The 71,864-nt window shown below is 49.2% G+C and overlaps 1 long non-coding RNA gene across 1 annotated transcript; it reads right to left on the minus strand.

Annotated features, from left to right (window-relative positions):
* Window positions 1–18,471: 18,471 nt before the first annotated feature.
* On the minus strand, window positions 18,472–28,154 carry LOC121485297. The gene is made up of 3 exons (XR_005986247.1): window positions 28,034–28,154; window positions 27,295–27,375; window positions 18,472–19,477 (listed from the first exon to the last, which is right to left on the minus strand). It is a non-coding gene; the product is annotated as an uncharacterized LOC121485297 (long non-coding RNA).
* Window positions 28,155–71,864: the final 43,710 nt, after the last annotated feature.

Raw genomic sequence — 71,864 nt, forward strand, 5'->3', positions numbered from 1 at the left:
TGAAGCTAATACCACATCTCTCATAAAGTTGTAAGGTTGGGTAGATTAATGTATGCAAAGAGCGTGGCCCAGGTTCTGGTATGTGGTAAGTGTTCAGAAACAAAGTCCTAGCACTGACCATCCAGGCCAGGATCCCAGCTCCAATGTGACTCCTTCAGAAACGCCTTCTCCGATCACATTCCCCGGAGGAGAGAATCAGGCTTTCCCACAATGCTCTTGGCACGATGTACTCTCTCACACTTAGTGGGGTACGACCTTCCTGCAGGACATTTTGCCAAACAGGGATTTCGTTGGTCAGCGTTCCTCGTTGTCAACAACAGAAGCCATTCAGCTGGCTTAAGCAGAAAGGGAATCATTAAAGGAAAATAGATGAGTCTCAGAATCATCGAGAAGGGGAAGTAACATATCCTAGGCTGGGCTTCCAGGGATGTGTCCCAAAATTACCAAGTGGAGCTGGCTGCCATGGGAACTGCTGCTTCGGCCCTCATCAGAAAGGCATGTCCACCCCCACTCATGATTCCACAGCCATGCCACTTGTGCCCCGGTCTGTGCTGCCAGAGATGCTCCACGCCACCTGCCCTCCCCTCCCCAACCCCACATAACTCAGTTCTGGGTCACGCTTAGAGAAGTTTATCTCATTAGCAGAAACAAAATCACATCTAGGACGCATGCTGTAAAGGAATCTTGGTTTTTCGCTATCGAATATCTAGACATACTAGAAGGAGGTGAAATATGTTTTGATCTAGCCAATCCACCAAATCAAGAACTATAAAAATGTTCAACCCTTTGACCTGGTAGTTGCTCTTCTAGGAATCCATGAGAAGGAAATAGAGATATGAATAGTATTCTGTATAAAGTGGAAGGAAGGAAGGGAAAGAGGGAGGGAGGGGGGAAGGAAAGGGGAGACAGAGGAAAAAAAATCCACAAACGGGATGGGTTAGATGAATTTTGGAACAGGTTAGATAAATTCTGGGTGGCTCAGTGGTTGAGCATCTGCCTTTGGCTCAGGTCTAATCCCGGGGTCCTGGGATCGAATCCCACGTCAGGCTCCCTGCAGGGAGCCTGCTTGTCCCTTTGCCATGTCTCTGCCTCTGTCTCCATGTCTCTCATGAATAAATAAATAGAATCTTTTTTAAAAAAGAAAAATTTTGGGACATTCATATGAAAGAATTTTTTTGGCCAATAAATACGAGGTTTCTGAATAAGTTTAGAATTTACGATAACAAAGTATGGAGGAGAAAAGACAAAAACCAAGCTATATATACAGTATGATCCCAGTTTTAGAAGAAGGGCACACGCACGCACATTACTGAAAGAAGTCCCCGAAGATGGACTGGAATCACATGGGATTTTTTAATTTTCTTGTTTACGCTTCTCTAGATCAGCTACATGCTCCACCAAAAACATGTATCACTTCTTCCAGTGACTTGTAGAGATTGAAAGATGATACGCACACAATGAGGTAGTCATGACATGTGTGCACCTCGCCCTGCGCGGGGGAGGTCTCCCGGGTTGGAGCCGGGAATAAGTGACAACAGCGGATAAGAGAGGACAAGAACCGCGTACGGAGGGTGGGCAGAGGCCGTCTCTGATTTATCTGGCACATAAGTGGATGTCTATAAATATTTGTACTCTACCGTATGAAGAAATTGTCAAAGGGCTTGAAAGCAGCCAGTTCACAGAAAAAGGAATACAGGGGACTTTGAAACAGATGAAAAGATAGGCAGCCTTAATCATAATCAAAGAAATGCAAAATAAAACACGAGCTGTTTTCACTTACCAGATTGGCAAAGATCACAACGTTTGCTGAGAACACGAGGTGACTCGACTCTTGGTAGTGGGCTGTGCCCTGCCCCGACGGGGATGTGTGACACCACTCAGAGCGGAAAAATGTGTGTGCCCTTTGATAGGGCCACTCTGCTTCTAGGAATCTGTTCTCAGAATTCTGTGTTGCTCATATGCAAAAGAGGGGGCGCCCAAGGGTGTTTACTGCAGTGGTGCTTATCTTAGCAAAGATTAGAAGCCTCATCTTCAGTAAGGGTCTGACTAATCTGGGGGGGAATTAATATGATGGAATATTTGCTAAAAAAAAAAAAAGAGGGATCTCAAAAAAGAAAAGGAGGAGTAATCTCAAAGGTATATTTATAAGCACTAAAGTCAAGGTGCAGAGGAAAGTATATAATATCCATTTCTGTAAGGAAAAAGCGTGCACACGTATCATTTGATATTATAGCCTATTTTTGGTATCCCTGGGGAGAGGGATTGGGGTGATGAGGGTCTGAGCTAGAGCCAGTATTCGCTGTTTATACTTTTGTGTGTTTGTTGGTTATTTACCGTGTTCATGTGTTATGTTTTCAGTTTGAACATGTAATTTAAAAATAAATAAATGCTCTTTGAATTAATAATTGGACTAGGAGGGAGGGACACCTGGGTGGCTCAGCGGTTGAGCGGCTGCCTTCAGCTCAGGGTGTGATCCTGGGGTCCTGGGATCGAGTGTCGCATCAGGCTCCCTTTGAGGAGTTTGCTTCTCCCTCTGCCTGTGTCTCTGCCTCTCTCTGTATCTCTCATGAATAAATAAATAACATCTTTCTTAAAAAATAATAATTAGAGTAGGAAGCCAGAGAGAGGCATTAGGGTGTGATGAGATGAGCCATAGGGAGCCACTGGTGGTTCTTGAGCAGAGCAGTACAGTTACAAGTGGTATTTGGCAGGGAGGACAGGAAGACTAGCAGGGAGAGGAGCTGGGAAGCTGGGCCAGGCTGAGGCATGCAAGTCACTAGGCAGGTGGGATGCACCCAGGGGACCTGGGGTGGGGGTGAGTGGGCAAAGAAGGGTTACTTCACGGGGAGCCTCTTTCATCCTCCTCAGTCTGGATGATTCTCACTGTTCCCACCCCATTACATCCCACAAGTTTCCAGGTGAGCTGTGGAATCATTCTGTCCTCTGCCAGTGCAGAGTTTCTTTTTTAGCCATGGTCTCTCCAATACCACTCTCTTTCCATCTGCTGGGTTAGATTCCCCCGTCCTCCCTCTCCCACATGCCCGGTACTCCCGTCCAGATGGAGCCCTCTCGCCCCACACACAGCCTCTTCACTCCTCTACCTGGCTCTGACGTCTCAGCCCGCACTGCTGCCTCCCCCTCATATGCACACTGCGCTCCCCTATTCCCAGTAGCACCCGGGAGGGAGCCCTGTGAGATAGGTTACAAATGGACTCCCTCTTCATCCTAGCTCAAGCAGGCTCCCACTGAGGTTTTTGATGGGTGTTATGTTCCTGGAAGAGGGTGAGGGGGATGGGAGGGTGGAGGGAGAGCAGGGCCAGAGGGGAAGGAAGAAACCTGTCCTGCTTCACTACACTTAATTATTTTTAAGATTTTATTTGTTTATTGGGGTGTGGGGGGAGAAGAGTACAGAAGGAGAGTGAGAGGGAAAAGAAAACTCCCCTCTGAACAGAGAGTGCCACTTGGGGCTCGATCCCAGGACCCTGAGAGCATGACCCGAACCGAAGGCAGATGCTTAAATGACTGAGCCACCCAGGTGCCCCTCACTACACTTTAAAAGGTGTATTTACTTTAATATGAGATAGTTTCAAAGTATTTGCCATGGAGTAAAATAGATGCTTCTGGAGATGCCCTAAATTGATCCATTTGTCCCATAGTCGTGGGTTTCTCAGCCTTGGCATTGACATTTTGGGCTAGATAATTCTTCATCATGGGGTAATATTTTCTGTGCACTACAGGATGTTTAGCAGCATCCCTGGCCTCTCCAAGAGATGCCAGTAGCACCACCCCCTCCAGTTGTGACAAAATGCCAAATGTCTCCCGGAGGGCAAAATGGCCCTAGTGAGAGCCACTACTATGGTTTCATGTGTTCCCCAATAAAGTACTGTGTGCCGATGTGGGGGAGGGCATGGGTGCCCCTCTCTTGATCTTCACCCAAAGTCATAACAGGGAGTTTCTGGCACTGTGGGGAAGGAAGGCGGCTGCTGGCTGGGTGCCTTATAAATCATAGCACAGAGACAACCGCTACTTTGCCACTTGTCCCCCTGAGAACACTAACCTGGAACCCCAGCCTGAACCATTTGCAGAATTCTGAGATTCTCAACCTCCATATAACTAGATTCTTTTTGGCTCTTGGGTTTTTCATCCAGAACTACCAAAAGCTCTGCTTCTTAGAGTCTTTTATTGTTAGGTCTACAAGGGCAATAAAAAGCCTCAAAGGGTTTCCGGGACATCAAATAGCTCCTTTTAAATTAAAAAGAAAGAAAGGGGGAAGGGGAGACCTCCAACCTTTGTATTTTGTTACACACTGGATTAGACACATGTGGAATATGTTTCCCTCTGGTTGGGCACTATTTTAAGGCATAAAGAGGTTGTCCTTAAAATATTTCCCAGCCTTTAATGGCTGTCTAGTGTTTTAGGGGAATTGGTCTGTGTGTTACCAACTGTATAGGATATAGCCCAGGATTCTGGAGGAGTCAGTTGGCCCACAAGGAGAAGGCTTGAGCAGCATGGTCCAGGACATCCAAGAGTATAGACATTGTACGGGGCTGGTGTGGTCAGGAGAACTTTTAAAGATAGCAAAGTCTGTATATTTTTATAATTCTCAGCATTTTCTGAGCATGAGATGCACTTTTAGCCCCCTGGCTCTTTGCTAAAGCTGTCCTCTCTACCTAGAAAGTTCCATCTCCTTTGTGTACTAATTGTCCTCCTCACTCTTCCAGAAGTACCTCAAAGTCTCCTCTTCTTCTTTCCCAATGAAATAATCAGACAAGTGAGCAAAGATATGTGTAAATCTATGTACTTTTGTGTGGTGAAAAACTATAGATACGTATTTTTTAATAAATATTTTATTTATTTATTAATGAGGGACACACAGAGAGAGGCAGAGACACAGGCAGAGGGAGAAGCAGGCTCCCCATGGGAAGCCAGATGGGACTCAATCCCAGGACCCCAGAACCATGACCTGTGCCAAAGGCAGACACTCAATCACTGAGCACCCAGGTGTCCTATAGATACATATTTATATGGAGATATATATTTCATTGCAGTGCGGTTTATGGTGATGACAAAGTTGAAATAAGCTGAAGAAAAAAAGAAAAAAGAAAGAAAAAGAAGAAAAAAGATATAAGCTGAAGTGTACAGTAATAGGGAATTAATTAAATAATTACAATGTAGTCATACAATGAAAAATCACTCAGCCATAACAAATTGAAGACATAAATGACCGTTGACTTGATTAGATGGAAAGAAGTTTAAAAACAACGTGTATGATCCTGTTTTTTAAAGATATGTTGTACAAGGAGGGTTCCAGGAAGATGAGAGAGTAATAAGCACCAGGAATCTGTCTCCTTACTTAGACAACAATTGCAGAATCTGTATAGTATAACTATTTTGGAACTTCAGAGACCATTAAAGGCTTGCAAGTTCCAGGGAAGGCTTAGATGATAACTTTGGTCAATTTCAGCCCTTAACATAATAGAAGCTACCCTTGACCCATGCCCAGCCCCATGGCAGGCAGCTGTGCACATGTTCCTGGAGCGGCTTGCAGACAGCTTGTGGGAGTCAGGGTGGGCAACAAGTACCCTGTCCACAACCAAGCATCCTATATCCTGCAACATTGTCCTTCAAAAATGAGGGAGAAATTAAGAGATTCCCAGGTAAACAAAAGATCCAAATATTGAGAATCTGTGCTGTGATTGCTAATTGCTGCTTCTGATCACAGAGATGCAGACACAGAGGTAGGCAACCATAGTCATTGCATCTCCCTGCCACTGTTGCAAACCCCTGCCCTTCCAGCTGAAGCCAATTCTCAGAGCCCAGCACTTTTTCTCCTCCCTTTATTTTTCTTCCTCTCCCTTTTGGTAAAAACTAAAGCCATTAGACTTCCAGACTAGGATGTTCAAAAGCAACTACATTTAAAGGGGAAAGTCAAAAGTCACTGAGCATACCCAGGAAAAGGCACAGAAAAAACTGAGAAAACCTTAAGTTTGTACCTCAGACTGATCCTCAGTATGGAGAGAGCCTAAGAGTCAAAACAAAAATAAAAAATGATAAATCTGGGGTAGGGGAGGGGGGGCAAGGATCTGATTTCCAGAGTTACCATATCATTATATTAAATGTCCAATTTTCAACAATAACAAAAATTCACAAAACATGCCAAGAAATAGGAAAGTGTGGCTCATGGAAAGGAAAAAAATAAGCCAATAGGAACTGTCATTGAGAAAGACCAGATGGTGGACCTACCAGACAAAGGCTTAAAAACAACTGTTTTAAAAATGCTCAAAAAACCAAAGGAATACAGGGGAAAAGTTAAGAATACTGTATGAACAAAATGGAAATATCAATAAAGAGAAAACCTAAAAAGAAGCCAAAAGAAATTCTAGCGCTAAAAAGTACACTCATTGAAATGCAAAATTCCCCAGAAGGGACCCAAGGCATATTTGAGCAAGTAGAAGAATCAATGAATTTAAAGATAGGACAATCAAAATTATTGAGTCTGTGCAACAGAAATTAAAATACTGAAGAAAATTTAACAGATCCTAAGGTACATTATCAAGCATACTAACATATGCATTATGGAAATCCTAGAAGAAAAAGAGAGAGAAAAAGGGGCAGGAATATTTGAAGAAAAAACAGATTGAAACTTCCTAAGTTTGATGAAAAACATGAATATAAACTGCTAAGAAGCTTAACAAACTCCAAGATGAACGAAGAGACCCATATGAATACATATTGCAATAAAACTATTGAAAAACAAAGACAAAGAAAGAATCCTGAAAGAAACAAGAGAAGTAACTGTTCATACACGAAGTTTCCTTAATAATGTTATCAGTATAGTTCTTATCAGAGACTTTACTGGCCAGTGGCAGTGGGCTGATGATATAGTCTAAGAGGTAAAAGAAAAAAAAACCTGTCAACCAAGAATACTGTACCCAGCAAAACTGCACTTCAAAAGTGAGGGAGACATTAGGACATTCTCACTCTCAGATACACAAAAGCTGAGGGAGTCTGTTACTACTTGACCTGCCCTGCAAAAAAAAAAAAAAAAAAAAAGGTCAAGGGAGTCCTGCAGGTTGAAATAAAAGGGCATTAGATAATAATCCTAAACTGTGTGAAGAAATAAAGATCTCAGTAAAGATAATTGACAATTCTAAAAGCAGCTATTATTATAACGACTGTTTGGAACACCAATTTTGGTTTTCTACATGATTTATGAGATTGGAACATTTTGTAGAAATTATTAGCCTGAAAGTAAATACTATTGTACCTTTGGTTCATAATTTCATATTGTGTTTAAAGACTGAAGCACTCACGGAATAACTATCAGTTTATGGTTTTGGATACGCAAAGTATAAATGTGTAATTTTGTGATATCAATAACTGAAAGGAGTAGCAATGGAGCTATAAAGAGGCAGAGTTTTGGTATGTTACTGAAGTTAATCTTGTATTAATTCAACTTAGAATATTATAACTTTAGGATGTTAATGTAATCCCCATGGTAATTACAAAGAAAATAGGTATAGCATATATACAAAAGAGAATGAGAAGATAATTAAAACAATTCACTACAAAAAATTAATAAATGGAAGATAGTAATGCATGAAATGAGGGACAAAAAGCTATAAAGCATATAGAAAACAAATAACAAAAAGAAGCCTCCTTATTAGTAATACCAGTAAATGTAAATGGATTAAGTTTGCCAATGAAAATACAGGGATTGGCAGAATGAATTTTTTAAAGAAAAGTGATCCAACAGTATGCTGTCTACAAGAAACCCACTTTAGGCCCAAAGACACAAACAGATTGAAAGTGAAAGGATGGAAAAATATATTCCATGCAAACAGAAACCAAAAGAGAGTAGGGTGACTATATTAATAAAAGTTTCAATATATCAAAAATAGATATCAATTAAAAACATTTATGTACCTAATGACAAGTCATCAAAATATATGAAGCAAAAATGGACAGAATTGAAGAAAGAAATAGTTTTACAATAATAATTGGAGACATCCATACTTTACTCTCAATAATGGGTTAAAACAACCAGACATATAAGGAAACAGAGGATGTGAACAACGCAATAAACCAACTGACTCTAACAGACATACAGATTAGACCACAAATTAGTGTTCAACTCTTTTTAATAACAGAAGGACAACTGGAATCAATAACAGAAGGAAAACTGGAAAATCAACAAACTTGTGAAAATTAAATAACACACTTTAATATAACCAATGGATCAAAGAAGAAATCACAAGGAAAATTAGAAAATATTTAAAGGCAAATGAAACTGGAAACATGACATACCAAGATGTGGGTTACAGCAGGAGCAGTGCAAAGAGAGAAATTTGTAAACACTTATATTAAAAAAAAAAACAACAAGAAAGCCATCAAATCAACAACCTAATTTACAACTAAAGGCCCTACGAAATGAATTGAACCCAAAGCTAGTAGAAGGAAAGAAATAAAAGAGATTAGTTGGCATCAGAGCAGAGATTCAACAAAATCAGGAATAGAGACATGATAGAGAAAAAGCAACAAAACCAAAAGCTGATTCTTCAACTTCAACAAGATTGACACACATTTAGATAGACTAGAAAAAAAAAAGATAGAAGACTCAAATTACAAAAGCCAGAAATTAAAGTGAGAACATTACACCCAATTCTAAAGAAATAAGAAAGATTATTGGCCAATATTCTGAGCCATTACACACAAACACATTGGATAACCTAGATGAAATAAAAAAGTTCCCAGAAACACATAATCTATCAAATCTGAACCAAAAGAAATAGAAAATCTGAATAGACCTGTAACTATTAAGGGAATTGAATTAAGCTATGAGGGAACCTAGAACAAGATGACCCTCGACCTGCGCCACATTGGCTGGTCCCCGGATGCCAGGCCACTAAACAGAGGCTTGGACCTCCATCCATCTGCTCCCTGTCAGGGTCCACCAGGAAGAAGGCACCCTCAACCCCTGCCCTCTTCAACCCCCAGATCCCACCCCGTCCCCCCTCAGCTCAAGTTGGTACCCTGCCTACTCACAGAATCAGCAGCTCCCTCTTGGGAACAAAATGAAGTGAAACCATACGTTTCTCCCTCCCAAGCCCTGGAGTTCCCCGCTATCGAGGGTCCTGGTAGAGGTAAGCATCATCCTCTCCAGGTGCATCTGTCCAGTGGCACTTTCCAGAGGGGAGAGAAAGCATGTTAATGCCCATCACAATGTATATAACCTGGGCTATTGATTCTCCTCCCTCCTCTATCTGGAGGATCCTGAGCAGGTGGGAGCCCTGGCAGGTGGAGCAAGTCAGCAGAAAGAGCACGGCTGGGGGCAGCAGGGTGCATCAGCTCTGCCCAGGACCTCGCCTCCTGGGGGGGATTATAGAATCCTAAACTAACAGTTTGGAAGGACTCCTGCATCCTACTCTGTCATTGGACAGATAGGGAAAATGAGGCTTACAGAGGCAAAAGAGATGCCATGGCTCTTCAGGACAAGATGTATTGCTCCCAGGGTAGGCGTTTGTTTTGCTGTTTTGTGAGATTTCTAGAATTCTAACTGAGGATTGGAGAGGATAAGTAATTTATTCAGTCACTGAGATAGTAAGTTGAGATTATGGGATTTGAAACCAGGTGTATAAGACTCAGAAGCCCACGGTTGTTCCATTAACTCATCATGGGGTGTGTTTGTGGGGTGTGTGTGTGTGTGTGTGTGTGTGGTGTGTAGGGAGAGAGAGATGGGGATGGGGATGGTGCTGAAGAGCTGATTGTCCACTTGTCAGCCTCATCTTTTAGCGTACCCCCACTTCCACTGACCACCCCACCCCACTGTCCTACACAGTGTCCTCAGAGTACCTTCCATCTCCCTTCGCAGTGCTTACTGGGGCGATTCAGTTGCCCATGGCATTATCTGTTCAATACTTCTCTCCCTCAGTATACTACAGCCACTGGAGGAGGATGGGGTCTCGCTCGGTCACCGCCTTACCCTCCTAGGCCCAGCACAGGGCCCCACAAAGTCTGTGCTTGCAGTATCTGTTGAACAACTAGATGAATGGATGCCTGAATGAGGCTGCAAGCCTGGGTGGGCGGACAGAGGAGTCTAGCTGGCTGGAGACCTGAGATGTACAGGGACTCAGGGCCCCAGGCCACAGCTCTTGGCTGAGAGCTGCAGCAGACCAGGACCGTGTCTCTGTTCCCAAGCCTCGCCTGTGTGGTGAGTCACCCAATTTCGGAAAACCACAGGCCTCTTTCCACAACGAGGCTGCCCAGAGGGGCCCCCAAGCCTCAAAGATTGTCAGGAAAACTCTGCTCACACGCACAATTCCTGCCGGCCCCTTATCAGGGCTGTTTCTTTGATGTACTCTGTGTGACTCAGAGCTGCTGTTTGCCACAGTGCTGTTCCTGTTTCAGCAGCACACTGACATTTTTAAAAGAAAAAAAAAAAATCGGAAGTGGCAGACCCTGTCTTCGGGCTGAGACTGCAGACAGCCCTTTGATTTGATTCTAAACTGAAGGGGGGGCGGGAAGGGGACAAGCACATCCCAGTGAAAATGGTGGGACCCTGTTACATCCACCCCCCACGTGGCAGTTACTCGTGTCGCCAGCTAATGACAACGCGCGTTTTGCAATGTTCTGTTGCAACGGAAAGGAGGAAAGTTGTGTCTCGGTGATAGTAGCGCTCTTGGGGCCAAAAGAAAGAAGCTGGAGTCCAACTCAGCTACTTTCTTCCTATCTGATCTCGGAGAAGTTATGACTCTCAGTTTGTTCCTCAGCAGAACTAAGGTGGGGGAGGCTTGTTTTGATGGTTTTGAATATCACATAAGATAATGGTCATAAACATGCTCTGTGAACCGCATGAAGGGGGATGCAAATTTGCACAATGATCAGTATCTCCATCTTCTTCATTCTCTCCATCATTCCCAGAAGCAGCATTACATTGCTGTTTCACTTCCCACACATACACATGTTATCATCCCAAATGGACTGTGAGCCTCCGGGGGTTAGGGACGCCCCGCTTTGACCCCTAGCACAGGGCAGCGTACACAGTTGGTATCCCATGACTGTTTCTTTTTGGTTTGTTTTTGCTTTATGCTTTTTTTTAACGTTTTATTTTAATCCCAATTAGTTCACATACAGTGTGATATTAGTTTCAGGTGTCCAATATAGTGATTCAACACTTCCGTACATCACCTGGTGCTCATCACAACAAGTGCACCCCTTAATCCCCATCACCTGTCACCCACCCCCTCATCCCCTCCCCGCTGGTAACCATCAGTCTATTCTCTAGAGTTAAGAGTCTGTGTCTTGGTTTGCCTCTCTCTCTCTCTCTCTCTCTCTCTCTCTCTCTCTCTCTCTCCCCCCCTATGGTCGTTTGTTTTGCTTCTTAAATTCCATATATGAGTGATATTATATGGAATTTGTTTTCCTCTGACTCATTTATTTTGCTTAGTATTACACTCTCCAGCTCCATTCATGTCATAGCAAATGGCAAGGTTTCATTCTTTTTTGTGGCTGAATAATATTCTAATATATACCACATATTCCTTTTTTAAAAAAAAATAATAAATTTATTTTTTATTGGTGTTCAATTTGCCAACATACAGAATAACACCCAGTGCTCATCCCATCAAGTGCCCCCCTCAGTGCCCGTCACCCATTCACCCCACCCCCCGCCCTCCTCCCCTTCCACCACCCCTAGTTCGTTTCCCAGAGTTAGGAGTCTTTATGTTCTGTCTCCCTTTCTGATATTTCCCACACATTTCTTCTCCCTTCCCTTATATTCCCTTTCACTATTATTTATATTCCCCAAACATATAATGTTTGTCCTTCTCTGGTTGACTTACTTCACTCAGCATAATACCCTCCAGTTCCATTCACGTCGAAGCAAATAGTGGGTATTTGTCATTTCTAATGGCTGAGGAATATTCCATTGTATACATAAACCACGTCTTCTTTATCTATTCATCTTTCAATGGACACCGAGGCTCCTTCCACAGTTTAGCTATTGTGGACATTGCTGCTAGAAACATCGGGGTGCAGGTGTCCCGACGTTTCATTGCATCTGTATCTCTGGGGTAAATCCCCAGCAGTGCAATTGCTGGTATACCACATACTCTTTATCCATTCACCTATTGATTGACACTTGGGCTGCTTCCATATCTTGGCTACTATAGATAATGCTTTTATAATCATAGGGGTACATGTGTCCCTTTGAATTGGTGTTTTTGTATCCTTTGGGTAAATGCCTAGTAGCATAATGGCTAAATCACAGGGTAGTTCTATATTTAATGTTTTAAGGAACCTCCGTAGTGTTTTCCACAGTGGCTGCACCAGTTTGCATTCCCACCAACAATGCACGAGGGTTCCCCTCTCTCCACATCCTTGCCAACACCTGTTGTTTCTTGTGTTAGTGATTTTAGCTACTCTGACAGGTGTGAGATGGTATCTCATCATGGTTTTGATTTGTATTTCCCTGATGATGAATAATATGGAATATCTTTTCGTGTGTCTACTGGCCATCTGGACATCTTCTTTGGAGAAATGTCTGTTCAAGTCTTCTGCCCATTTTTAAAATTGGATCATTTGGGTTTTGGGTTGAGTTGTATAATTTCCTTATATATTTTGGATACTAGCCCTGTATCAGATATGTCATTTACAAATACCTTCTCCTACTCCACAGGTTGTCTTTCAGTTTTGTTGACTCTTTCCTTTGCTATGCAGGTTTTTATTATGATGTAGTCCCCAGAGTTTATTTTTGCTTTTGTTTCCCTTGCTTCAGAAGATGTATCTAGAAAGGGGTTGCTATGGCCAATGTTGAAGAGGTTGCTGCCTGTGTTCTCCTCTAGGATTTTGATTATTTCCTGTCTCACATTCAGGTCTCTCATCCACTTTGAATTTATTTCTTTTTGTGTGTGGTGTAAGAAATGGTTCAGTTTCTTTCTTTCTTTCTTTTTTTTCTTTCTTTCTTTCTTTCTTTCTTTCTTTCTTTCTTTCTTTCTTTCTCTCTTTTTTGCATGTTGCTGTCCGGTTTTCCCAACATCATTTGTTGAAGAGGCGGTCATTTTTCCATTGAATATTCTTTCCCGCTTTGTTGAAGATTACTTGACCATATAGTTGTGGGTTTATTTTTGGGCTTTCTATCCTGTTCCATTGATCTCATGTCTGTTTTGGTGCCAGTACCATACTGTCTTGTTTGCTACAGCTTTGTAATAGAACTTAAAGTCTGAAACTGTGGTGCCCCCAGGTTTGCTTTTCTTTTTCAAGATGGCTTTGGCTACTCGAGGTCTTTTGTGGGTCCATACAAAATTTCAGAATTATTTGTTCTAGTTCTGTGAAAAATGATGTTGGTATTTTGATAGAGATTGCATTAAATGTGTAGTTTGCTTTGGGTAGTGTGGACATTCTTACAGTATTTGTTCTCCCAATCTATGAGCTTGGAATGTCTTCCCATTGCTTTGCGTCATCATCCATCTGTGACTGACTCTTAACCAACTGATAAGTTCAGAAAACAAAAACAAAAACAAACAAAAAAAAAAAACATCAAAATACAACAAGGTTGTATTTGACAAGGATGATCCCAGAGATCCTATTTTCTTACTTCCTATATCTAAAAAAGAAAAAGTGGAAAGCAAGGACATTACAGAAGTCAGCATCCTCCCTACCTGACAAGGATGGTTTTGGACATTTTTTGCCACAGTCCCTGAGAGCCCCAGGGCAATTTGCCTCCCACAGTCTCATCCAGCCTTTAAGCTAGTCCTGAGAAAGGGGGAGCACAGGTGTATTAGCATCTCATTCTTCACTCAAGCAAAGTGAGGCCCAGCAAGGCCAAGGGTCTCAGTCACTCCGAGATACAGCAGTGAATCATTGAAAAAGCCCAGCCTGTGAAGCAGGGTCTGACTTTTGGCCCTTGGGTCTTTTTAGGAGGACACTCATTCCACTGAAAGAGAGTTTCCTACTATCAATTAGGAGAGAGATTTTATAAGTATTACTCAATTTATTGCTCATGCTGTACTTGAAATGACCTATCATCATCCCCCTTTCATACACAAAAGAACTGAAGCTCTAGGAGATCAAATGACCTGCCTAAGGTCAGAGGGAGGAGGTGGCGCCAGGCTCTCATTTCCCAATACCTGCTGAGCACATTCTAAACATGTGGTCTGAGCTCAGTGCTGGGGTGTGAATCTCTCCCACTGCTCTCTGGTTCCCCCATTCACAGGAAGCTTGGGTCAACCACATCCTGCCACGTCCTTGCAGACAAGATAACGATCCCCACCACCACCATTCTCTGTCCCACCACAGCCCAGCCCAGCTCAGGCAGACGGACTTCCTTTACTCTGTTGGCAACCACTGAACGTCAGAGCTGGATGAGGCCTAATTCTGTGGTCCTTGGAGTGTCCTCCTTCAGAACACTCTGGGGCACTTGTTAATAGTCCAGAATCCCCAGGTCATCCCTATAATTGGAGACAATGCCTCCAAAGTGGCGGGCCTAGGAATCTGCATTTTTAGCAAATACACTTAGTCACTCGATGAGTGTTCAAGCTTGGAAAACCACTGGTCCAACCTTCTCATTTTAAGAGAGGCAAACTGATTCCTAGAGAGGAGAAGTGACTTTGCCTCCCACCCTAGTAGTACAGATCTGTTGTCTCTTTGGCACACTTGTTGTATCTGTTGAAAGAGACTGCTGAATGCCATTGGGTTCAACCTTGCCATCAGGAAAACACTTTGGGACTCATCACACCCAGCTCCACATAAGCAAAGGGGATGACACTTGCTGGAGAGCAGAAAAGATATCTGGAGACCCTCCAGGAGAACTCCCTGCATCGAGGGAGACAATTGGAAATCTCCTTCTTAGACTGATCTGGAACTCAGTCCAAGAGTATTAACACTTGAGCCCAGAAGAAGGCAAAGAACTATCTGCAGGTCGCGTCTGGCCCGCTGCCTGTTTTTGTAGAGTTTTATTGGAAAGTAGCTACCTCCATTTGTTTGTATGTTGTTTATGGCTGCTTTTGTGCTACAGCGGCAGAGCAGAGCCTAAAATATTTACCATCTGGCCATTTACGGAAAAGTTTGCCAACCCCTGCATTAGCCCATCAATCAACCAGCAAAGCTTCATTCCTGAGGGCATTCCAGAAGGTCTCCAGTTCTCCCACTCCTGTACCCCCAGCACCTGCCAGCACAGTGCTTGGCACATCATAGGTACTAAAAGAAATTATTGACAGAATGAACCATCACAATAGGCTCTTTTAATTCTCCTTACATAAATGAGGAAACCACAGTTTGTGAGAAGAGATAAGTATACAGTCCAAGGTCTCTGAGTCAGGAAGTGCTAGAATTAGGGGCACCCATGTGGCTCAGTGGTTGAGCGTCTGCCTTTGGCTCAGGTTGTGGTCCCAGGGTCCTGGGATCGAATCCCACATCAGGCTCCCCTGCATGGAGCCTGCTTCTCCCTCTGCCTGTGTCTCTGCCTCCCTCTCCGTGTCTCTCATAAATAAATAAATAAAATCTTTAAGGAAAAAAAAAGAAAGTGCTAGAATTAGACTTTATCTGTATCCATGATACGTTATTTTCCTATGAACTTGAATAAGGGATTTATGCAGGAATCTGCATAAATGCGGTCAATGGTAGATCTTTTGCCAGAAGGGCTGGATCGTGGGGTTGGGCGGGGTGGTAAAGCCCTGGGAAAAAATAGAGGCTCGTCTCAAGGGATGAGAAGACCCTGTCCTGCTGGGAAAGTTGATACCTTGAGATTATATTAAGCTAATTTATGCTAGAGTGTGAGCCTCTATCTCAACCTGCTTTCTTCTTAACTGAATGTAAGTAATAGAGATTTTTCACCTGTAAGCAAAGGAGGGCTCGTCAAGGAGCACAGTAAGGGGAGATGAAATGAGTCAAGCATGCTTCCCAGAATACGATTCAAAATGAGCCGGGCTCTGGACTCTGGGGTGTTGAGTCACAAGAGCATTCACAGAAAGCCTGCACAGCCACTTAGCTGTGGGGCTGTGGTGGACGTGTCTGCCCCCAGGAAAGACCACGAGGCCTCTCCCAGCTCTGAGGCTCTCACGCCAACTATGTGGCTTGAGTCATCCCTGACACTCTCCTCTTCTAGTTCCCAAAGAGGCATTACAGCTATAGGACAAGCCTTCTTGAACCCGATGAGATCCAGCTTTACTGGGTCACTTGGCCCAGTCATGGAAAGTGGGGAATCGTGCGTGTTGGTTGATTCTTTGGTATTTTCCTCAAACTACACCCACAAAGTGTCATTGGTGATTACTAGTCTCTGTTTTTTAAAGAGGAGTGAGGCCATAAAGCTGAATGCCAAGGACTCAACTTTCACAGTTACCCCCCTCTAACCTTTATTATCTCACCTACATTTGATTCACCAGAGTGTTATTTTGATTCTCTCCAAAGCACTCAAGTTTGCCTGCAAAGAAACACCATTTTCTGCACTCATATTTCATTGCACTGTGGAATAATTTTGCATTATTTAACTAGAGTAATTGATACAGATTGAGAACAAACACAAATAACACTTGATAAGCACACACAGGTCAGCTGACCGGAAACAGACGAGCCCAGGAAAATCAGAATACTTGCTAGCTTTGAGGGTTTGATGTGTCCTGGGCATGGGGATAGTGCTCACTGAGGGACATGGACAGCCTCCAGCAATCTGGAGCGATGCTTAATTGAAGATTGTTGAAGAGGGTTCTGCTGTGTAAGCACATATGCTGCAGCCCCTTTGTCGTGTGCAGAGCACTGTCCTGCGTAAGCCCCATGACCCTCAGAAGCAGGCAGGGGAGACTTTCAGGGAGGGCAAGTGAGGATCAGGGACATACAGTGAGTTTCTCAAGGATAAATGCCGAGGAATGATCTCCTTTGTGTCTGTACTGCTGGAGCCCAGCACAGAGGGGACATGTGGAAAGAAACCCATTGTTTATGGGACAGGAGTGATCAAGCTGAGCCCCAGAGGATGTGCTCTGAGATCCTGAGTTGCTCCAGTTCACTTACAAAGGCGAGTGAAGCACTCTGCAAGCCTGACTCGGGTACCAAAGATGGAACCTATTGCTTCTTGCCTGTTCCAAGCCTTGTGCTTTCTAATTCTATCTCTTTTTTTTTTTAAAGATTTTATTTATTTATTCATGAGAGAGGCAGAGAAACAGGCAGAGGGAGAAGCAGGCTCCTCACAGGGAGCCCCATGCAGGACTCGATCCCAGGACCCCGGGATCTCGCTCTGAGCCAAAGGCAGATCCTCAACCACTGAGCCACCTAGGTGTCCCTGCTTCCTAATTCTTACTCCCCTCCCCACCTCTCCCCTGGGGAGAAGGGCTAGATCCTCTGTCTCCTTAGGTGTTTCTGTTAGATCATGCATCGTGGCCCAGGAAGGGGCAACTGAGCAGGCAGGGATGAGGCCAAAGCCCTTCAGAGCAAAGCCCCCCTGCCAAGTGCCCCTCACCCAGTGTCACCTTCTCTGCGACCCCATCTCCTACTTCCATCTCCAAGACTTTCCCCACTTACGCAAAACATCCCAGCCTGACTCCCCGAGAGCTCTAGGGGAAACCCTAAACCTCAGAGTGAAATGAAGGGGCTGATTTGCCCAAGGAAATTAGACACACAAATAAGCCTGGGGTGAACCACGGAGCCAGAGCTGTTTCTCTGGATTAGTCACAGGGTTACCCACTCATGAAGTCCCCTCCCCCCGGCTCCCCCTTCAGCCTCAGTTAATCTGGAAGGTTGGCCTGGTTACAGGCCGGGCCAGATGAACAGGAGGTGAAGGGGGGCGGTGGGGGGACACTCGCCAAAGAAACCGCAGCGACCTTCCGCCTGGGTGGGGCTTCTGTGCTCTTAACCTGCCACTAAACTGCTCTAAAGTGCCTGTCAGCACCCCTGCTTCCTGCTGGGGCTACTGGGAGAGCTTTGCACGTTTTTGCTAGAAGGGGGAAGGCGCCCCCAGCCCCCTCCTCGCTCTCAGGGAAGGTAGCAATGTTCCTGGGGCTTCTCAGCAAATACTTCTTAAAGCCTGCTTTCTGTCAGGCCCATGGTAACCAAAAAGCCTCCCTCGACAGCACACTCACCTCACCGAGGGCGGGGGCTTCTGTCTATGTGGTCATGGCTGCATTTTCTAGGCCTGACATACTGGTAAGTCGAGGCACTCGGTAAGTCTACGTTGGATGAACGAAGAACACGAGGAGTGTCAGATGCCATACTGAGCACAAGAACTAAACCTCCCCAGGGCCAGGAGAATGTGCCACGGGATTTCTAATCGCCTTTGGGTGCAGGGAAGGCTGCTTTGCAGAAATGATGACCTGGCTAAGATCCAAAGGGTAAGTAGGAAGCAGCTAAAGGAAAAAGGAGGTGCTGTCGGGAAGAGCAGTGTAGGCAGCGGGAACAGCATGGCTGAAGGTCTATGGTGGGAGGGAGCTCAGCTCATGAGGGGCTGACTGAAGCAGGTGTCAGGATGGCTGGCAAGGAAGGGCCGGTTCAAGGTGACTCTGAAGGGGACAGCTGAGCAAGACTGGGCTGAGGAGAAGACCCCGGACTCCAGCTTCCTCCTCAGCGGGATGAGGAATCCCTAAGTCGTGTTGAGCAGGAACTGACATGGTCAGAGATGTACTGGCATCCTGAGTTGAAATGCCTCGGGATTTGGGGGTGCTCCCAGTTTGGGGGTGTTTAGCTATACAATGAGGAGCTTGCAGATTCCTCTCAGCTGTGGCTGGTGTTTAAACCGATGTACATACATAATGTATTTTTTAAAAGATTTTACTTATTTATTCATGAGAGACAGAGAGAGAGGCAGAGACATAGGGAGAGGGAGAAGCAGGCTGCCTGCAGGGACCCCGATGCAGGATTCGACCCCAGGACCCTGGAATGATGCCCGGAGCCAAAGGCAGATGTTCAACCATTGAGCCACCCAGGCATCCCGCGTAATGTATTTCATTTAACAAATACCAGTATCACATTACTATATGCCAGATGCCATTCTCATCGCCTCAAAAACATCCACTCGTTTAATCCTATCAATGACCTGGTGACATCATGGATGCTGTGATGATCCTGTTTGAAAGATGAGGCAACCAGGATGGGTGTTCAAATCAAGGCAACAGATGGCAGCACCAGGGACTACCTCGGTTCCCATGGGACAAGGAGGGTTCCGGAAGTGTCTATTGCCCTGTGACAGGCATGAGAGGAGGCTGGCCCGGGACCTGCGGTGGTGGGATGGCTCAAGAAAGGACATAGGACTTGATTGAGAGCCAGTCAGTTGTCAGGGAACCCACAGTGCCAGCCAGCCACAATAAGGGGTGGCCTCGATGGCAGGAAGAGGTGGAGCGCTATGTCTGGCCCATGGTTACCGTCCTGGCATCTCTACACATAATTTTAGGGACCCCTTCACTTTCTCCACCACGGGATTATCTGCTTTGTGAATCCACATCTGCCACTTTTGTGATCGGCTTCCTCATTTTAGCAGAACACTCCCTCTTGTAGCATCCTGAAACAGGAAAAATGGAAGTCAAATTTAGGAGAAATTTATGTTTTGAAAATGTCTTTAGAGGGGTCCCTGGGTGGTTCAGTGGGTAAGGAACCCTTGATTTTGGTTCAGGTCATGCTCTCAAGGTGGTGGTATCGAGCCCCGTGTGGGGCTCCACCTTCAGTGGGGAGTCTGCTTGGGATTCCCTCCCTCTGCCCCTCCCTCCTCAAATAAATAAATAAAATCTTTCTTAAAAATGTCTCTAGAGCCTCTGCTGGGTTATTAGTTGACTGGGTATAAATTCTACATTGCAAATCACTTCCCCCCGCCCCCCAGAATTTTGAAAACATTGCTTCTTTGCTTCTGGTTTTCAGCCTTGCTACTAAAAAGCCCATATTTGATTAATAGTTTGGCTGGGTATAGAATTCTAGGGTGTAAACCAGATTCCAGAGCTATTGTTGAGAAATCTAGTGCCATCCTGTAACCCAAATCCCTTGCACATGTCTTGCTTTTGTTTTTGTTTTTGAGACTTCCTTTCTGGAAGCTTTCAATAACTTTCCTTTATCCATGGCATTATAAAATTTCACAATGATGTGCCTTGATGTGGATCTTTTCATCATTTGCTGTGTTGAGCACGTGGTGAATTCAGTCAAGGAAACTCATGATTTTAGTTCTGAGAATTTTATTTTTGTGTTATTTCCTTAAATATTGCCTCCCCTGTGTTTTCTCTGTTTTCCTCTCTTTGGGACTCTATTTGGATGCTGAATATCCTAGATGGGTCCTCCAATTTCCTTATCTTTCCTTCCTACTTTCAATCTGTTTATCTCTTTGTTTGACTTTCTGAGAGTTCTCTTCGTGTTCCAAATGTTGTGTTATTTAACATGGTTTTTGGTCTGTTAACTTCAATTTTCAAAAGCTCTGGTTTATTCTAAGTTTGATCCCCTCCTTTTCTTTTTACGTTCTGTTTTGGTTTTTGGAAATGCAAAATCTTTTCATCTCGCTGAAGATATTACATATAACTTTTTGACGTCCATTCACATTTAAGATGGGTCACCAGGAATGCCTAGCTGGCTCAGTCCATCGAGTACATGACTCTTGATCTTGGGGGTCATGGGCTCAAGCCCCACGCTGGGTGTCGAGATTTATTTTTAAAAGTTTAAGAGCATAAAAAATATGTAAACAAAAATAAAATGGGTCACTAAAGATCGGATGAAAACCTCTGTGAGGTTGAATGGGGCTTATCAGTTGGTGACATTCACTCCAGGGTAATTAGGTAGGGACCTAAGCATTACACTGAGGGGACCCCCAACCATTGGGAAGATCCCCATTTTGTAGATGAGGAAACTGAGACAATAAGTAACTTGCCCATGCTCACACAGCTACCTGGAGTAGCTGAGATTCAAACCAAGGACATCTCCCTCCAGAAGAGGTGTTCTGTACCACATGCCACACACCCTTGCCGAGCCACATCAGTTGACACATATTAAGTGCTTTCTGTACACCAGCCCCTGCCCTAAGCACCTAAAAACACTAAATCAATTTAATCCTTGCCGCAGCCCTTTGAAGTAGGTACTATTAGTAGATCCGTTATTGACGAGCAATCTGAGACACAGAGAAGTTCAACAACTTGCTCAAGATCACACAGCTGGTAAGAGTTAGTGGCAGGACATGATCTTTGGCAATCCGGCCCTGGAGCCTTCTTGCTCAGTCTCCCACAGTCTCCAGTTCCCCCATCTGAAAGTGGCAATGTGTTTTCCAACACAGAGTTATTTTGAGGACGAAACAAGAGAACACATGTAAGAAATGTGTACAGGATAGCCCCTCGGCAAATGTTATTTTTATTAAAAGACATTCCCCTCTCTGGGGCTTTTAGTGGCTTTAAAACCAGAAGCTACAGTTTGGGGCTCCCTGAGGCTTCCCTTGGCTGTGAACTTCATGGTTCCAAGAGCGGGCCAGGAGCGTCGGGGGCCTAACTCAGAGGAGCATGGCTCGGAGGGAATAGGAGTGGTGGTGGGAGACACCAAGACCTCACAAAAAAACGGGATGTAGGAGCCAGTGCACCATATTCTGGACTGTTCCATTTCCCAACTTGGGCCCAAAGCATCACTCCTGTGTTCCCAAATAACTGTGAAGTTCAAATAACAGACTCCAACTGACACATAAAAAGGAACACATGTAACCACTTACAGGCCAATTAATATCGGGGCGGGGAGAAAGCCACGGGGCAGGAGGCCACTGGGGTTGCAGCGAGCAGAATGAGAGCCGTGCTTCCGGCCCTCCGGCTGAAATGGGCTATTATGTGTCATCAGGAACTTAAGAAGGGGGGAAAAACAACCTCTGATCAAAGTCCCTTTTGTCAACTTCTAACAGATTAATAGATGACAGATTTTGCACTTAGAGCTCTACTGCAAGGTCAAGGGCAGTGAAATGGGGCTTGCTGGGACTTTTCTCTTCTTTGGTTCAGCTGCTAGGCTGCAGAACTCATCATCCTGACAACCTGGCTGCCTGAAATGGGCCCTAAGAAGGTCTGCCTTCCCCAGGGTTTTTGTGGCGGAGATTGGGGCGGGGGCCGCTCCTTAGGACAGACAAGCCAGGTTTGCCTTCTGCCCACGGTGACTTCCCTGCTCAGCCTCCTGCTATAAGTCCTCTCTCCCTGGGGCCCCAAGCTTACCATGCCACTTCCCCCAATTCCCTAGGTATGGCCTCAGGGTGGCCCTCCATGGGCCACAGAAGGAGGACACCTCTAAGCCTGGCCTCTAAGTCCCTCAGTGACTTGGCTTCACCCCCATCTCCTCAGTGCACTCGTGTTGGTCGCCCTGGATCACTCATGGCTCCCTAGAACCCCCTTGCCTTTTTGCATCCACGTCTTGGCCTTCTCTGCGACCACGTCTGTCTTCCTCAATGTCCTGCTAATCCAGCAAGGCTGTGCCAGGGTCAGCTCCTTTGGGAGGTCCTCTCTGACCCTCTGCCCTACCCTTCTAGCCCAAGGAGAGACTCTATTCTCTGTGACCCCAGTCCCTTCAAACATGCAGCCCGTGGTGTGTGCCTACTGTAGGGCCTTATTATCTGCTCAAAGGCCCATCATCCCCACTTGGCTGTCTACAGACTAGTGTGCATGCTCCCTGGCATGGACATGTGGGTACACGCAGGACAATTCACCAAGGTGTGAGGGCTTGTGGAGGAAGACACCAAGATCACCCAAATAATAGCCTCTCTGGCACAATCTGTGACTTGCTTCTTCCCAACAGACTATGGTAAGGGTGACAGGATGTCACTGCCATGGTTAGGTTGTTATGAGGCAAGGGTGATAGGCTTTCAATCACAGTATTATGGAGCTTTATATAAAACTCCAGGCCAGAATGAGTGTTTCTCCTCACTGGCCTGAGAAGTTAGCAGTCATGTCGAGGAAATCCATGTGGCAAGACACTGGGGTGTGGTGGGCAGGTGGCTTCTAGGACCCAAAGGCGGCCTTCAGCTCACAGCCAGCAAAAAGCCGGGGATCTCGGTCATACAGCCACAAGGAAATGACTTTGGCCACAACCCCAGTGAACTTGGAAGTGGATCTTTCCCCAGAGGAGCCTCCTGATGAGACTATAACCCATCCTAGACCGTGGTTGCAGTTTTGTGAGCTCTTGCACAGAGGACCCAGCTAGGCCATACCTGGTCTCCTGACCAATGGAACCTGTAAGATGATAAACCTCTGTGTTGTTTTAGGTCGCTACATTTGTGCTAACTTGTTACTCAGCAGTTAGCACACTCATGTGGCGATCAATCTTAAAGATGCATTTTCTTAGGTATAGAAGACCCAAAGAGTTCCGGGGAGAGTCCTGGGAAGTTATACCCCTAAAAGTTGACACACTGGCCAGAAATTTTTTGCCAACCAATTCATAGAAGACTCCAGAACAAGTGTCTGAAAAGTGAACATGAGGTCAGGCCCTGAGAGAGCAACATAGGAAGATAAGAGGCCATAGTCAGACAGGCAATGGGGAGATCCTAAATCTGAAATCAGGTTCTGGGTTCCAGGCTCTGCAGATGATTTGCAAACACGTTTTGGACAAGCAGCCCCCCTCTGGGCCTCCGTGAGCTCATCCACGACCAACAACATTATGAACAGCATGAGCTCTGCACCTCCCTCTGGCTTTGGCATTCTGAGTCCAAGATGGTTCAGTTTTACCGAAGAACTCCATATTTTAGAGTATATTCCATTTTTCACTATTCACTCATGCAGAATAAGTTACTTCTGCTTTCCATAATTTTAGTATTGCTTACGATGAAAGATACAAATTTACTAACTTCATTTAAAAAGAGAGAGAGTGGGACGCCTGGGTGGCTCAGCAGTTGAGCGTCTGCCTTTGGCCCAGGGTGTGATCCTGGGGTCCCAGGATCGAGTCCCACGTCGGGCTCCCTGCATGGAGCCTGCTTCTCCCTCTGCCTGTGTCTCTGCCTCTCTCTCTCTCTCTCTGTGTGTGTGTCTCTCTCTCTGTGTGTGTGTCTCATGAATGAATAAAATCTTCAAGAGAGAGAGAGAGAGAAGAGCGAGAGAGACATAGAGTGATATAGGGGAAGGGATAGAAAACTATGCTAGAATCCCAGGCTAAAGTTGGCATCTACTGGCCTCGCTCTCCCACCCCCACCCCATATTTCCAATTAGGGAATATATTTCATATGTTTAAGGTAGTGCTGATCTTGCCCTTCTTCCCACCAATAGGGAGGTTCACCACAGGCCAGTCAGAGTACCCCAAGTCTCTGGCCACTGCATTAGTTCAAAAACGAGCATGTGTGCCAAGCCTTTGCTGACAGAGCTGGTGGAGGAGACTGTCTGTCTTCTGGGGTTGCTGAACTCATAGGATGTGATTTAGGGGACAGTTTAAGGTATGGGGCTGACTTACAGAAAAAGCCTATCTAAGATCTAGAAAGGGAGCCCGGGTGATATTAAGTCCTTGATCCCAGCCATCTCCGAAACCATCTGCTCTTACTTAACCTGATAAATTATCTTTTTATTTAAAGTAGTTTGGGTTGGTTTTCTGCCACTGGTAACCAAAAAAATCTTAACTAATGTAGATAGTTATTCCAACTGAGCATATAATTTCGCCTGAGGTCTCTGGGAAGCCAAAGCGAAAAGGGCACCACACTGCATATCCCTCTCTGATATCACAAACCCCAAGCCCCATGAAAGAGGGCCTTTTCTCCAGGGCCCGGGCCATTTTCTCATGGTCTTTCACACTGGTGGCCCGAGCAACATCTTCCACAGCTGCTTTAGAAATGACGCAGAAACATTCCTCATGTGGCTGGCTGCCTTTTGGACTGAACCTCAACCAAAAGACAAGCAACAGAAACGAAGCATCAGTCAGTGCTCATAAGGACCTCCTGGGTTTTCACCGGGAGACGCCAACGGGCCATGGGGCCTGGGGGCTGGCCACGCATTGTCCCTGGTCCCTCTGTAGGGCCTCCCCAGGAGCACCTCCAAATGCTGTTCTGAAGTTTGACTAATCCGTCATCTCTTTGGTTGCAAGGTTGGTGTTTCCTTGCAAGGGACCACAAAGCCATATTACATTCAAAGTTAAATAAACAAACGTTTGAATCTGTGTTTTATTGGTTCCATACCATCTGCCATCTGGTTTGGGGGAGCAAGGAAAACTGTGGTTTTGTTGGTTGTGTGTGTGTGTGTGTGTGTGTGTGTGTGTGTTGTTGTTGTTGTTGGGTTTTTTTTTTTTTCCTTTCCCTGTGAAAATTCTCTAAGGTTGAACGCTGGCAGCAGTCCGGGCTGGTTAAAAGCCACCTAGTTTCCCACATCTTAACTCTCTGCTAAATGTTGGAGGCTGGTCTGGGTCCCCATCTGCTAAGCAGCCTGTTGTGTGAAAATGAGATCTATGCATATGCAGAGCTCCACAGCCTGGCTTCCAAGATCTAAAGAATTGTTATGAGTGAACCACAAGAAGTGCTTATTTAATGTTGACAAGCTGCACCCAGACCAAAGGCTAGAGCGGGGCATATGGAAAAGGAACAGAGAAAACCTGGTGTCTGAGCACCCCGGGCTGTCAGGAAAGGCAGCTCTGCCTTCAAGCCCCTGGGTTGCTAGAGACGTCGAACTTGTAATGACTTGAAGGAGAAAATAGGCCCCAGACACTGGGTGGGAAATACGCCCCAGCCTGCCTGGAATCTTTAATCTGGAAATTGCAATGGCTGGAAGGGGTGGCGGGTGGAGGGGCACATTCCATGGCAGGGGGTGGGGGTGGGGTGGAGGGGAGCGTGGGGGGAGGGCCTACATCTCTGCATCTCCCTTCGTGGATCCAGCTGTTTTTGGCCAGCAGTCTGGAGCTGCTTGGAAAGGGTGGGGACACCCCTGGGGGAGTTCGTGGGGGCGGGGGGAGGATATCAAATAGGAAGCTGGGGGAAGTACTTGGATTCCCATGACTTTTAAACCAGGTCTTCAGCATCCTCACCTATAAAATAAAGACCGACCTGGCCAGGGTTGCAAATTCGCCTGCGGCGGGGCCAGGCAGATAATGAAAAGGAGCAAGAGCGGTTGGCTTGGGGACCAAGGCAAACATGCTTTTGGCTGAAGGGTGGCGGGGACTTAAACCAGCTCCAGTGATGCTGGTCATGCGGGAACTCAGCCCAGTGTGGCCAGATTTCCCAAGTTCCCAAGAAAGGCCAGATTTTTTTTTTTAATGTGAAAACGCGCAGTGTTACAATGCTGTCAGCTATCCCAGTCACTGAGGGAGAATCCCATCAACTGAAACCTGTCTGCAGCCCACACAGAGCCCGCAGGTCTGCAGCAGGTGACCTCTGTTGGAAGGACTCAAGGAGACAGTCTTGGGAGAGTCTTGGAAGGAGCTGTCTTCCTTCGGTGTGGGAAGGCTGGTCCAGGCACATGGGCCTTGGACAACACGGACGCATCTCAAGGCTGGGTCTGCAGAAGCTGGGAGGCCCTCCCTAGATGTCCCCCCCTCCCTAATCCTGAGCCTCAAGCTGGGGGAATTCCAGCGCCAGGCCTGCCATTCCTCCTGGCCTGCAGGGACACAGCCACAGCTAGGGGCCACTCAGGCTCTGAGCTTCCCGGGTCTCTCTGCTTTACAACTCACTGCCAGGAAAGAAATGTGTCCATATGACCATGTTCCTGTTGTATGTAACTCCCTCGGTCCCCACAGTTTGGTCCCTTTCTATAGTGTCACAGTAAGCAAGCTGGTAACCTGCACAAAGTGAGACACAGACATTTAATCTCTGGCCAGATGTCACCTCTCTCGGCACAGCACAAAAGAGCCCTTGTAGTCTATTTTTTCCAGTTTTTTGGTTGTGTTTTCTTTCTGAGGTGTGAAAAAGTCTGAGGTTCAGTGTATGTCCCTGATAAATAAAACCTAGATTTTTTGGGGGGGCGGGTAATAAAATCTGCATATTTGTGTTTTAAACACTGTAGTCAAAACAGTACAACTTCTTCCTTTTCCCCCCCTCTTTGGCTTAATTTGTCCAGTAGGGAATCTTTATACTGTATGTCCCATGTGTTGAAAATAAAGATACAGAAAATCTTGATAAGCTGTTCAAAAAAAAAAAAGAGGCAGGAGACCTGGTCTCCCATCGGCCACCCTCTTGCTATGGGGTCTTGGTGAGTCATTCATTCCTCTGAGTTTCATTGGCCTCCACTGCCACACGGACAAGAGGGCACGTAAAAACCCCTCCTGTTCTGCATTCCTGCAGAGGGAGCATGTAGGGTGAGAGCATTGCAGGGAGGAAGGGAGGCAAGCATGGTAAGAACTCCTTGGCCCCGGCGAGGTCAGAGCTGGGCTGGTGGAGAACCACACCTAGATCCCAAGTTTGTCACCTGCTGAAGAAAAACCTACCTTTTCGAGCAGTGGGTCTCAGTGATTCCCAAACCTTTATGGGGGCAGAGAGTCTGGAAATGAAGGTGCTCCCTGAAGGACCTAGCGACAAAGGAAATGATTAAGTGGCTGATTTGGTGTCAGATCAGACCTGGACTTAGGCCAGGTTCTGACATGGAGGTAACAGCAAGCATCTGAGATTTAAGAAAATCTGTGAGAATCAAAATTAACATGAAGAGAGTTCTATTGCTTACGTGGCCTTATTTTCCGTGGTTTGCATCATTATTCGATTTTCCAGGGGCAATACCCACACCCTACTTCCACCTGTCTGCAGGATGTACCCATTAGCACTCACCGTGGGATAATTGTACCTGGCTGGGTCCCAGTACATCTCAGCACGTTGGGCAGGTCTGAGAGTCCTGGGCCCCTCAAGTGGACATGAACCCTGCAGCCAGCGAAGGGCAGGTGACTAACACGCATACACACTTGCACGCATGCACACACAGGCTCACACACAAAGAGAGGAAACCGCATTTGGTCTGGGCTGGCCCCAAGCTGAGGAAGAAACTTCGAAGAGTGACTACACCCTCAGTAAATCAAGATGTGGGATTCAAACCACTTCCTCCCCCTGCCCCCGCCCCTGCTTTTTGTTAGGAACATCATATACTTGCTCTCAGAGAGTGCGCACCACCCTGAGAGGGAGGAGTCACTGCCACCATTACTTGGAGGCGAGAACCCACTCAGGTGCCACGTGACTTACCTGCGGACACGGGTCCCAAAAGGCCAGGACAGGCATCCAGACCTGCTTTGCCTCCTGGAAGAAGCCTCCCTGGACTCCAGCCTTCAAGGACCCCTGGATGCTGAGGCTCTTAGCTGAGCTGGTCTGTGAAAATGTCCAGGCTGCTGCCCAGAATTGAATGCTGGGCCATTTCCTGCAATTTCATCTGTCCCATCACTTTCAAATGAGTGTTCGGGACAATCCCCACCCATTTCCTGGGCTTGTTTCCCCAGAAGGAGGTTCTGTAACACCCTCTAAGTGCTGTGGCCTTTCATCTACTTAGACGGCCCCTCCCCCTCGAGGGCTAAGGTTAAATGACAAGGCTCAGACCAACATTTCGGAGAGTGTCTCACAAAATCTTGGGTTGATGGCCAACAATGAGAGCTCCTTAGGCAGAAGGCTTTTTCCATCTTTGAAGCTACTTCCTCACCCCTCCCTCCTCACCAGCTCTCCCAGAAGCAAAGGCAAGAGTCTTGGACCTTGGGGGCCTGGGTTCTTTGGGTAGTCACTGAAGTCACTGAGCTCTCTTCAATCGGATCCCTGCTCCACACCCCCTTGGCGGGGGGCTGGGGGGTTTAGGGGGGAGGCGTGTACACAGCCTCTACTTGGTCATCTCCTGCCACGGGGAGCTCACTACCTATCAGAGAATATTCTTGCCGTTCAAACAATACTGAGCTTTAGGACGTGCTTCTTCAAAAGAGCTGGCATCTGCCTCCTTGCTCATGAGAACCCACAGGAAAAGACAAACATCTCCTCAAACCTGCAGCCACAATTGTTGCAGCAGAGGCAACAATTTCTGGTCTTCGATGGACTGTAATCTCTGTGTGCTTGGGTTAGTCGCTGCTATCATTTCTGGCCTCCATGTGTCATCTCTAAAACAGGGAAGGCCTCTCCAGTCTGTGTGTGGCCACGTGAGGGCTGGCTTAGGCAAGGACTCGAGGCCCCAGAAGGCAGCCTCGTGGAGACTACCAGCAGAACTTGCGATTCCTGGCTCCTGAGCTCAACCTAAGATGAGGAGGAACATGACACACAGCTGAAGTGGGAGTGACGAGATGGGTTCCAGAAAGTTCCAGTGAAGAGAGGCCGTAGTGCGAAGGCAACACAGCAGGCCAGGAATGGCTTGAGTAGAGACATAAGAGACAAGGACCCGCATCCCGGCTCAGTCATCCAGTAGCCAGCTGACCTTGGATGTGTTGCTTGACCTCTCGAATCCTGGATTTCTTCCTCCGCTGATGAGACACATTGGAACAATAGATCTGCAGCCTAAGAAGTCAGAGAGTCAATACAGAGACATCGAAGTGGGCAAAGAAAAAAAAATAGCTTGGAGTTTGGTCAGTTTTAGTCAAGTTGTCCACAAGGCTGGTGGCAAATGGCCCTATACAAATGCCAGGGAAGCTCTGAGAAGGTGGGGACCACATGTGTGTCGTGGCGAAAGCCTGGCGCCTGGTGAAAGGAGGCTCTTCCTAAAGAGAGGAAGGTTCAAAGGCTAGGGTGGCAGAAACAAAGGCTAGACTCTGTTTCTAGGATGCACCATTGCTCACTGGGGCCTTGGGCACACCTGGGAACCTCTCCCAGGCACGGCTCCCTCGTCCCGCACACACGGCAATCCCTTCCACTGCGTGGGGTCCTTGTGGAACTCAACAGGATGAGGTGCCTGGTGCGTAGTAGCTGCAGGCCACAGAGGTTGTAGCCGGCTCTCTGTGCACCTGCATGAGATCCAGAATCTTCTTTAGTCCTTTAGCAGCCTGTAAAGACCTTAATCCTGCAATTGGTTCAGAAATAGCTCTCAGTCTCTGTCCCGGTCTCCCTCTGTCTCTGTCTCTCTCAGATACACACACACACACACACACACACACACACACACACAATAAAAGAAAGAGAAAACCGCAGTCAGCCCAGGGTGTTCCCAGCCATAGGAAAAACATGTGTGGAACAAGTACCCAACGCCATAAATCAAACTGTGGGATTCCAGTGTGAGCCGGGGTCCAACCTCCACCTCCAGTTGCGTCAGAGGGTGGGCCGTACTCTCTGTTCCTGCAGCCAGCAATGCCTGGAGGTTCTGGCCTTCTCTTCCGGCCACTCCTGAGGTAGTTGACCCTTTCTAGGGAGCTCGAGAGTGCCCAGAATGGGAGGGCGAGAGGAGAAGCGGGCTGTTGGCCATTGGGATGTTTGGCTCAGCCGAGCCAAGGAGATGGCTATAAAACCTGGCCGTGGCAAACTGCCTCGAATCCCAGAGAGGTAATGTTGGAAGGGACTGTAGAAAGACACGGAGGGAGGTGTGCACAGAAGAGCCCCTGGGCGGGGAGGGTAGAGACTCAGACCCAGAGATATGCCTCAGCCCCTCGTTGCTGGATGACCCCGGGCAAGTTTTATCACATCCAGGCAAGTTTTATCACACGAAACGGGGGGCTGAGGTTACCAGATATCCTGCAAGAGCCTTTTCTGCAGGGAGATTTTGCTGAATTTCTCTGATACCATTTAGCTAGTCTGCTTCTCACCGGGCTTCAATTCATTTCAAGAAAGCAGTTACTAAATGCTGATTGCATGCCAGGAACTTGTGCTGAGCACCGGTTGGGCCAAGAAGAAAAGACATGGCTCCTGTTTTGCTGCTGCCAAGGAGCTCGCAGTCTTCTGAAGGGAAGCAGAGATCTAATCGAATAAATATAATCCAAGACAACACACACCATAGTAGCAATCCATCCTCCCAGGGAGACTGCCGGAGGTTCCGGAAAGGAAAGGGATACCTGAGCAAACGCTTGCGAGATAAACAAGAGCTTTCCAAAACTCCTGAAGGCACAGAGCACAATCGAGGCCAAATCAAAGGGAAGTGGCAGTGCATGTGACCAGTCATCCATGTGGTTGAAGCGTGGAGAGGGATGGGAGGACGGGAGACCAGAAAGACTAGCTGGGGACAGAATGTGGAAGAGCATGTACGGGAGCCAAAGCGTTAGCTCTTTAGCCCATGGGTAATGGGGAGCCATTGAAGATTTCCTGGCAAGGGAGTGACAAAATCGGATCTGCATTTTAGACTCTGCATTTTGGCAGTAATGTAGAACCTCCACAGCAGCAAACAACGGCCCATGAGCCAAATGCGGTCCACAGCTTGTTTCTGTATGGCCTGGGAGCTAAAAATACCTTTTTACTACAACTTTACTGAGAAATAATTTGCATACCACATAATTCACTCACGTAGAGTACACAATTTAATGGCTTTTCACGTACTCACAGACTCCAGCAACATTTACCACCGTCAGTTTTGGAACATTTTCATTTCTTCAGAAAGAAACCCTATACCCTTTGGTTACCGCCCTCCACCCCCATTACCCCATCTCACCCCAGCCCTTCCTGTCTCTATGGATTTGCCTATTCTGGATATTTCCTATAAATGGAACTTACAATATACGGCCCTTTGTGTCTGGCTTTTTTCACTCAGTATCGTGTCTTCAAGGTCCGATGACATTATATCATTGCTTTTTGTGGTTAAATAATATCCCATTGAATGGACATACCACATTCTGTTTCTCTGTTCAACAGTTGATGGACATTTAGGTTGTTTCCACCAAAGAAGAATATGCAACATAGAAGTATGTGGCTCACGAAGCCTAATAGCCACTCTCCAGCTCTTCACAGACCTGATGCAGATCCTGCCTAACAAGGAAGCAAGACTGCAAGTCAGAAGCTCAACTCAGGGGATCCCTGGGTGGCGCAGCAGTTTGGCGCCTGCCTTTGGCCCAGGGTGTGATCCTGGAGACCCGGGATTGAATCCCACGTCGGGCTCTCGGTGCATGGAGCCGCTTCTCCCTCTGCCTGTGTCTCTGCCTCTCTCTCTGTGTGTGTGACTATCATAAATAAATAAAAATTAAAAAAAAAAAGAAGCTCAACTCAGGGATTCCAACAGTTCCCAAGGGATGATGTAAGATGGTGGCCTCAACTAGGGGGTGGCATTTTGGGTGGTAAAACCAACTGGACTTGATTGGATGCTTTGGTGAAGGAGAGTGTTATTGAGGGAAATTCGCTTACCATCAAGAAACTGAAATTCAGACAGAGTGGGTAGTCCACAGTGAAGTCACTGGTGGATGGCAAAGCTAAGAATCCCGCTCTCCTCTTGAATACGACACATGGACTTGTGATATTTCTGACTATTGTTAACGGGGAAGCAGACCAAGCTGGTGGTCCTGACCTTGCTATATGAGGTTTTCACCACTAAGCTGGCTAGCCAGCCACAGGCACTCATCCCACATAGGCATGGCGCCTTACGAAGAACTGACAGTGTGTCCTGGAGCCACCCGGAGCGTGAATGACTCCTGTGTCCCTCAGAACAGCTTTGCGGCTTCTCCTGATCAAGTCCCCTTCCTTCTAAGTAAAAGGACGGGTTGCTCCCCTGCTCTCTTCCTCAACCCCTCTGGTCCTGCCTCCAAAGCTGTGAATTGAAGCTGTGCTCATCTCTGTGCCAGGGCACGCTCCTGCTCGGGTACAAAGTGGAAGTGGCTGCAGTGTCCCTCTCAAGGTTGCCTGGGAGACAGGACCTGTGCCTCCTGCAAGCTACAGGGTGCCACCTGGTCCTTCAGGGGTACTGAATGAGCAAGACAAGGAGCTTTCTCTGCAGGACTTGCCTCTGGTAACTATGCCTTCCAATCTCCTTCAACTTCTCTAAATTTCGGAAGAATCCAGGCAGCCTGGGTGGCTCAGTGGTTTAAGCCGCTGCCTTTGGCCCAGGGCATGATCCTGGAGTCCCGGGATCGAGTCCCACATCGGGTTCCCTGCAGGGAGCCTGCTTCTCCCTCTGCCTGTGTCTCTGCCTGTGTCTCTGCCTCTGTGTGTGTGTGTGTGTGTGTGTGTGTGTGTGTGTATCTATCATAAATAAATAAATAAAATCTTTAAAAATAAATAAATAAATTTCAGAAGGATCCAACATCTAGCTTGGCAAAGAAGGCTCTTCCCCAGCAGGCCTCAACATACCTCTCCAGCCACACCCCTCCCCTTCCCCACGTCTATACTCTCTGTTTCTCTCACTTTCTTTGCTTTCAGCATGCCCCTCTCCTGGGCTTTCCTTGTGCTCCTCCCACTCCTAGCATCGTCCTCTCACACTCCCTTCTCCACCCAGAAAACTCCTATTTATCCTTCAAGACCCATTCAAATATTCTGTCTCCAGGAGGTCTCTTCCCAGGTCTTGCTCATAACATTGGCCACACTGAATTGTGACCTTCTTGCTCTTGTGTCTTTCTCCTCCACCAGGCTGTGCCTTTTGTCTACCTCCTAGGGGCGGCGTAAGGGAGAGACCAGGCCTGAATATTTGCTGAATGGTGAGAGGGGGAGTGGGTGAGTGAGTGAATGAGTGAGTGCGCAGGTGAGCAGGTGAGTTGGCAAACATTCTTGCCCCTCATCCTTCAGGTTCAAGGGGAATTGCATTCTCGAAGCCCCTCTGGATCTTTCAGAGGAAGCCACTCTCGGCCTCGCTGCTTTCCCTTCTATTGATCCTGGGATTTATGGCACTATTGTTTCCTTTTATTAGGCTGTAATGGCCTCCGTTAAAACATGTTACATGGAAATAGGCTAATTAAGTGTGTCAAATAAGTCATCATCCCACAGAGTGGCCAGGCCTCCCCGGGCAGCCCTGTGGTGACGCACAGTGGAGGGAGGCAGGCAGGGCACAAGGATAGCGTGTCCTCCTAACCCCTGTTTCTCAGAGCAGTGGAGGTTGCCCAAATGAGAGAGGCTCATCGCTTTGCTCTGGGTGCCTCCTACGGTCAGTGACTCTGTTCACCTGCATGAGTTGGAGTTGACGGCACCCATCTGGGAGACTTGCTTTCTTCTCCTCTGTTTGTTCCTAGTCTAGGTCTTCACAGGCAGAGGGAAAGTTCTAGTAGCCGGCCTGATGATCGACTCTGGTGGGAAACGTGCTTTACCCACCTCTGTCTGCTTCCCTTCCAGCAACACTTCCCAAATCCATGCCTGTTTGCTGGAAGCCTATTCGGCAGGAAAGGCTCCAGTTCTTGGATGAGAGGTGAGCGCCTGCCTTTTGAGGAATTTCCAACAGGCCCTTGGGCTGGTACAGACTGGACTCCCAGACAGCGGTGTTGGCTCTTTTAGACAATAAGGATTTCAGTCTGGGGTTCTTCTTGTTCATGAGGGAATGGAGTATTTGATAAAATTCTCATGAGAAAGAGTCCCTTGAGGAAAGGGACATTTACTCACATGAAAAATGTTCAGTTTTGCTCCAGCGGTGGTAAAAGCCTCATCACTTGCTTGACTCCACTCCTCAAGGCTCAGTCAAGCCCATTGTCTTCTCCTCCCTTGAACTTCATGAGCCTGTCTCAGAATATTAACCCTGCAGGATAATAGTAGGGCTCTGTACTCCAAGAAGCTTGAGGAACACTGTGTGAACAGTTAGGCTTATTTACTGCAGGACTTCTCAGAGCTGTCCGCATGTTAAGATGTACCACGAATCTTCAAGGAAAGCGTGGCAGGTCCCAACGATTTACTACCCCTCCCAAGTGTTAAACTCAGACATTCCTGCCCTTTGCTATGTGATTTTGCAGTGCGTCCCACCAGACCAGGCCATGTATAGTTCCAGTTCCCACTGATGTTCAGCTTGACCACGTGACCTCTTTGACCCATGGAAAGTGGGTGGAAGTGTAGTGTCTCAGAGCTGAAATGCCCACGGACATGGCAAGCGTCTGCAAGTTTTCTCTCCCACTTTTGCCGTTGACGTGAAAACGGCACACCCCTAGCAGCCCCCATCCCTGAATGCAGGTGATGGGACTTCTTAAAAGCAGCCTATTATCTGAAACAGAGTTGCCCCAACCCGACGTCTTCCTGCCAAGGAATGAGAAAGTAGCACTTAGCAGTCACGGTCTGCATCAGTTTCTTATCGCTGCTGTAACAAATGATCACAAACTGAGTGGTTTAGGGCCACACGCATGTATTCTCTTACAGTTCCAAAATCTGTCTCTCTGGGCTAAAGTCTAGATATTGACAGGGCCAGCTCCTTCTGGGTGCTCCAGGGGAGAACCTGTTGCCTTGCCTTTCATGGCTTTGAACGGCTACCTGTATCCCTTGGTTCAGGACTCCTCTCTCTGCCTTCAAAATGCATCACTTCAACTTTTGCTTCCGTTATCCATCATACGACATCTCTTACTCCTCACTTTGACCGTCCTGCCTTCGTCTTATAGGGATCCTTACATTGGGCCCACGTGAATCATCCGAATCATCTTCCCAACTCAAAACGCTTATCTTAATCACATCTACAAAGTACTTTTTGCCATAGAAGGTAGCATTCATAGGCTCTAGAGATTAAAATGTAGATAGATGTATTTGGGGTCTGTGATTCTGCTGACCTCACTGGCTGATACAAAAAAAAAAAAAAGATAAAAAATACATAGGGTTTCCCTACGTTTTTTAGAATTCTTTTTTCCCCCATAGAGCACCTCAGAATATCTCCTCCCTCCTTCTAAGGATACCACTTTTGTAAACTTGGCCGTACCCCTATTATTTAGTATGTCTATTGCTAATCTACAGTTATTAGTAAACCCATATCCCAGTGCCTCCCATAGTATTATAAATTCCTGCAGATTCAGTTCAGCCACTTATGTTGCTTAGAGATTCTCTTACTTTCCTAATCTGTAAAAGAGATATGACATCTGTCAGGGTCAAACTTAGCGCATCCCCAAGGTGATTTTAAGCATATCTGTACAGTGACCAGCCATCATTTCTCAGTAGACAGCATTGGCCTTCCTTGCCTGCCTTCACCAGAATGGAGAGTTGGCTGCCACGTGGGAGGTAAATGCTCGTTGGCTGGTAGAGGTAAGGTCTCCCTGATAACTGTGTTCCTGCTTTCCATCCTCTGTCATTCCTTTCCCGGTGTCAGGTGTGCGGCGTGCACAGGCCTGTGTCTATCTGCCCTGTTGTCCCCTAATGTACGGAAGTCCCCTGGGGAGGTGGGCAGGGACTGTGTTGCATGAACAAATGAGCTTTATCAGCACTAAGTAGCTGTGTGGCTTTTCGAATGTTCCTTCTTTTGTAGGGTCTTCCGTTCCCCGACTTGCTAACATGAGACTAGATTTGGGGCTCTGTGGTCTCTCCCTGCCAGATCCGAAGACCTTGAGTCTGGGAGTCTCCCTTTTCCCATCATTTTGCCCAGCACAGCCTTGGACCCCCCTCCCCCCGGTACCGAATAAACATTTGGTGAGTTGACCATCGGCGCCCCTCTTGATGCCATTTTTTCCTATTCTGTGTTGCAATGGGTTCTTTTAACCAAAATACCCTTCCAAAACCAAAAGGAAAAATGGCAAATGACCCAGACTCCAGGACAGACCTTTGGGACATAGTCATGATTATTGGGCCTTTCCAGACCTGTCAAATCCCCCACGTGAGGCCAACGCTGCAGAAATAAATGCCCCCCGTGAGTTCTGTGTCACAGACAGAATGGCAGGTGGCAAACCCACTGGAAAGCTCGGGTCCTGAATCCCACAAAACTCTTCAGTGGTTACTGATCTTTTTACGCTCGAAAGAAAGATCTATTTCGTGAGAGGAAAATGACCCAAAAAAGGGTTAAGTCCCAAAAGGTTCATTTCCTCTTCTCTGCCTGCCCTAGAATCTGGGATAATTCCTGCCATTAATATTTTAAGCAACTAATTTGACATTTTTCCATTTAATTAACTTGCATACATATGAGAACAGGGCTTTGAGAGTACCATGACATTTAAACAAAGTCATTTAAGTTTTCCCATTTCTGGCGGAGCCCGGCTTTCTTCTTCGCCTTTTTTTTTTTTTTTTTCTTGCTCTCCATTTCTGTTTTGCATTCCTGGTTCTCAGGCTGGCTTATTAGCCCAGAGAAGTGACCAAATTTCTCCCAAGCCAATGTCCCACAGCCTCAACCTAGGTGACGTGGGTGGGCCTGGAGCTCTGGGCTGCGGCTCTTTTAAACTCGATTCTCCTCTTTTCCAGGCCTTTCTACAAATGGCGTTTCAATCAGAGCAGCCGCGTCACAGGCTCATGTTTTCCTGTTGCCACACCAACCCCGGGTGGGAGTGGGGGAGGCGCGGCGGGAATGCAAAGCATTTATCAACTATAACCATCTCCGCAGAAGAGCCGGGGTTTCGGGAGACGAACAATAGCTCCGTGACGATTTTCTCTTCCAAATGACAAATAATTGCTGTCATATCATCAAATGATTAAGAAATAAAGGAAAACAGACAAATGGAGTGTATCCATTGAGGGATGGTGTGGGGGTCTGGGGAGAGGCTCGCTCAATGTTCCGTAATTGAAAAATTGCACCCTAATTAGCTCCCACCCCGGAGGATTCATGAGTTCTACGCGCCATCCAATCCGCAGCCCGCCAAGTCACAGAACTTGCAGCCATGAAAGTTTACTGCTGGTTTCAGAGGGGGCTGTGTGTGCAGTCTCCAAACACAACCAGAGAGTGAGGCTCTTCAGCTTGCCCAGCTCTCAAGAAGGAGTCATTACTTCATCCTTTCATCTGCCATAATTAATCACAGATTTGCTCTGCCTATCACCAGCGCCGGCCGCTCTCCCCAGATGAACCTGGGCGCTCATGCCTCTGGCTTATCGGTGGTGGCCAGCCCAGCCCGGCTCCTGCGAGGTCACAGAAGCTGTATTCCCGGGATGCAAAGTGGTGCCCCCTCATCCCAGGCGCTGTGGGGGGCAATGGGTCCCGCATTCCAAATGAAATCCTGCTGCAAACCAAGCTCAGGGGACTCTGGACAAATTGCACGTCTTCATTTCCACCCACGTTTGGGATATCCTTTGGGGACTTCTAATGAGGCTGTCAGGAAGAATAGTACAGGAAGAGAGGCGTGTCCCCATTCTCTCCATTCCCTCCCCCTGGACCTGGGTTTAAATCCCCACTCCATGACCTTATTAACCACACGACCTTGGGAAAGTGACCCAGTCTTGTCTGAGCACGCGTCTTTCCTTTGGCAAAGTGGAGATCATAGTACTTACCTTTCAGAAATAAGATGGGGGCCGGAGGACGCCACTGCAAAGGATCTGGGGTATGGTTGCTAGCAGTGCCTCATGGTCCCTGTATATAAGGGCGGGGGGACAATGATCTTACCTCCCCTCTAGGATTTTAATGAGGATTGAGTAGCAAATGCATTATATGTGTGCAAAGTGCCCGGCATCAAGTTGGTACCCAGTAAATATTTGAATTGAACTGAACTGAATCATACATAATTGGTTCATTCACTCATTTAATCCATCAGCTAATAGTCGTTAAATGATTACTTTTTGTCAGACACTTTGTTAGGCATTGGATATACACAGGGGAGTGAGACACACTTGATTCGTGCCCTTGGGAGCTTGTATGCTAAGGGGGGTGAGGGGAGCACAATGAAAATCAATTTAAGAGAAACGACATACAGGTTGTAAAAAGTTCTCTTAAAAAATGAGACAAGAACACAGACAAGAACTAAGAGCTGGCGGTGATTTTTAAATGAAGACCGAGAGGCTAAAGACACAAGCACGTGAGGAGTGATAGGGAAAAGCATTCCAAGCCGAGGGAACAGCCTGGCAAAAGAAAGATGGCTCAGCAAATTCCAGAAGCTGAGAACAGGCCAGGAGTCAGGCCAATAGACACACAAACCCGAATCTCAGTGATTTCAGACAATACAGGTTCATTCCTTCTTCTTGTTTCTACCAATCAGGCGTTTGGTTGGTGGTCTTTATTCAAAACCAGGCTCCCTACTGTCCCCTAAGGTCTCCTTGGAGTGGTCCATTATATCCTCTGTGTGCAGCCAAGAGCAAAAAGAAAAAGCTCTTGGGATACTTGGGGGTCAAGGCCAGAGGTGGTGTATGTCACTTGCACCCACATCCCATGGACTGGAGCTCAAAGATCTGGTCCCCCTTCACTGCAGAGGAGCTGGAGAACGGCTTGTAGCCACGTGCACCGAAGGACAGCAACAGGTTGGGAGAAGGCACAGCAATGTCTCCAGCTCACAAGGAATGTAAGGAGAAACAGAAGCCGGGCTTTACGGGGCCATGGAAACCAGGGGAAGAAGCACAAGGCTTGTGCGAAAAGAGTGAGAAGCCATTCCAGGGCATTCTTCACATGCCTGTTTAGATCTTATTCGGTGAGAGTGGGAAGCCAGTCAAAATTCACTGGCATGACCGAATTTACACCATAAGAGGACTGCTCTGGCTGCTATGAGAGCACATCTCAGAGGGCAATACCAGTCCCTTGAAGGTAGGGTGATGAAGGTGATGACGAAGGGGGGTGATAGAAAGTGACAGATTTGAGAGATTTCATCCAACTGGCTTCAGCCTCACTGGCTAGCCAGCTCGCAGGCACCTGCCGACCCAGGGCTATCGTGCGAGGCTCTGAAAGATGAGAGAAAACACGAAGGCACTGGGCCGAGCAGCTGGCTGCGCAAAGCAGAGGAGTTCCAGACGTTTCCACCTGAACTGAAAGCTGGATCTGTCTCCTTGCTGGCCCCCTGGCCCGGGGCAGCAGCAGACCCTCCAAGCCCTGCTTCCATTGCAGGGAGAGATGCTGAGACTCAGCCAGCCTGGTTCCCACCGGTCCCAGGGCAGGCAGGTGCGGGCAGCTGGGAGGAGGTGGACAGTTCGCACGGACTGTGACCACTCACCGAGCACAGGCTTCAAGCTCTTCCATTTACTCCATCTAATAGATGGAGTTACCGTTGACTATTTCGCAGACAAAAAAATACTCATGTTGCTCCTGAGACTTGCCCAGCGTTGCCCTATTAGTAAGAGCACCAGGTTTGCACACGGGTCTCCCGTTTGCTCTGTTGCAACAAAGTGGAGTGCTCCACTGGCCGGCTTTGTCTAGACTCACACGGAGGCCACAAATGAGTGAGGATCTGCCCTTTACAGTCCAAGAGGCCTCCTTGCGCTGGGTGCCGCCCAGTCTCAGGGTACACCCGTGTCCCATCCCGCGATGACTTTGGACAGGCTATGAACCTGGCTGATCTTCAGAATCACCCGCCTGTCTTTTAACACGCAGCATCCCGAGCTACCCCAGACATAGGGAAGCAGAAGCCCAGAGGTGATGGGAACCGGTCAGCTATAGTTCAAAATCTCCCCAGGCACCCAGTGACCTGGCGCTCAGGTGAAAGCACCGTGGTGATGTCATCGTGCATTGAGGACGGCTAGGCAAGGCACAGGGAGGGACTGTTACTACCTAGAGAATTGGCGACAGAACCAGGACATGATGGGTCGCCTGCCTTTCTAGTCTCTTTTCTGCAGGACTGTCCTGATGCTCCGAAGAGGTCGCAGGGAAGTCCATCCGTATCGACGACCCGAAAATGTCAGAGTGGGGCATTTAAGATTATCTTTCCAACCCAGCGGTCTCCCGATTTCTCAGATGGACTGCACTGGAGTCACGAGAGCTGCTCGGTATAGCACGGGCTCCTGGCCTCACTCCGTATCCTAGGGTATCAGTGACTTTGGAGTTTATGTTTTCTATAGTATCTCTGGTGATTCTGCTATCAACCATGTTTGGAAACCACTGGTTCAGCCTTCCCATTTTACAGTCCATAAAACTGAAGCCCAGAGAGAAGTGACCTGCCTAAGATTGCCTGGCCTAAAAGCTAAGTGTCCTGGCTCAGTCTACGGCCCCTTCCACACTCATCAGAAAGCCCGTCCGCTCATGGGGGCAGGGGAGGGGGCAGTGGGCCAACAGCAGCAAGAGGGGCCATCGTGTTGAAAGACCTGCCTCGGAGAGCCACGTAATTAGCTGACTATGACAGGCTTCCTTCCCCTGGTTATCGATGCTTCTTCTCCCTTCCTTTCCTGGTACTTCCCCTGCTCATCCTAACAAGATCAATTACTCACAGAAATAAATTACGCACACAGCCTACAGTCTATTAGGTAATCGGTGATGCGCCGGCTCAGGGAGCCAACGGGCAAGACAGGCCGTCTGGAGCGAGGGCCAGCAGAAGGGACAGTGTGGGAGGAGTCTCTAAACACAAAAGCCCAACCCTCCAGCAATGGTTGAACCGTCTGGGTCCCCAGAGATGGACTTGCAGGCCAAACTTGAAAACAACTTTTGGAACAACGGCCGCTCTGTCTGGGGCTGCAGCTTTGCAGGCCGACCACCAGTCACCCTCCCCAGGCCCCAGGCCCCGAGGAGGCCTGGCTTAGATCCAGCTGGAACTAGAGCCTGCCTCTCAGATCTTGGGGTTCATTCGAATCGCCAGGGATCCTGTCAACATGGAAGAGGTCCGGGGGACCTGAAATTGCGTTTCTCCCAAACTCCTGGATAATAGCAGAGCTGCTGGTCTGAAGAACAAGGCCCTAGTGATCAGTGTGGGCAAAACTGAGTGGCCGGCCTGCTTGTCCATACGTAGGATATTTTGCCGGCCAAGTCCACCTGCATGTGCTGTGTCCTCTGCCTGCATCATCTTTCCCTTCTGGGTCCTGCTTAGAAAACTATTCACCAGGAGCACCTGGGTGGCTCAGTTGGTTGGGCATCTGCCTTCAGCTCCAGTTTTGTTCCCAGGGTCCTGAGATTGAGCCCCACATCGGCCTCCCTGCTCAGTGGAGAGTCTGCTTCTCCCTTTCCCTCTGCCCCTCACGCCCACTCATGCTCTCTCTCTCTCTCATTCTGCTCTCTCTCTCTCAAATAAATAAATAAAATCTTAAAAAAAAAAAAAAGAAAAAGAAAACTATTCACCATTCACATTCTGGCTTGGGCACACCTGCTCTCTAGAAGTCTTCCTTGACCCCCTCTGGCTCAAGCTTAGAGCAGATGATGCTTTCACTGGGCCTTGATCACACTCCATTATAGCAAAACTTACTCTTGTGAGAGTAGTTTGCCCATTTGTCACTCGATGGCCTGGGAACTCTGTAAAAACTGTACCGACTCTTTCATTTCTCCGTATCCAAGCCTGATAGGGCTCTGCTAGCCACTGGGCACTGGGAACTTTTCAGAGATCCCTAAGAGAGTTTGAGACCTGAAAATGAAATTATTGGAGCCGAAACTCGAAGGAAAAACTTTGCAATAGAAATTAATAAAATTTTAATGAAACGTCTCCAAAACAAAATATTACATCAACCGCCATTAATGGTTTCATTTAGCATTCATAAAAATTCATAAAAATTTCATTATATCTGAAAACGATGTGCAGGTTAGGTTTTCTCACTTTGCAAGAATTCTTTGAGTGCCGCCATTAACTGCTGACAAATCAAAGCCAGGCATAGATCGAATGAATTGCTCGTCGCCAAATAATTCCAAAAGCAAAGTTATAAAAATAATCTTTATTTTTCTTTACAGAAAAAAAAATACACTTAATATGGAATCTGGGTGAATTGCAATATGCTTGATCTGTGTGAGTTGGAGCTTCCAGAGCAAGGGTGTCTCGGTCTTCGAGAGTCTGAAAACAGTCTTGACGTCTGGCCTGGGGGGAAGCACGCAATAGATTTCTCCCAAATAAAGGATGAATAAATGGCAACCCAAAGCATTCTGAAAAGTGTAGAGGTGGGAGGAAGGGCAGAAAAATAGGCAAAAGAGAAATATATAAAATGTTAGCCAAAGTGTTAAGACAACAACAAAGGAAGTCCTTGTTAGCAAGAAATCCTGGTCCCACCTGGATGGCAGAGGCAGGCGATATTGCCCTCTCCTGGCTGGAGGAGTCGTCCACACACACTGGCTTCCTTGATTGATCTGTCATCGGTGCTTCTCCAACACCAAGAACTTCAAAGCCCTTTGGAATTCCCTCAAAGAGAGAAGTCAGTGGCCCCTGAGAATCAGCCTCTGCCTCCCTCTCTCCGGGGAGGAGGATCGAGGGGAGGTGTATGACTGATTCCGTGTCAGACATCCTGAAAGGGATCCAAACCCATCTTGAACCTATTTCTACCTTCCTCCTGAACCACCTCGTGGTTAACACGTTCCATATGTTTCTTTCCCTGGTGGAAAATGGGCTCTGCTTTTATTTCCAGGGGCATCATTGAAAAGTCTAGGGGACGGGGCTTTGTTCTAAGACGAGCAAGATTTGGGGAGTCCTTCTAAGGAAGCTATCAGAGATAAACAGAAAGATTGATGTACAAGATGTTCACTGCAGCATTATTTATAAGAGCGAAAGAGTGGAAGCAGCCTACACGCCCAACAACAAGGGGCTGGCTCAACAAATTATAATCTACCTACACAATAGAAGGCTACACGGTCATTAAAAGCTGTGTTTTGGGAGGTCATTTTCTAGAGGTGTCCAACCTTTGCTGAGCCCTCCAGAGGCACCGGAGGCACCGGGCGGCATCGTCCGTGCTTTGTGTGTCTCGTAACAGCCCCGTGGACACAATATTCAGCTTGCATTATCTCCATGTGACTCACAAGGAAACTGAGGCATGGCCAAGCCAAGGTCATGCCGCTAGAGGTGGGCACCGCAGAGCTGCACCAAGACGTGATGTGCTGCAGGACGTCTCCTCCTTCTCCCACGGAGTCCTGGACATCCTGAGCCCAGGGAGTGGAGGCGAAGCAGTGAGTCCTTTCTCAGATCTGCCCCCAGCTGTCACGAAGGAGGGCAGATGGGGCTGCAGCCCGCGGAGCGGTGAGGTCTTGGCCCAGCAGCTCTCACGAGCACTGCAGACAGAGGAGGAAAGAGCCCAGTGAAATTCCAGAAATTGCAGCATGGGGGGTGGGGGGGGGGTGGTAAGCACAGAGAGGGTGGGGATGGCTGGCACATCAGGGCTGCTCTAACCGAACATGGAAACCAACGACTAGAGCACCCGGGACCAGGCCGAGGCCCTGCGGGATGTGCCGAAGCGGGGACCCTGGTAGCACTGGGCAGCCCACCCTCACCCCATGCGAGTGCATCACCAGGTGCCTCCGTAGATCCTGACCCACCACCTTTCTTTGAGCCATCATTATACCCCTTGCACAGGCGAGAAAACTGAGACCTGGCAGGATTTAAGGCATTTGCCTGCGATTTCGACCCGTAAGCAAGAGCGCAGGGAGTTGAGGTGTGTGTGCAGGGGCCGGAGGCCTCGGCTTGACTCCTGAGAGGCATCCTCCCTCCCAGGACGTGGGAGCCACGGTCACCCCCCAGCAGCCCATGCTGCTTCCCGTTCCACCAGCTACAGCTGGCCTCCGTGCAATCCAGGGAACCCTGTTCTGCATGAAAATGACACCAGAGCCTCCCGGGGTTACGAGAACCCCCGGGGAGCCCAGGTTCTGGCAACACCAGAGGTGGGACAGAGCGCAGGTCCTTCCACACTTGGGGAAAACAACCACACGGTTTCTGGTTCTCAGGCTGCTGCGGTGTGAGGTCTGCGGGGAATCTGAGACAAAGGAAAACCGCAGCCCCCACCCCCCTCCCCTGCCAGGGGTCCCAGGCCCCTCCGCAGCCCCAGGCTGCTGACCCCTCACCGGTCAGCCGCCAGCCCAGGGCCTCAGCTGCCTCCCCCAGGAGCAGCCTCCTCCTGCCAGGTCCCTGGGCTCTGAGCCCGCTCCGCAAGCTTGCCGCAGAAGGCCCAGCCCTCCCACACCCCACAGGCAAGCCCCTCTCAAGCTCTTTAATTGTCTGCATTCAGCATCCACAAGAGCAAACATGAGGATTTTTCTGGGTTTCACTTTCATGGTCTAACTCCCCTCCTGCAGAGGTAAATGGAGGTGTCTGCGGACTCTGGCTACTCTGGCTACTGTGCATCTGGTGGGCAGGCTCACCCGAAAGCCCCGTGACCCACCCTAGCCACCCCCAACCTCCGGATAAGGGTCTCTGTAGTACAGCACCTGGGGGCCAAGGCAGCGCCAGCAGCCCCCACACCTGAGCACACCCCCAGCAGGTGCACAGGAGCTGGTCCGAGGAGTCACCCCCTCTCCTAGCCACAGGCCCCTCCCCGATCCCCTCCTCGGCCTCTCCAGGGCAGCCGGGGTGAGGAGTAGAGGCCCGGCAGCCGGACACTCCCCTGCCAGAGAGAGCTGGCCCGGAGATGGGAGGAGAAAGAGGAAGAAAAGCCATGAGAGTGAGACAGGAGCCATGGGCACCACTCCACAGTTCCTGATTCTAGTTCCTCAGAGGCGGAGCTGAATTTTCACCCCTGGGTTTGGTGAAATACCACCATATCCTTTCCACAAGGTCATCATTTTGCTCAAGCAAAATGTCACTTGCAGCCACATGGGCCCCAGCTGGAGCAGCCTCAGCTGCGACCACCACGGCTGGAGGGGGCCGCCCCGCAGAGGGCTGCTCGGAAGACATGGGCTCTGCGGGAGACTCTCAGGGCTGGGGGCCCGTCCTCCCTGGAGCAAGGGACAGCTGTGTGGGGAAGGTGGCTGCTGAGTCCGTGGAAGCTCGTGGTGCTCTAGGCTTGCTGTATCCGGGCTTACCCCCCAGACAAGCGCCTTTCACCGTGGCTTCTAGGACTTCTGCAACCTGCCTCCACTGGGCCCACTTGCAATTCCCCTAAGGGTGGCAAAGCCCGATTAATATTTTTTCTCGTGAAATAGCGCCCTGCTGCATACAGGAAAAAGTCCAAGTTCCCTAGCACAGCGTTCAAGTTCGCCATCGACCTCCCGCAGCCTTCTCCTTCCTCACTTCAGATTCTGTCTTCGCTGGATAGAACGGCCCTTGGCTTCCCCTTCTTGCCTTTGCTCATTCTGTTCCTCCCACCTAGCGTTCCCTCTGCTTGCGTCTCTGCTTGGCTAACTTCCATGCTAACTTCCCAAGTGGGGTAAAGGGGCTCGCCCTCTGGGCTCCCCTGTGGGCTGGCCTTGCTCAGTCTATCAAAGCTCAGACCAGACTGTGCGGTAACCGGCTGCTTTCTTATCTTTCCACTGTACTGTGGACTCCACAAGGGCCAAGATCACAGCCTATTCTCTACTTTCTGGGGCTACGTTCAGTGTAAATTGGCCTCTATCCACTCACCCACCCCATCTTGTGGCTACTCCTTCTGGCCAAAGATAAAGAGTCCCAAGAGAATGTTCAGGTCACCTGTCCCTATTTTAGAGAGGATGAAACTGAAGCTCAGAGAGGTTCACAGTGACCCAAGGTCACAGAGCTAGGCCTGAATTAGAAGCAGGACTCTCTGCTTCAAACCCTGTGTCTTTCCCACTCTGCCCGCCATTGATCAAATTGCCCCGACCCTGCTCCGTGTAGATGCCATGATGAGTTTCTTTAAATGTGTGTATCCCATTTAGGGCCATCAACTTCTCTGAGCTCCAAGAAGACTTCCAATGGGATCAAAGTTTGGAATTAGGCTCCCATGCTTCCCTGATGCCCTCATATGAGTGAGTTACTCAACTCTATGCCTTTGTGGGTGCTGTTCCTTCTGCACAGGTTCCTCATGAGGATCCTGCTCCTCACCCCTGCTCCTTCATCAAGAGCCTCCTCAAGTGTCCCCTCTCTCTGAAGCTCTCCTGCAAGCTTCTTGAGCTCATTGCTCATCGCCTCCTTGCCCAGTGTCCCTTGAACGATTCCATTTCTCTAGGACAATCCCCGGCTACCAAACAGAGCTCGGTACCCACCCTTGTGCTCGTGTCTGTCTCTTAGTAGGCACTGATCACTACAGTATTCAGCTCCAAGCCCAGAACCTGGCTTATAATAGGTGCTTAATCAAAGTGTGTTCAAAGGAAGAGGCAGGGAAGGGATGATGTTTGCAAAGCATTTCACATTGGGAAAGCCCACTATCTCCACGATGGAGGAACAAGACTTAACCCCATTTGATTTCTCTCCAGCTTCTAACAAAGCATTAGGAACACAGTAAAGAATCAGCTAGCACTTTCAGACCAAATTCTCCACACCACAACTTTCATATTTACAAAGCATTTTTGCAACCATTGACTTACTTACTTTTCATAATAATCATTAGGGGCCTTATAATTTTTTTTAAAATTTTATATGGAGGAGCCACTGGAATCAGCCCCTACTCCCAGGCTGCACCTCGTGGAAGCCTTAGCCTACAGCACATACCATATCTGAAGTCAGAGTCCTGCTGCCTGGACCTATCCACGTATGCTGCAGGCATCCTTATTCACCCATGGTCCATACCCCGCATGGTTACATGATGCTTATGGACACAGGAAATCCTTAGCCGGTCAGTGGTCTTGCTCCCAAGATCAATGGTCCAAATCAGCTAGTTCGGCCACCCTCTGCCTTGTAATTCTGCTCAGTGGTTCTTCCCCTCCCCCCAAGCCTCCCACTGCAGAGAAGGCCCCATGGTTCTTTGTGAACCAGAGTGGAGCATCAGTGCCTCTCAGATGTCAGCTGGCAGGCAAGCCAGTACCACATCCTCTTTTGCTTTACTTCTCTATTAGGCCTCCACAGGGCTACTCAGCTGTCACCTCAGCCCCTCCAGTGTCCATGAACGGATCCATGCTGCCGAGCCACCCCAATCATTAACACAGGGCTACTGCCCCTGAGGTCTGCTCCAGAGAGCTGCCAGAGAGATGAAGATGGGGTCCCCAGGAGCACCTGCCCTTGTCAGGTCAGCCCAGGGCTAGGGAGGCATGGCAGATGGGCACAAAGGGTTGAGGCTGAGAGGGGTGCAGCCACCTTTGGGGGACCCCTGCTCCCACTGAGCAATGAAACAGCAATGTCCAGAGCATCCAACTACTCCCAAATCACCCTCTCTTTCTAGCTTCTCCTGGAATTCACTGACTTCAGAGTTGCCCTTCCCAGATGGTGAAGGTGGAACACGACAAAGCTCAGTGGTGGCCACACACCAGGAGCTTCCAGCCCTCCCTCATCACAGAGGCCAACCTTCCATCAGCTGCCTCTTCTCTCAAGGGAGACACTAGAGTGGCTGCCGGCAGAGGGAGAGGGACTGGACACTGAAGACATGGGTTTTAAGCCTGGATTTGCCACCAAACTGCTGTGTTTGCTTGGGCAAGTGGCCTCATTCCTCCGGGCTTCAGGTGGCTCCCCTCACAGGGAGGGTGGTGGCTCCATAGAGCTCTGCATTTCCTCTTATCTTCCAGGCCTCTCGATAACCAGAAACTACAGTTCTGGGGCAGGCATGAAGCTTGGGGCACTAACAGTAAAGGTTCCTCCCTTTCTGCAAAAATAACAAACCAACAGTAAAAATAGCATATTTCTATTTAGTAAGTGCTCACCCTGTGCCGGACGCTGCTCTAGACATCTTTACTTCCACAATCTCACCTTTACAGAAATGCTGACAGGTGAGTATTCCTATTGTTCCCATTTTAAAGATGGAAAATAAATTCTCAAAAAAATTCTGTGTTTCGTCTGTAGACTCACCAGTGGAAACAGAGAGATGCTAGACCTAAACTGGGTGATTTATCTGCAGACACCAATCCGACCAGCTCAGCTTTTCCTTTCCTATAGAATATTTATAAAAATTGGATCGCATCCTTGGACACAAAGGCAAAGTTTTTTTTAGTTCAAAATTAGAGATTTTATAGGTCACAACATCTTACTGTAATCCAGGATTTTCTTTTTCTTTTTTTTTTTTTTTAGGATTTATTTATTTATTTATTTATGAAAGACATAGAGAGAGAGATAGGCAGAGACACAGAAGGAGGGAGAAGCAGGCTCCATGCCGGGAGCCCAACATGGGACTCGATCCCAGGACTCCAGGATCATGCCCTGGGCCAAAGGCCAGCGCCAAACTGCTGAGCCACCCAGGGATCCCAATCCAGGATTTTCAAACAAAAAAAATAGCGTGGCTGACAATATTCTTAACTGCGTGGGAATTAACAAATAGTTCTAGACAACCCATGGATCAAAAGAAATATTAAAACAAAAATTAGGGGCGCCTGTGTGGCTCAGCTGGTTAAACATCTGACTCTTGGTTTTGGCTCAGGTCGTGATCTCAGGGTTGTGAGATCAAGCCCTGTGTTGGGCTCCACGCTCGGTGGGGAGTCTGCTTGGGATTCTCTCCCTCTGTCCACCCCAGTCTCTCAAACAAATAAATAAATCTTTTTTTTTAATTAAAATCAAAAACATCTAGAAACAGATGAAAAGGGGAACATTTTATTGGGATCCCCCAAAAAAGCTCAACTCAGAAGGGGGTGGAATTATGGCCTGAAATGCCTCCTTTATTGAAGAAGGAAGACTGAAAATAAAGGAGCTGAAAACACATCATAAGAAATGGGACAGGGGATTCCTGGGTGGCTCAGCGGTTTGGCGCCTGCCTTTGGCCCAGGACATGATCCTGGAGTCCCGGGATCGAGTCCCACGTTGGGCCCCCTGCATGGAGCCTGCTTCTCCCTCTGCCTGTGTCTCTGCTTCTCTCTGTGTGTCTCTCATGAATAAATAAATAAAATATTTTAAAAAAACAGAAATGGGACAGAATAAGCAAACAAACAAACAAAAAAAAACAAAGTACAAAACGGAAATTGATCAATAGCTACAATTAATAACACGGGAAATAAGAGAAAGGGATACAGAACACACGGAACAGGTGCTTTGAAACCGGAGCTGGCAGGAGAGGCCACTGGTATCTGGGGGTGACTGGTGGGGGGGGCCGCTCCACATGTGTCCCCCCATGCCCCGATGCCCCGCAGCGGGCTCCCGGGGTCCAGGGCCCAGCCTCTGGGCAGGCAGCTTCCTTCCACCTGGCCAGTGCCTGGCACGGCCCGGCGATGTGACTGCCCACCCGAGAGATCCTGGGGCTGCAGTCCTGGCCATTTCCTCCCAGAAATAAAGCTCCTCCGTCTGGGCCTATTAGGCAAACGAGTCAGTTTTGTGTTTTCAGCAATGAAAGCTGCTGCGGTTTTGTTTTCTCTGTTGCCAGGAGTCAAGAGGAAGTCTGTGGTTAGACATCTTCGGGTGGAGACGTACACAAACGCGGCGGCCAGAAAAGAGCTCCTCGCCTTCAGCCCGCCCTGCCCGGTGGTGCAGGAGGCTGATGAAACCCAAAGTACGGTGGTAAGGGGCGGGGGGGGGGGGGGGGGGGGGCGGGCAGGACACACACCCGGGAGCGCCCAGACCTGCAGCAGCCCGCACCCTTCCCCTAGGCCCTGGCCGGCCTCCACTTCCCCTTCTGACAGTGGGGCCTGTGGCTCCATTTCTTCTTCCACGGATCAGGGAACCCAATTTGCCTTCACTCAGTCCAGAGACTGAATTTAAAGGATCCCCGTGAATTGAGTGCGGGTCTCAGGTGACCTCTTGGTGGCAGAGCCGTGGCAGGTGCTGCCCGGCCACTGCACTGCAGGTCCCAGCCTCTTTTCCATCACAACCTGGCCACAAGCCCCGACACCTCCAGCCTCCCGTGCTATCTAGAGGCTGACCACCTGATTGCTGTCCTGACCACCACGCTCCTGAATTTCCAAGAAGACTTCCCCATTCCTTTTTTTTTTTTAAGATTTTATTTATTTATTCATGAGAGAGGCAGAGACATGCTCAGAGGAAGGAGCAGGCTCCCTGAGGGACTCCATCCCAGGACCCCAGGATCATGATCTGAGCCAAAAGCAGATGCTCAACCCCTGAGCCACCCAGGTGCCCCGACTTCTCCATTCCTAATAGAGGTGCCAACTCTTCCTCTGTCTCTCTGCTTTGTCCTGCCTGGGACTTGAACACAAGCTCGGAGGTGCAGCCCCCATCTTGGGTGTATAGGGTAGCAGCTTGAGGATGAAAGTAGAGCAGAAAACCAAAAGAGGCCAGGCCCTCAATGATGTAATGACATCACCTCCTGCCCTGCCTTGTGCTACCTTGGGCTCCTTCTGTCAAGGGACAGAGAAAGCATTAGCTGTTAAAACCACTATAGCTGGTGGTTCTGTTACTTGCCCCTGAATGTATTCCTAAACAAGAACTGTAATTCTGTAGGGTTTTTAAAAATGTTTTCACCCCATCTTCCTATTGGATTCTCGTGGAAATTCTGCAAAGTGGATCAGTGTCTTTCTTCCCATTTTCAAATGATGAAACAGGCTCCATGGACATGGTGAAATGAGTCGGACAAAGCGTCAGAGCCCCAGTCCATCACTTCCCCCCACCCCCCAAAAAAATCCTTCTTGCCTGTAAGCAGCTCAGGGTTATCTCCACCCTTGGTATACCTCACCCCACACACACCACACAGAAAGTGGAAGTGCCTCAGGAACCAAGGAGCAGGTGAACTGAGCTGAACTGAGCCTGGCCCCACAGCTAGTGCCGGGAGTAGACATGCTCTTTCAGCTGAAAATCCATCACTTCCAATGAAAGGATCTGTGTTCAAGCCTTGGATTCCCCCCTTAGCTTGGCTGTGTGCTCCTGGGTGGGAAAAATCTCTGAAAATCTCCCCGCCCATCTATACCATGAGAATGGCAGGCCTTCTCCTCCAGGGGCTGTGATAATAAGTTCAGAGATATATGATAATATATGATATATGACAATAAGCTCAGAGATAGTAATCTCGAAGCACTCAGGATGTCAGGGAGAACACTTTGTGCACGATAAAACACTGCTGTCCTTATTACGGGGCTGTTATCATGATGACTTTGGTCTGTCTCGAGGCCGTGACTCCTCCCTCGGCTCAGCCCTCTGTGTGGCTGCCGTGTAAATTATAGACATGCTTCACCTGCCTTCGAGCCCACGGGTCACCACTGGGCAGCCCCTCGACGGCTGGGAATGTTGACCTCATCGCCACGTACCCTTAAGAGAGGGCAATGTTAGTGTTCTGATACTTACCTGCTCGTTAAGCAAGGCTATTTTATTTCATAATTCTTCACTTTCTTAGTGACCAAACTTTATCCACTCATCCACTTTCCAAAGAAAGAGAAAAAGGAAATAATAAAGTCGGGATGCCTGGGTGGCTCAGTGGTTGAGCATCTGCCTTCAGCTCAGAGCGTGATCCTGGGGTCCTGGGATCCAGTCTCACATCGGGCTCCCTGCATGGTGTTTGCTTCTCCCTGCCTGTGTCTCTGCATCTCTCTGTGTATCTCTCTCATGAATAAGTAAATAAAATCTTTTTAAAAAATGAAATAATAGACTCCATGCTGGAGACTCTCAGGGTTGGATGAGACTTAATCATCTGGTCCACCCTGCCTTCTCACACCAAGCCCTCCCCGATCCCTCCCCATTCAGGTAGCATGTCATCTTCATGCCCCGTCCCTCCCCGCCCCCCCCACACACCCCCAAATCCCTGATGGGCATCTAACCTCTACTTGCTCACTTTAGAAACAGAGTTTTCTGCCTCCTGGGATGGTCCTTTTCTCCTCTGAACATTGTCTTTAGAATACTCTTCCTCCAACAGACACTCCTTGGCAGCCACAAGGATGTGTTCTTGGCAAACCTCTAATACTGTGCACACTTGACTGTGTAGGATGGTGAGTGGCAGAGTCAGCGGGGGATGAAGAAGCCCACGTGAGGTGTTACCAAACAGGAAGTGCCATCTGTGCTGGATGATGACAGTGAGGGAAAGCGTCAATCAGCGGCCCTGGGTGGCTCCAGAGACAGCTTTTTCCTTCATCACGTTAAAGAACTCAAGAATAGCAATTACTCAGTTAATTCTGATGCTCTGAGTATTCACTGGGACAGGCCAGGCTATGCGGCAGTGACAATGACATTCCAGGGGCTCCGTAGAAGGGGAGTTGGGTTCTCGCTCATATTAGGTGCGGTGGGAGTTGGGAGACCCTTCCCCAGATTGCACACCGCCGTCTGGAACACGGTCGGGGAGGGGGGAGTGGGGGAGGCTCATGGAATGTGTGGCAAGGGCTGTCTCTCTGGCCTGCCTCCCCCCAGTACATCTTGGAATAGCCCATGAAAGAAATGAAAGTCAACCCTGTGCAATGGAGCCCAGAGCAATGGGAATGAGCCACATGGGTGAGGGAACACTGTTGGGGAAGAGCTCTAGCTCCTGCTGTTCACTGCAAGTAGCCATCACGTGGCAAAGCGAGGTGGGATCCATATGCCTGGGTGGCCAGGCTCTCTGCCCCACAGTGACCACATGCTAATGTGATGAGCACAGGCGTTGCATGTGGAGCATTCCCAGCTGCCCCCTCACCCCTCCCACTGCCACATTGGCCATGCACACCCTCCAAAACTGTGGCCCTGGTCCTCTCTGCTTCTCCTCTGCCAGCCCCTGTCAGAACTCCATGCTGGCCGCCTCTGTTCCTAGGGGGGATAGGATAGGAAGGGACAGGCAACGCTGGAGAGACCCAAGCAACCAAGGAGCATCCTGCCTTGCTCAATCAAGTCCTGAGCCCCCCACTTTGTAGGGAGGCATTTGGGTCAGCGGTAAAGTGGAAAGAGAACTAAAGAAGAACGAAGAGGGGGAAGAGAAGGAGGGATGAGAAGAAGAAGACATGGATGTTCAGTCCATGTGGGCAATGGAGATGCACAAAGTCGAGAGCGTTGGCATATCTGGTTGACTGGATGCCGGGAGGGTTCGTGGCACCTGGATAGAGTGAATATTTCTTTTTTTTTTTTTAAGATTTTATTTATTTATTCATGAGAGACACAGAGAGAGAGAGAGAGAGAGAGGCAGAGACACAGGCAGAGGGAGAAGCAGGCTCCATGCAGGGAGCCCGACGTGGGACTTGATCCTGGGACTGCAGGATCACGCCCTGGGCTGAAGGCAGGCGCTAAACCGCTGAGCCACCCAGGGATCCCCAACAGTGAATATTTCTAAAGAAGATTCAAAGCATAAGACACCGACATAGAGAAGTAAACAGGGACTTCATCCTTTTTCATCTCTCTGAGAGATGTGCAGAGAGTGTGAAAACCCTTTCTTTTGCTCGCTGGATTGTGCTTCTTTGCATGTGACTTCATGTAGAAACTGGGTCACGAGGAATCCCCACATTTACTCAGGTTACATGAATAAAAAAATCAAAGTTGAATGAGTAGTATATTCTGAAGGCAGGTAAGGCAATTGCATGAAGGTCAAGAGGGGGTTATAATCCCTCAGAAATGCACCACTACACTTTGGTGATGCCAGAGGACGGGGATAGCATAGAGCAGCCACCAGGAGCTACTCCTCCAACCAAAGCCCTGTGTCGGAGAGCCTGGAGGTTGTCAGCACCCTTGTCCCTGACCTGGACTAGGGTCCCAGGCCTACACTCCAGTTCCTGGATGCAAACTGTCTTGGGGGTATCTCCTCCCTCCTCTGTTCATTGCACCTCCGCTTGTGGAGGCTACGGTGACATTAGCTTTGCTGGCTGCCACCTCCCCCTGTTGACTCATCCGAGACTTCCTGTCAACTAGAAACCCAGCATCTTTCACTTGTGCTGTTGACCCAACTATCCCACATCCTGTGTGTGTCTCGTGGGATTCTGAGCCCGGTGCAAGCCAAGGTCTCTATTGCCCTTCATCTTGGTATGCGTTAACTTGGGCCCAGTGTTCATTAGGGCCCTGCTGGGTGGGTCCTTTCCAAATCCTGCCTCTCCCCTGCGCTGAAACGTCCACCCTCCCCACTTGCCACATGCCCCTCGATGACGAGGCAGCTCAGCGCCATGGGTGAATCAGTGCCCCACGTTTCAGAGTCTGACCTATCTGGCTTCCAAATCTCATGATATCAATGGCTGTGGAAAGGGGCAGGTCACTCACTCTCCCCTGGTCTGTAAAAGGGGTACCACAGCCTATCTTACGGGGCGGCTGTGAGTGGTAATTCCATTCTAGTTATTAGTAAGTGTTGAACAGGATGTGGCCAAAGACAGGGTCCCTTGGCCTACCCCAGCTAGGCTGCTCAGCGGGGCTCATGTAGCTAGATTCATCCGTTCTGCTTGCACATGTGGTTATATGGTGGGGGAAAGGCCAATTCTGCTTGAATTTTCAAAACAAATCTTAAGATTTCTGAGCTCTTTCCTATCTACCAACCACTAGCATAGGAACCTCAAACCTGCTGGTCCAAAGTCACTCTCTGCCCTTTGAAAGCTGACCCTACTAGACCAAAGAAGCCCAAGAGGCTATTCGGATTCACAAAGACGAAATGGCACTTCTTGGCTCCCTCAGCACTCCCAAGGAAGAAGTCTAGCCACCTTGTGTTTCAAGAGCTGCCTCTGCCCCTGGGCCACGCTGCTGCCCACACCACCCTCTCCCCAGCCCCAGGAGCTCTCTTGGTGGTCAAAAGGGACATCCCCAGCATCCAGCTTGCTCTCTGGCACAGCTGAGGGCCTACATTTTCAGCTCTCCAGACCTTGATCTTTGGCCCCGCTCCTGGGCCAGCAATGCAGGAAAAAAGCACAAAACCTGGAAAAAGACAGTCCTAAATCCAAATTCCACTCTTTTTTTTTACCACCTACCAGTCTCAGGCAAGTCACCCATCCCTCTGTGATCAGATCTACAGGACTGCAAATTGGGACCATAACAGGACCACCCTCACTGGTGGCTGGAGAACTGATGGCGACGGACTGGCTCCCCCTGTGTCCTCAACCACTCTCCCCCGCCACCGCCCCCCCGCCTCAGTTCCTCCAAAATGTTACATTCTCTTTCCTTCTCCTTTTCGTCCTGCAGGGCACAGCATAATGAGAAATGAAAGTAGCCAGCCCTTAGGTGACCTGACTTTGAGTCCACCCAACTCACCAGGTGCTCATCAAATCACTCACATGAACTGTGCCTTGGTTTCCTTATCTTTATAATGAGAGCTTGAGTTAGAGATTGATGATGTCAGCCTGCCAGTCACGTCACAAGTGTCACTTGTTTACACTAATCCAGTCGCTCAAGGGGGCATTATTACATGAGAGGGAGCAGGTGCAGCCCTCCGGAGCATGTGCAGTGGCTAAGTCTGCTCGACCTCATAGATAGGAAGTGACTTATTCAATGTCACAAAGTGATGCTTTCTAGTCTCAGAGCCAGACCCAGCCCTAGGAATCCAACCCCCCACTCCCCGCTCTCCCTTCAGCTGCTTTGGGCTCTAAGAAAAGTAACTCAATGTCCCCATGCTTCAGTTTCCCCCTCTGCAACTAGGGTGGTGATGAAAATTAAATCAGGTCCTTCACGCAAGGGCTTAATCCAGGACCTGGCACATGAGAAGACCAGCGTGAGGAGCTTCCCCAGAGGATGTGAGGTGTCAGAAACCTGCTTAAGGTATCCAGTGCAGGACCATGCAGCTCCAAGACTGTGCCCCAGGCCTTTGCAGACACTGTCTGTACACGACCGTGGAGGGCCCTCCAGGAACATCTCTGGTGCTAACCCTGGAGTCGGTAGGCCTGGTGCCTGGGAGGGAAGGATGTCAAGGGAGAGGCAGCAGTCTCTGGGGAGCTAGTTTCCTCCCACACTTGGCAGATCACCAAGGCCCCAGCAGACATGCCCACAGAGCACACACACATACGCACACACATACACACACACACACACTCTATGGGAGTCATTTCCTCAGCTCCATCAGCTCCAAGGCTCCATCCCAGAGTCCAGGGTTGCTGCACACTAAGCTTTGAAGCAAAAATCGCATCTGCACATCTGCCTGGGTCCCAGCCTCTGCTGGGTGCTGCGATGGACGCATGCAAGAACACTCTTCAATGCCATGTTCACAGAGCACTTGCTGTGTGCCGGGCCCTACACAAGGCGCTGTGACTTTGGAGACAAATACCCCAGGGTCACCAGACTCATGTATGATAGTGGCTCATGACACAGCTTAGAATACAGACCAAACGGTGGGTTCAAGAAACTCTTAGTAGTACAGGAGACATAGGCTGAGTCTTAGAATTCTAGAGTGTCATCATCATGGGGACATGATGGGGCACAGGCTTTCCAGGCAGGAGAAACAGCTTCAGTTCCACATGGAGGTAAGAGAGACCCTGGCCTACCTGGATCTGGGTAGGTGGGAGGGCAGTGATGAGAGAAAAGGCTAAGGACCTAAGCTAAAGGTTTGACCTTATGTCAATGGACAGACACTGAAGCGTGCTAATAAGGAGCCACGTGGAGAGAGTTTTGAATTAGATGCCTGGGAAGACGTCCTAGAGGAGGTAGCTTTTGAGCAGGCCCTTAACCCAGAACGTTGAGGGGTAGAGATAAAAAGTAAAGCCTTCCAGTGAGAAGGCAGTGAGTGAGCCAGGGCATGGAACAGCAGGCATGGGGTCACCTGGTCAGGCCAGCAAGAAATAGTGGGGAGATGTCACAAGAGATGGAGTGAGGCCACATGGAAGGGCCCCAGAAGGTCAGGGAAGAGAGAGAGAGCACTTTGGGCTGGTAGGGGTCAGAGGAAGCCTTATAAAGACAATGAATCAATCAATGCATCAATCAATCCATGAGTAGGCCTTGATTAGAACCACCAAGTTGGATAGGTTCGTGTGAGCACAGGTGCCATACTCAGGCAGGCCACCCCTGCCCGCCCCTTCCCCATGCCCCCTTCACCAAACCGACCCATCTGGATCGCACCTCTTTGGAACCCACCAGGAACCTCAGAGTTGATCTTTTGAGCTAATCAAGATCCTATATTCCATACAACCTAAGCCCTTAATTTTCTGTTTGAGAACGTGGAAGCCCAGAGATAGGAAGTGACTTATTCAATGTCACATAGTGATGCTTTCTAGTGTCAGAGCCAGAACCAGCCCTAGGAATCCCAAGTGTCTTTCCTCCTGAACATCAGCCATCAGGGGTTCAAGGACTTCTCCATCCCAAAGACATGTCTTTTATCACAGTAACTTCTTTCTTCGAGGGGAGTTTACTCATTAGAACCCAAAGGAATGAATCTAGTACAGTGATGCTTGAAGCGATATGACTCATTTTGGAGAAATGCCAGGATATTGCCTGTACCACAGGTAGACCAGGTGGGTAACCAACCTCCTTCCCCAGATTGCAAGGTGGCCTGAGCCGTAAGTACAGAGCAAGGAGGCACATAGAACTACAAATTTTACCTGCTTTGTTTCAGTTTCCATAGAAACCTCATGGGAAAGGCAATATGAACCCCATCTGGCAGAAACTGCAGTTTCAAGAGGCTAAGAGGTGGCCCAAGGCATGAAGGTGACAGTATCAAGGTCCGCCCTCCAGCCACTCCCCCCCACAATGCCCCCAGCAAGAGGACACTGTCCCAGATGGCTTGCCTGTCGCTAAATGTCCCTTCAGGGCCTAGGCAGGCTCACAGGGAACATCTGTCCTTTGCCAGGTCAGTAACAGCCCATCAGAAAGCCCTGGTTTAATAAACCATCCGTGCTAAATTATTGAAGGGATAAGGAAGTGCCAGGAAGATTCAGGTCAACAGGAGTCGGGAGGAGGTGGACGATAGAGGAATATTAATTGAAGGCCCGTGAGCTAGACATCCTCTTGGCTTCTACAGCCACCTCACACTAAGCCATGGCCTCTCATTTTACAGAAGGAAAAAAAGGAGGCTCAGGAGGGTTTATCAACTGCCAGGGACAAACAGCCACTGAGTGGAGTCTAGCTTAGGTGGGGCTGACTCGTTGGCACTGTGCTGCCCCCAGAGCAGTCAAAATGGAGGAGATGGCCCAGGATCTGCTGAGGAGGTTGTGGGGGGAAAGCAGGAGGAGTGAGGGTGGGATCAACCAGGTACAGGTAGAGGGCTGGGGGGTGGGGGGTTGGGGAGAATCCAGAAGGCTGAGGTGCGGGGACTGGCAAGTCTGATTCATAGGAGTGCCTCAGTTTCCCTCATGAGCTTCACTTTCCTCCTGACAATTTTTACCAACCCTACTGTGGCATGAAGCTGATCCTCAGAGGCAGGGAAGCTGGTAGCAACGGAAAAAATGAGCAACCTCTCTTCTCCCTGTATCCATTTCAGGGCTTAGAACTTTAACCTATGCATTTAGAGGGATTCAATTCAGTCCATAGCACCAACCAAGGAAGGAATTTTTTTTTTTTCAAGGAAGGAATTTAATAACCACATCATAGGAGGCCTCCCGCATTTAGCATTCCTGTCTAGCACACCTGGCAAAGGCTGCCCCTTCCTTACTCCACCTGGGAACCCCTTAAAGAGTAGATTTGCCCTCTGAAGACTTCCTGCAGAAGAAGGCCCTGTGAGGGATTGGAGAGGTATGAGCCCCCTGCCCCTGGTCTGTGGGGAGAACACTGCCTGAGAGCCCCCATCTTCTTGGGTCCTCTCCCTGCTATGAGGCCTTATGCCCACCCCCAGTCTGGGTTTTGATTCTGTCCTCTGCAACATGAGTGGGGAGAAGACATGGTTGATTCCAAGAGCCTCCCCCTACTCTTGCCTTACCTACCCACGGGGAAAAGCAGTTTCATGGAGTCAAAAGTAAATCAAGAGTCAAGCCAATAAAGAATGCCAGCTTCACTGCAAACTGCTAAGACACCTCAGACAAATGACTTAACCTCTGAATTCCCTTTCTCCGTCTGGACAGTAGGGTTATAACATGACCTCCTTCATGCGATTTCCAGAATCTCTGGGATAGACTGCATTCTCCACCCCTTCCTGTCCCTGCTGCCTTTGCCTATGACTTTATAATTCCTCTACAATAGAGACATGGAGTCTATCCCTGTCTTTGATTCAGAGTAAGGCCATGTCACCTCTTGGCTAATGGGCTATTAGCGAATGTAAGGCAAGCAGAGGCTTAGGAGAGCACTTAAGTGATTGGTTTCCTTGCTTTTGCACCCCACCATCACCATGAGAATATGCCTGAGCTAACCTGGTAGAGGACCAGAAACCTGTAGAGCGGGGGCCGAGTCGCCCGAGTCATCCCAGAAGAGGCCAGCCAAGATCAACCAACAACCAACTTATCCCCACCCCTTTAGGGAGCTCAGCCGAGGCCAGGAGGAGCTCCTGGCTGACTCCATAAATTAAGGAGCTAAAACATGCTTATTGTTTTAAGCCGCTGAGTTTGGGCTGGCTTGTTACACACAACTGGTAACCCATAGCTGACGCGATTCACAAGGTAGCTTGCGATTGTTGTCCAGGCCCTGTTCATTCCCCCCATCATCCTGCTCGCCCCCCATCCCTGCAGATGCACACATAATTCTCACCAAGGTAGTTGGGAGATGCCAGTGGTGGTCTTGGTGGATGCTGAGCTTCCATCTCATTGTTACTCCCACCTCAGATTGATTACAGACGCTGACTGCTCAATTTTGATTAAATACTAAATCATAAGCTGCTTACAAAATGCCTGCAAAAAGCTGACATTTATGAAGTCCAATAAACTACTTGTAAGAACAGGAGTGCTAGATTGGGAGAAAAAAATAAAATCTTCATCCAAACAAACATCGGTTGACAGTAGACAGATGGTCAGAATCCCTTACTTGTAAACTAGAAAAATTAAGATTTGGCAAGGGTTGTCTGAAAATAACTAGCAAACATCAAAGTTTCCCCTTTCTATGCTGGTGTTTTTCTGGGCCCGACTTCAATATTTGCACAGGCTACTGCACGGAAAAGGTGTTGCAGGCCTCCGCGTCGCTGGCAACGGAAGGCTAAGACATACCAGCAACGATTTATAGGAAGTGAGGTTGCCAACATCCCAAAGAGTGAGCGCTTAACAGCCAGCAACTGCACATTCCCATAAATCCCCAGAACTCAGCATCGGGCCTTCCCTTAATCTGCTGAGGTGGGAGGGGAGAAGAAGACAGAATTTTCTAACTCGATTTTCCACCCGGATCAGCTTTCACAGGGGTGACTGTGAGTTAATCTTATGGGGCCTTCAGCGATCTTAATAGAAATGGAATCCAGCCTTAAAACCACAGGGCAGGGCTCTCCTCACCTTTGTTAAATCAAGGAATGCAGGTGCTAAGAGGGGCTTTGGCTCAGGCCCAAACAGGCCCCATAGGTCCAGGAGAAATCCAGGCATTGGCTGCCCTGGTTCTCGTTTTTGTCCTGGCCTCTCCATGACCTCCAAAGGGCTCAGAGAGCAAGTGTGTGTGCCGCTGAGTTGGGGGGGTTGGGGGGGGCTCGTGTGCTCGTTTGGCTGTACACAAGGGATCAGCAGAGTTCCAAAGATGGTCTGTGTGTCTCCCCTGATGGCATGGCCCCTGCTGCCTCAGATACACGGCTGGCACACAAGCATGTGACCTCACGAATCACAGAATTTGGGCCCCCTGCTAGGAGAGCAGTACCTTGTGGTGGAAAGATGGTAGCTATCGGGCCCGGGAACCAGACCTCCCACTATCTCTGCCTCCTTCTGGCTTCATGGGCCAGATCTTTGGTCATGCTGAGCCTCAGGCTCTCTACCCTCCAACATGGGGAAACCACATGTACTCTGCAGGGCTATTGAAGAGTGATGTGGAGAAGATGTAAAAGAGACAAACTCAGAAGCAGATCATTGCACTGTATGGTGAGTGCGATGGCTAAGTTATACCTGGGGCATCCTAGGAGCATAGAGAACACCTGGTCTACTAGGAAGTGAGGCCCGAGCTAACTTCAAGGTTGAATAAGAGTTAACCAGAAGAAAAGGATAGGAAAGAACATTCCAGAAAAAGAAGACTGGGTGAGCAAATTATTTCCATTCAGCTTCTGTTCAAACCTTCCGGTGATGGGTGTTTGATGGGTATTCTGTTGGAACCCCTTTAGTAACTCACAGCCTACCGAGGAACCCATTCTAGCTAAGACAGCTCAGACTATTGCAAATCCTTCCTTACAGAGTCTCTCTATGGCTTCCACCCCTTGGCCTTATTCCCTACAGGGCATATACTGAAGGTGGGTCTTGTGTCTTTACCTCTCTGGGTAATAGGATTCAGCCCCATTAGGCATTGCCTGTGCATCGGGAAGTCGAGTCTGCACCATTCCTTATGTATCATGGTCCATCATTCAAGGAAAACAGGGGTCAGAGTCCCAAAGATGCTCAGCAAACCCATCTGGAGAAAAAGTAACCCTGGGATTGGAGCTGAACTTTAGTGTAGAGAGCCCAGCTCAGGGTAGGAGGTCTAGGCTCAGCTCTGCTTCCATGGCCCAACACAACTGCAGCCTGAAGCCCTGAGTGGCAAGTAGAGTCCATGGCTTCTTGGAGTTGATGGTGAAAAGGAAGAGAGGCAGTGAGGTAAGGTGGTTCGCCCTGACCTTTAGGGCCCAGCCCCCAGCGAGGCTCTGAGGAGACCCCGGGCAGTCCCCTCTCAAGGAGCAGTGGATGGGCCAGCCATGTGTGGATGCATCAGGAGGCCTGCTTGACCCTGTAGAGGGCTCACCCAGTGGTGTCACAGCTGCCATTCCCCTCAGAGATGGAGGATACAAACCTGGGTGAATATTTTTTAAAAACTTTATTTATTCATGAGAGACACACAGAGGGAGGCAGAAAGACACAGGCAGAGGGAGAAGCAGGCTCCCTGCAGGGAGCCTGATGCGGGACTCGATCCCAGGACCCTGGCATCACGCCCTGAGCTGAAGGCAGATGCTCAACCACTGAGCCACCCAGGTGTCCCAAACCTGTGTGAAGTAAGGGGTGCTCGAAACAATGCCCAGCCCTAAACTGTCTCTTCGCCTGCCTGCCACAGCCTGGACTCCACCAGGAGTTCTCCCTTCATGCAATACGGAAACAGATCTCCCCAACAGGGCCAACTCAGTACCTCACATTCCTCCTTCAGGCAATGGAAATGCTAGCGCCTCACTCAGAGTGCTCACCTCCTATGACAATGAGACGAGTTAATCAAAATAAAAGCACTTACAGCAGCACCTGGCACTTAGCACTATATACATGTTAACATTATTATTATTATTATCACTATTACTATTATTCCAAGTACTCCAAAGATGAGTATAGCTACATCAATCAATCAATTAATCAATCACTGAATCAAACAGAGTCACAGCGTGTGATAGCTCAGAGGGAGCCCCAAGGTCTGCTTATATACCCGATACCTGGGGAACCCGGTGAAAGAGCTCCTTAGAAAGGCAAGGTCTGTCCTCACCTCACAGGACGCCGGCCTCAGTTCCAGTCTGACGTTCACCGGCAGCAGCTGCTTCTTCTTTGCCTCCCCCTGAGAGTTGCTCATTGTCCCTGGAAGCAGACGAAGGAGCAAAGCTTGGTGCCAGGTGACTTCCATTCCAATCCCAGCTCCGCGGGGCCCTTTCGGGTGCTGCCCCTCCCGGGTGAAGCCACCACTGGTGGACGCAGCCACAATATCTGAACGCGTACATAGTGCGATTCACCTTCCAAATCCCTCAGTAGCGTCTCCTAATTAATCACCCTGTGTACTGCATTCTAAATTAATTAAATTAAAAGTCATTAAATGCAGGAAATTGAAATTAGTCTAATTAGATTAGAGGCACATCCAGTGACTGTGGTGAGGGGTATCATGTAAATTGGCCAATTTCAGGGTAGAAAAGATAAACTCAGATTGCAGACAGGCTGTGAAGAGGGAGGAAGGCAAGCCTTGCAGAGAATGAATGGAGGTCAGTGCACCGGTGTTGGCAACAACCGAGAGCTACCCTGAGCCCAGCCGGCCCGGGCAGTCTGCACGGAGCCCCTCGGAGCTGGCCACTACTGTCACCCCCGCTTGAGAGATGGGACAGCAGAGGTTGTGCGGTGGGGAGGACGGTGGCAGAAGCCCACATGGCTTGACCCAGAGGCCCCTGCCTGCCCTGTCCCACTGGCCTCCTGGATCCACTTGCAGAAACGGGGCTCTATGTTCCAAAGAACAGCATCAGAAGGTGACCCCGCACACTCCAGCCAGTGAAGTCTGGAAGAGTCCAGCAGGGTGCTCCCTCTCAGACTTTTATCCTCCTGGGATGCACACGGTGGACAATAGTCACATGCCCGCTGCACGCAAGGCTGGTCCAGGCCAAATCACGGCTGTCAGGAACCGTGAGGTGTCCGAGATTTCCCCTACTCACAAGCTAACAAGCTAGCTCACCGTACTCTCAAGATGCCTGGGTCAGGGACAAAAGACTTCATTCTTCACAGAAATCGCAAGAGCCAGAAGACCAGCATTTTCTTGCCTCGGTTCCCCAAGCCCCAGATCCCACGAGGCAACACGGAAAGGGCCAAGTGATGCCTGTGCACACAACGGGTTGCATTATAGGAGAGAAACCCCAAGCTTAGGGAAGGTGAATCTCATATCAGGAGCAGCCAGACTGCCTGCCCTGTGCTCCGGAGGGGGACACTCTCCTGCAGGGCTATTTGTTACACAACATTCTTGAAAAGATAGCCCGGAATAAAGGCCGACAGTGCCTCTGCTCACAAAACAGGCACCAACTCCAAAGGCCCGCAGAGAATTTTCTCCCAATCATACCACCCCTTGTTTTTAGTCTCTGCTTCTGGCAAATTCTCCCTTGAGCGGACCACTCCGCCAGCCACACGGATTCATTTGGCTGACCAAATATGTTCCATTTTTTAAAATTTTTTTTTAGGATTCTATTTCTTTTTCATGAGAGAGACACACACAGAGAGAGAGAGAGAGGCAGAGACACAGGCAAAGGGAGAAGCAGGCTCCATGCAGGGAGCCTGATGTGGGACTCGATTCCAGGACCCCAGGATCATGTCCTGGACTGAAGGCAGGTGCTCAACCGCTGAGCCACCCGGGGATCCCTGACCAAATCTGTTCTGTTAGTGTCACCCAGCACTTAACTAAGGCAACTACCAACAGGACTCGGAGCAACAGGATGAGACCAGTACCGACCTCAACCATGCCCCCCCACCAAGTCCTGGACCTAGCCACCCAAACAAGGGCCATAATAATCAGGGTCTACCTGAGAAAGCCGGGCACATTATGCATTATGGTTCTGTACTGACCTTTCCATTTGGCCCAAGGCAGTGATCCAAGTGGACAGAACATATCAGGGACTGTCCACACTCCACCGTGGCCTGCCAGGAGAAAGCAGAGGGTAATTCCATGATTTAGAACAACCCTGGTCAGTGAGCAGAGATAGACATGAGTGCCCTCCAGGACCCAGGGCAAAGGGAGGTCAGCTAAAGCCAGGGACAAATCCCATGCCACCTTTTCTAAGTGAGGGACTCCCATGATGGGGATAACTAGGCATGGGCACATGCAAGTAACGAGTCAGTTGTCTATCAGGGAAGCCCCTCCAAGTAGCCGCAGTCATCTGGGGGTTCAGCAATGTACCAGTGGTGTCTACTTAGATACTTGGAGGTCTCTTATGATGACTCCTAAGGTGTAGGTGACCGTGTTCCAGGAGGGACACAAGTTAATGTCCCTCTTCTGCACAAGAAGTACAGTCCCAGGGACACATATAGAGCCCCTGGAAAGAAAATATTCTTTACAATTTTGGGGATCGCCCAAGTAGGGATTTCATCAGTCAGGGGACACCGGTGGACAGTGCCTCTAATGGCCCTTCAATGGGGGGGGCCAACCACGGGGTTCCCCACTCCGATGCAACCAGTCTAGTCTATCCCTTGATTTAGGAGACTGTCTCAACTTGTTCCATCCGCTCCCCTAGTTGGGTGACATTCACCTGCCTCACGGAATGATTGAGCAACAGCCTTGAGAATGGGGTGGGGCAGACATCCAGAGAAGCCGACAGGTACTTTGTGTGGGAGACACAGGAGCTGGGGCCTTTCCTATAGACTCCTCAGGAAGGTTAAGGACTCTGATCATTTATGGTCAGAGCTCCCCGGTGGGGGACAGCAGAAGTTGAAGACACTTCAGCAGTTTGGGAGAGTTGCCCTAGGGCATTTTCTTTGGAGAAGTCTCTAGAAGCCGTTCAGAAAGACAAATCCCATTAACGTCCCTCCTTCCCCAGTAGTTTACCTCTGAGCACAAATCTAAGGTGCTTCCTCCCCAGGAGCTGGGTGGGTGCCCTCCTTCCATTGCCATTCCAGCAGAGAGAATCATCACCCTTTTCCCAATAATTTCCTACTCATACTCCATCCAGGAGGTTCAGGTGCAAGAGTGATCAGAGCATTTTCATAAAACATTATAGAGACCCATTATATCCCCCACTCTGGCCCGTGTGGGCCACCCTCGGAGGACTTGGGGAGCCATGTACTCGTCCACATGGTCACTATCCTAATGCTCCAAGATAATGGCAATTAGACAAGAGAACCCAGGTGACCAAGCCCAAATTAAGTCTGACCCTTGGGGTCGCTGTTGGGAAAGCAAGCTACATCCTCCCCAGGAATGGTCCAGATGGAATCCTGAAGTTTCCAAGAATAGCTATGAATAACCTCCCACCCTGATCATTACTCAGAAAGCAGCCAAGGGGAGAGAGGCTTCCTTTCTGGGTCAGCAGCATTTAACGACCAAACTGCCTGCCTAAAGTATGTGGACCAGGGGAGGCAGAGTCAGCAAGAGAGGAGAGGGAGCAAGAGAGGCAAAAGGAGAGACCCGGCGCGGGCATGGCCACCCGCAACAATCGATCTCCCATATTCCCATCTCCAGCATTGACATTGAGATTACTTTCCAGTCCCCCCACCACCCCGCAACAGAGGGAGGAACTCACTTTATGGACGTAAAGGTCCATCCTGATCGTTTCGGCGGCACAGAGGGAACACTTGCCCTACAGAAGTCAGCCTCTACCTCCATCAAGAGAGGAGCCGCTCACGGTTTTGAGATGACCGTCCTCCCACCTCCTACCCTATCAGGAGGTCAAGCCCCTCCCTGGTCCCCCTCCCGGGCACCTGGCATCCCACCAGCACACTGCTCATTAGAAACAGCCCCCTGCTGGGGGCCCCCAAACAGCACAGGCGAGCTTCCCAGGTAGCTGCTTGCGTGGGATACCAAGGTACATTCTAGACCTTCCAGAGCGAAGCATACATGGCGTATCCTTCAAGGAAGTCTCCATGATATTAAGTTTACAGCTGAGCTGATAAGGATGAAGCAAGGGGGGAAAAAGGAGGCTACCTCCCTCCGCCCCCCATCCCCGCGCTGCTAGTGTTGCAGATTAAGAGCTGGGGAATAAGGCGGCTCGGTGTGGGCATTAAGGTTTGCTGCCCCAGTGGGCCCTTCTGGGGCAAAGGGCCTTATCCCACCTGCTTCGTGTCCCCCCCCCCCCGATGCCTAGTGTGGTGCAGGGGCCTCTGTGAGGGATGAAAGCCCGCGTGGGTGCCCGGCTTTGAAGATGCCAAAGGGACATGATTGGGAGCACGTTGAAGCAGGCCTGCGTGACTCGCCTCATCTCTATTAGCTCCTACCCGACAATTAGCCTGACCTTTCCCTCAGAAATTATACCAACTGCAACCTCCGCTGCTGCTTTGCCTAATTTGCTTCACTGCTGGGGGGAAAACAAGTCCTGAAGAGGAATAAAAGCAGCTGGTTTCTTTCGAGCATCAAAGGCAGAACTGGATGCTGCGTGGTGATTTTCAAGGCGATTCAAAATTAACTTCAAATTACCAAGAGCTGACTCCCTCCCCACCTCTCTCTCATGCTCACTCGCCCTCTCTCTGCCTTTAGCCTGACTTTGTTCCCCAAGCAGAACGGTTCCCAGCATCCTTGTGCTCTGCTTTGAAGCCAGCCCATGTTTTTCAGCCTCACCCTTCATCGCTCTGGGCAGCTGTCCCCACCCCTTGGGGATCAACCAGGAGCCTCAAACACCAAGCATTTGCGTTGTCCAAGCAGAGGTTCCCAGGTGCCAGCGGACCACGTCTGGCATGTGCTTGCTGGAGATTGTGACCCATGGGCCAGGTAGGGTGGCCCTCGGGAGCCTGCCAAGGGCCCAGCAAGTCATTCCTGAATGCGCCCCAGCAGGGGGAGGTAGGGGGGAGGCTGGGAGAGGAGGCAGGCAGGGCTGGGGAAGAGACGGGGCGGACGGGCCTGTGTCTCAGCCCCTCACGGTGGCACCCACAGCTCTCTGCGGGAGCCACCCCTGCAGGAGGTCCTCTCTCACCGCCTCTGCCCCCCCCCCCGAGCTCGCCTGCAACCTTCCGTGCACGTCCACACTCGCAGCTTGCCCAGCCCGTCGACTCCAGGCACCCCCGGCCTGCTGTCTGTTTGGCTGGGGCTCTGGGGGGGCACGAGAACCCCACACGCAGCCAGACAGCACGCCGTCTCCATGAGGCTTGTCCCATTCCCCTCTTCCTCTCCTAAAAGTAAGCTCCGTGACAAAAGGGACCGTGCAGCCCTCGGGGGGCCCCAGTGCCTCGCCCAAGTCCTCCCATGTCTTAGTCACAGAACCTAAAAGCTGCTTGTAAATTGGATGATGGTTTCCATAAACGTTGCAAACGCTTGTTTTTCTCTTTAATGACTGAAGGAGATACACATGTTAAGAACGTTTCCAACCTCCTCTCTGTTCCTACTTGCCCTGAGCCTGTAGACGGAGTAACTGAATTTCCTCCCAGCTTTGGACCAAATGGCTGGACAGTTTCCGGTGCAATTAAAAATTCAGCGATGAAGGGACTTCTCTTTTCTACCTGCTAACTGACTCGGAGAAGCTAGGCCGAGCTAGAGGTTCCTGAGTTCCTCCCGCCTAGGGGTGAGTCTGGCTTTGCCACAGCCAGGCCGGCGAGGTCCCAGACAGCGCTGGGATCCTGAAAAAGACCACATGAGAACTTTCTTCCGAAGGATACGCCCCACCGCCAGGTCAGGTTGTACAAAGAGAGCTTTGATCTGTTGCAAGGAACCCCCAGGCTGCAAGACGGGGTGCCTGGCCCTTTCAACCAGGCTCAACTGATGTCTCTAGTATGAATTTAACTAGGGCAGTCAGGGAAGGCCTAACTAAGGAGGTGACACTGGAGCTGAGGCTTGGGTGACAAGACCATGTCATGGCAGGTTCTGGGGAAGGTCGTTCCAGGCAGAGGGAACAGCTACTATAAAGGCTCTGGGGCGAGAATGAGCTTGTTATGTGCAAGGAATCCAGAGAAAGCCAGTGTGGCTAGAAAATGGTGGGCTAGGGAAAAACAGAGGTTGAGAATGGGAAGAGAGTGACTGCGTGGGTCCCTGCATCCTGTAGTAAGGAGTTCAGGTTGTAATTTCAACAAGAAGCAATTAAATGGCTTTACAGAGGAGGACAAGACTTGGAGGTCATTCTGGCCGTAGGATGAAGAATGGGTAGCAGAGCAGCCAGGTTGGGAGCAAGAAGGTCTGGGAGGCTGTTCCAGTTGACCAGAGAAGGCTTGAAGGCTTGTCCCAGAGAGATGGGGATGGAGGGAAGTGGGCAGATTCAGGATAAATGCTGGAAATGTAGCCATGACATCCTACTGCGGGGAGGGGGTGGGGAGGGGGAGAAAGGGAAGGACCAAGGGTGGCTCCTGCTTTGAGCAGTGGGGTTGGATGGCAGTGCTACTTGCCCGGGATGGGGAATACTCGGGGAGTCTCTAGGCAAGGCTTCTAGCTCTCTGTTGGTGACCAACAGGTGCCAGCTATTGCCACCTCCTCACTGTTGTAGTGGCCACCATGGTGCTCTGCCCAGATCCCTTTTTCAGAGCCAACACACCAATCCAGTCCAGCTGATGGGAAGCTCACAATCCATCCTTCATCAGAACCTTCCTTAGACCACAGTGATCCACCCCCTTACGGGGACCTGCAGCCATCGACCGGCTGATGCGTGGACACAAGCTCCACCCTAAAGGGCCATCCCACTGCAGAGCCCCCCCGTAGGATGGGCTGGGTCCTCCTTCTCAGCTGTACCGTGGGTGTGCTTCCCCCGCTCCCCCTGCCCAGGCCCCTTCCTCACCTCTTGATTTGTGCACACTTACTCCCCAGTTCCTCACACAGCCCTCTTGGAGTCTGGCTCCAGAAAACCTAATCTAAGACAACTAGTATTATCATCATTATCATTATCACTAGATCATTTCTAGGGTCCCATCCAATTTGAAGACTCTATTATGAGGAATTCTGAAATTGCCTCTCAAACTTCTCTAATGCCTGCTATCTGAAGACTCCCAGCCCCCACATCTCCACTTGCCGCCACCACATTGTCCCTTAGAAACAGCTTCCTGTCCTAGATTTGCTTCTATTTTCTAGGCCTTTGTCTGAGGAAGTGTATTTGCACCATTCAAACCCTGGGTCTTACACTGAGAAGGTGCAGTCCACAGGGAGCTAATATATAAGATAACACTAGGGAGCCTGGGTGGGGCCTCTTGATAACCCATCCTCACCCCCGGCCCCCACAGAGGCTGGGGAGGAATGAGGACCAGAGCACGATAAACCCCTTTCCTGTTCAGGCAAACTGTCTCTACATGTACGTCTGCAGTCACGTGTACACTGCGTTGGCAAAAAACATGTTTACCTCGGCATGCATGTAGGCGTGTGTGAGGCCCACCTAGAACAGAACACACCGATGTTTTCACCAAACAGGTGCAAGACTGCCAGACTTGAAGGTCCAGGTTGTACCCCGTACAAGTAAGTGCACCCCGGCAAGAAGGCCGTGAGGGGCCAAAGCCCAGCCCGTGTGTTTCTGCCCAGACATACACCCTGGAATGGTTTGCATCTTCCTGGGGGCACCGCTTTTGAATTCTCACCAAACCATGCACCCTGACATAGGGCCAGCCTTGCCCAGAGCAGGTGCTTTTTTCTAATTTGCATAGAGGCCAAGAGTAAAGAGAAGCAAGGCGTCCCGGTTATTATACGCTTGTCTCTTGGCTCCAAATCCACCCTTCTCTTCCCTACTGGGTGCTGCCGAGGCAGGAACTCTGCAAAGTGCACTCGCCCTTCACTGACGGCTTCTGGCTGGACTCCCTGCCACTGTCACTGTCACGGGGGGAGGGGACTTGGTCTATCCCATGGGCTTCCTCTTCCAGGTGGATCACCCCAGCAACCACAGCTCATTCCAGGTCCTCCCTCCAGTTCCCGACCACAGCTGGTGGCACCAGCCGGCCAGCTCCCCCACCTGCAAGTCTGCAGCCCCAGCTCTGCAGTTCCTTCTCCAAGCTCTGGGTTCTAACAACCCCCATCTCCTTAGGGCACCAGCTGCCTTTCTGCAGTTCCCATCTTCATGAGTCCTCAACGAGCACTGTCTGGCTTTCCTGGCCCTCAATCCCTGTGCAGCAGATTGGCAGGGTCCTGGGTACGCTGACTTCAGTGGGCTCCATTGCCTGGCTGGCCTCCATGGATGGCGTGGCTGACAGTAACCTCCACCCACCTTTGAGCCGCTCGTGATCAGTCTCCCCTTTTGGTTTCCAGCACTTGTCTATTCATTCAACAAACATTTGTTTATACTAAAATCCCTGCGTAGCATATATATTATGAAAGATTTCATCTATACACACACACATACACACACACACACACACATGTAAATGCCATTGACACCTTTGGGATTTGTAGAGAACATAGGCAGGAGAATACCCAGGAGGAGGGTGTCTGTAATTCCTGGGGAATCGGAGCTATGAGGCAGAAAAGAGTACTTTCCACATCACCTTCAGAGTTTTTTAAAAATAAGCCACTTATTACTCTTCTACTTGAAAGGCCGATTACCACTCATGTGTTCAGGGCCACCTGAGTGCCAGGCAGAGGGGAGGCCCTGCAGATAGCCAGATGTGTTGACCCTCTGCGACTCTCTCCTTGCTCAGCCCAGGCTAACACCGCAAACTGGCACTGCCGCGTATCTGGGCTTTCCGTCCCTGTCTCAGAGGCAGAGGAACATTCTTGGAAGATCAGAAGTGGATGGCACGATCCCCAACAGTGGTAGCAGCCCCCAGACTGTGTGACTGTACTGAGCTAAGAAGGCGGCAAGGAGGCAGGCGGGTGGGGGGGATCACTTGTGATGTCATGTGCCCGGAGTGGAAAACTGGAAGCAAAGAAAGATCGAGTAGGAAAGGACCTCGGAGCTAGTAGAAGACACTTTAGTGGCAGCCCTGTGTGCAACCCCAAAACCTTGTCACTCCCACCCCTCACATGGGAACCATGCCGAATAAACAGAACTGATCTCAGTCAGCCCTAGCCCTGGGGCTGAGGCTATCCTAAGCCCCCTGCCATGGGGCCTGGTTCCGGTAACATAGACTTAAGCCTATCAGCTGGAAAATCCTGGACTTCTGCTTAATGACTATGAGAAGTGGCACTCTTTCCGGGGGTGATGCTCAAAATATTTAATAACCTCTAGGACAGGCTCTGAACCCACTGCAACCAGCATAGGCTCAATCAGAACAAAACTGGATCTCAGCAATCCGTTTGGTGGCTGTGCTTAATGCCTTTACACGGCTCCACCTGGTTGTGAAGCATGTGGCTACAGTTGCTGTTGGCAGCCCTTTTGTGACCATGAGGCCAGCCACTCTGAAGATTAAAAAGGCTACCCAGAGGAGGCCTGAATTAAG

Source organism: Vulpes lagopus, chromosome 2 (assembly GCF_018345385.1).
Source record: "Vulpes lagopus strain Blue_001 chromosome 2, ASM1834538v1, whole genome shotgun sequence".
NCBI classification, from domain to species: domain Eukaryota; kingdom Metazoa; phylum Chordata; class Mammalia; order Carnivora; family Canidae; genus Vulpes; species Vulpes lagopus.